Source organism: Phoca vitulina, unplaced genomic scaffold, assembly GCF_004348235.1.
Source record: "Phoca vitulina isolate PV1807 unplaced genomic scaffold, GSC_HSeal_1.0 scaffold69, whole genome shotgun sequence".
Lineage (NCBI taxonomy): Eukaryota > Metazoa > Chordata > Mammalia > Carnivora > Phocidae > Phoca > Phoca vitulina.
This window is the reverse complement of record NW_022589772.1, coordinates 7,569,958-7,630,905: the sequence shown is the minus strand read 5'-3', so window position 1 is coordinate 7,630,905 and position 60,948 is coordinate 7,569,958. Positions and strand designations below refer to the sequence as shown.

The 60,948-nt window shown below is 35.8% G+C and overlaps 1 protein-coding gene across 2 annotated transcripts; it reads left to right on the top strand.

The window, feature by feature from the left end:
- The first annotated feature begins 1,727 nt into the window (after window positions 1-1,727).
- TBC1D8B (TBC1 domain family member 8B) lies at window positions 1,728-56,351 on the top strand. 2 transcript variants are annotated; one of them, XM_032392825.1, is made up of 22 exons: window positions 1,728-2,052; window positions 16,825-16,935; window positions 19,914-20,032; window positions 20,596-20,821; window positions 21,502-21,742; window positions 24,637-24,844; window positions 25,661-25,828; window positions 31,488-31,637; window positions 32,199-32,349; window positions 33,020-33,234; window positions 41,226-41,343; window positions 42,265-42,550; window positions 43,486-43,615; window positions 44,662-44,760; window positions 47,828-47,896; window positions 48,071-48,311; window positions 49,070-49,135; window positions 50,602-50,685; window positions 51,733-51,789; window positions 52,782-52,879; window positions 54,426-54,455; window positions 54,838-54,885. In XM_032392825.1, exons 1-21 carry the CDS (start codon window positions 1,923-1,925, stop codon window positions 54,447-54,449), a joined length of 2,991 nt encoding a protein of 996 aa, XP_032248716.1. In that variant the 5' UTR covers window positions 1,728-1,922; the 3' UTR covers window positions 54,450-54,455; window positions 54,838-54,885. The 2 variants fall into 2 exon arrangements, with proteins under 2 accessions (XP_032248716.1, XP_032248715.1); XM_032392824.1 differs by lacking the exon at window positions 54,426-54,455 and having other exon boundaries at window positions 54,838-56,351.
- Window positions 56,352-60,948: the final 4,597 nt, after the last annotated feature.

The window sequence follows — 60,948 nt, the reverse complement described above, 5'->3', positions numbered from 1 at the left end:
TTTTGTAGTCAGACAGATCTAGGTTCAAACCCCAACTCTGCTACTTATTTAGCTATGTGATCTTAGGCAAGTTATTTAACTTCTGAGACTCCTGTTCATCGATAAAGTAAGGATGTAAAAATGTGCAAGTTTATTAATAAAGATTAAATCAATATTATACAGAGGAACTATCCAGTTCTGGACAGCCCTTGTCACAGTTGTAACCATTAAGGATATTGCAAAAGAATGTGGTTTGATGAGGAAAAAAATTAAAAGGAGAAGGAAAGGTAAAAGGGGCACCTTACATCTCTCTGCTACATTTACCAATCTTTTACCAGGAACATGAGAAATTTGCTTCCTTAGTATACATCCAAATTGGGATGGCTTTTCCCAAAGATACATTGCAGTTTGGGCTCTGGGAAGATTGCCTCTTCCCATCTTCTCCAGAAAGCTGCCTTGGGACTATTTACCACCTTTTCGCAGTAGAGAATCCCAAATTGACCCTTTTCTCATCCCCAAGAAAAAAAATCTCTGCTTGTAGCACACGCCTGCCTCCCTTGAGCTGGCCCACATCTTGTGAGGTGTAAGCCAGAGACACCCCTCCAAGGCACAGGTCTTTGGCTCCTGGTTGTGCCCCACCCCATTTTTTTTTTTTTTTTTAGCGAAATGGCCTGAGGCTTTATTCTCAAAAGAACATACCAAGAGCTCCTTTTTTTTTTTTGTACATTGCCCCCCAACTCTGTCTTCTTGAACAAAACCGTTTTTGCGTTCAGTGCACTCTTTAATTCTGGCAGTCTCAGTTATCGAAATAAATAAAAACATCCCTCAAATAAGTCCTCACTGCGAGGTCATACAAATCACTGACCTCATTCACCTTAGTGTTTAAGCAGATGCCAAGGGTACAAAGAGGTGAAGACCACCCTGAAAGGGATTTTTTTTCCTTAAAGGGGTTAATAAAAGGGAAAAAATGCTCATAAATTGTTTAGATCCTGAAAAGGAAAGTCGGAGAAGACATTTTCTGTGGCTGATTGCAATAGTTAAATAAACAGATTGGGTGGCAGTGGCGGGAGGGAGGCGCCCATGGCGTGAAGAAAATCCTGTGGCTCCTGGAGATTTTATAGTCTTCCTGTATGGGCAGAAAGAAACTTAATCTAAGAAGATTTTGAATTAGACAAGGAATTGTATCAGACGCCACTTACCGCGTGACCTTGGGTAAGTCACCTCACCCGTCTGTGCTCTTGTTTATTTATGTGCAAAGGGTAAGTCACCTCACCTGTCTGTGCTCTTGTTTATGTGCAAAGTGGGAAATAATATCCACTTCGCAAGACCTCTGTGAGAATTACGTGAGATAATGTATATGAAATCGCTTTAGTACAAAGTTAAGACCTCATTAAATGTCAGTGCTGCTACTGCCGCTTCCCAGAATGGGCCGTTCGTTACTCCAAAATTCCAGAAACTTTGTTTTCTACAGTTTACCGCCGTCGGCTGTAAACGGATGAGAAGAAACAATACATTTATACCTGGGGCTCACTTATTTGAACAAAAAACCGCTTTAAACTTTAAATAGGCAAAATACACTTAAGTGGTGGCGGGACGCGCTTTGAAAGCACCCCCACCCGGTTCTCATCCCAGTGCATTGTGGAAATTGTAGTCCCAGCTCCTGTTGTTTGAGCACAGAAAAGCGAGTAGGAAACTACAACTCCCAGGAGGCAAAGAAGCGGGACTATTTCCCAGTCGGGCGGTAGAGCTGTAGGAGGGAATTGGCAATCTCGCTGCCTACGTGGGAGAGAAGGGAGGGTTGGGGGAAGTGTGGAAAACCTGAACCCAAGCCGCTGCTGCCTGAGGAAGATTTGGTGGGAGGAGAAGTAGAGGGAAATAGACGGGTGGAGGGGGAGGTGAGGAGGGCATCTGGGTCGCTGCTGCCGGGCGGCACAAAGTTCGCGATGTGGCTGAAGCCTGAGGAAGTGCTCCTGAAAAATGCGCTGAAGCTGTGGCTGATGGAAAGGTCCAACGACTACTTCGTGCTGCAGCGGCGTCGGGGCTACGGTGAGGAAGGCGGAGGGGGTCTTACAGGTAAGCTGCGGCCACCCGCACCCATCTCGGGGCCGTGCTCGCTGCCGCTTAAAAGGCGGTGAGGGTAAACAGTTACTCGTCGCCACCCGCCGCTCGATTCTAAACCCCCGGCGGAGGGGCTGGGGTTCTTCCCCCGCCACCACATTTCCGTTGGCCTCCCTGAGTCCCGAGAATGCCTCACCGGGCGAGCAGCTGCTCTTTGGGTGGGAGGAGGAAAGGTCGGATGGGTCCTTTCTGAGGCGGAGGAACAATCAGGCAGAGGAGGGGTTCCTAGGCAAAGTACCTGCCCGGTCCCTTCCCACGGGGGCGGGGGCTGATGACGAGTGTTAGTCCTCGACAGGTAGCTTTGAGGCTGGTGACAGGGGCTAGTTCGCAGTTGTGGACTTAACTTTTTTCACAAAATCCCCTATCGATAATCACCATCCTGGGGAGTGCGGGGTGTGTGTGTGTGTGTGTGTGTGTGGGTGGGTGGGTGGGCGGGGAGGATGGTGAGGAGAAAGGGAGGAGCCCCAGTCACATCCTGAGGGATGGGCTTCAAATGAGAGATGAGGAAGCGGGGTGGGGGGAGCGGGTCGGAGTGGGGGGAGGGCGAGGGATAGGTCTCAGAATTGCTGACCTCTCCCAATTTAGCATCTTTTACTTTGTCACCCCGTTTTCAGTCCTTGGGATCTTATTTCAGAGTAACCGTCGTAGTTCGTTTCCCTCTCGAGGGTTTGGCGCTGCCCTTTCAAAGCCATGATTGTTAGCAAACCCGTGAAACAAATGAAGTTTAACTCTGGCCGCCTAATCCATCCTGCCTTCAGTGATTTGATTTGCAAATCCAGAACTGTTCCTTGGTCAAGTGTTGAAAGCCTCCGGAGAATTTTGAGACCTCCCGTCTGGGGTGGGGGCATTCAAACTTTTGGGCACTGGGGAACGCAGGGCTCTTTTTCGTGACAGTTTGCAGTTTGGTATGGTGGCCTTGAAGTGGTGGGCCAGACAGACTTCATTTAGGCAGCGTGATGTAGCGGGAAGAGGGAAGAGTACAAAAACCTGCGTTTTAGTCCTACCCTCATCTCTTGTTGAATGGCATTCGACAAATTCTTTAACTTATTCAACCATAAACGCCTGCTGTGTGCCACATGGAATGCTAGTGTACAAAGACAATTAAGATTCACTTCCCCGCCTTTGAATTAATTGCTCATAACCTGGATAAGCGGGGAGAGGATGGGGTTGGGGGGAAGTAACCAGTAAACCAGGCAAATTATAATTATAACCAGTAACTAGTAAATCAGGCAAATTAGAATTAGAACCAAATAACTGAAAGGTTGTGTAAAGATTCATGGAGGAGATGGCATGGCTTTTCCTCTTCTGTGAAATGGTATCTACCTCACAGAGTTGAGAGGATAAACTGAAAGGTAATAGGTGCCAAATCAATGTATGTTGTTAAGTTGCTGATAAATGTGTGTTCTTTCCTTTTTTTCAAGGCCCCCCCCCCCAGGGTGGAGATAATTCTGAGGTTCTGCAGGACTTTTTTTTTTTTTAATTTTGCAAGACCTCTTCATCTCATCCAGCTTCTGAAAAGGTCCTCTTGAAAATATGGCAACAAAAATTGCCTCATTAAACTTCACATTTTGTCATTTTCTGATTTTTAAAAATTACAAGTGTTATTTTACAGAGGAGCCTTTCCATTTAATAGATGTATATATTTTCCAGATTAACATTTGAGAATCAGTCTTGATAAATACCAAGTGACATAATTTACCCTCTTTAGTCCATGGAGAACAGGTCAGAGTATATTTAAAGTAGATCTTATAGCCCTGTGTTACAGCATAATATTTTGGTTCCCCATTTTATTTGACCAGAATTTTTATGGTGCTCTTGTCCACATTACCAAAGAAGTATATTTCACTTTGTACAACTGTGTTCCTGGAAAATAATAGGTAAATCAGATTCTTGAGAATCAGATCAGTGTAATGTAGTATAAAATAGTTTTTCACTTCTTGCAAATTTCCTTTAAATAATCATTCCTTGTTTTGTTTTTAGTTTTTCATTTGACATATTTTCTTAAAACATGGACCAATTGCACCAGTTTCTCTATTCCACCCACTCCCATGTACTCTTCAAACGCGTATCTGTAGAATAAGAGATTTGTCTGCAGAAATAAACCAAGATTTCTATCATACATGTATGTTGAGAATAGCCATAACCCCATATTGTGGTCATTGTGTCTGTCTGCATGATCGTTTTACCTGTGGTATGTTCAAAATGCTTGAAATTTCCACATGAGTGCTGCCACTATATTACATGTAAATTAAGCAAAATGGGTCAGAAAGGAGCAGAGGTGTTTTTAAGCTTTGTTTGGTTCTTTTTGGTCCAGAGGAAAAGTGTGTGCTGAGTTTCATAACTGCTCAGTTACTGTATTCTGACTTAAATTTGTGAAGCCAAGAGCTTTGCTATGCTTTACTGCAAATCCACATTTGGATTAGCTCTCACAGGAGTTTGGGTGCCAGCATAAGCTTGCCTTTGTCCATTTTGTTTGCTGAAATCCAATGTTATGTGCTACCCCTTTAAATGATTCCTTTATACATTTTGTTTAATGAAGAAGAGATAATAACCTCCTAGAAATGTTAATAGTTCTACTTTCTTTAAGATTTTATTCCTTTGCCATGTGATAATTGGCAATAACCACCAGCAATGTAATGACTTGAGCTGTGGACTTGAAGTTAGTTGACTCTATTTTTTTTCTAATAATGGAATTGGGGCAACAGAGAACCCTAGGGCGGTTATAACAGGAGACTAATTTGTAAGTTAGAATTCCGAGGTCCTTTTCTAAATTTCTGAAACACATCTAAGGGATATCTTGTAGATTACCTATCATTTGCCTAATTTATCTTACTTAATTGTCCTGGTTCACAGCAGGGTAAGATATCTTGTGGATATTTTTGTTATACATAAAGGTTAGTTTATAGATAAAGTAATTTTCTTTCATTTAGAGAAGTAATTCACCCTTCTGGATTTTTGCATTACCTTACATGATCATCCTGGCTGATAAAGGTAATGACTTTCCTGTGGCATCTAAATTTAGCACCTGGCTTTATGTAATTGAAAATAATTTATGCATATTTGGCTTATTAAGCACAAATCAACAATTTGCTCTGCTTGGTAGATTGGAGCTACTAAATGAGTGGAATTATGGGGCTACATTCTGGTGTTTGGGACTTAGGAAGACCTGACTATCAATGAGGAAGCTTTAATTAGATTATTTGTTGAGACTATTTTATTCTTGAATATTCCATATCTGAAAAGTGTAAGCAGGTTCTTGTGTGTTAGATTGACAATCTCCCTCAGTAGACCTTCTTTGGGGGTTGTAGAACAAGACTAAAAAGTAAAATTTATTAAAATGGAGAAGTTTTAGACATTCTGTTTTCTTATCTCCTCTTTCATCTTGGCACCATTATTTTGAAATTAAATCATATGTAAAAACTAGAACATAGTAACGTTTTAAATGAGCTTTCCATTTCAGAATGTTTTATGATATTTATATAAACTTAACAAATCACCATGTAAATGATTCGTCATAATTATACACATACATAATAAACAATAAAGTAGCCTTTTAAAGAATTTCTTAATGACCATCCCTCAAAAATATAAGGCTTTCTCTCTTTTTTCCCCGCTCCCAACTCAAGGAACCCAACTCTGAAAATGTTCTCATTTTTTTCTTAGCAAAATATGCCTGCATTCCATGTTCACAAAGGAACTATCTGATAAAATTTTTGGCTTCCCAGGTACCTTACTATTGGGACTGGAGTACCAGTGGCCATGACATTACATTTTAGATAAGGAAATATCAAATCCCCCCCCCTACACACACTGTAAATTAATAAATATCATTTTGACTTATTGAAGAGAAAATCCCATAGGACAAACCTCGGGAGGACAAATCACACTGTGTGCTTCCCTCTTTTACTCCCTCCTTGGAACATTTTGATCCATGTGAAATCAAGTAAAAAATTACAGTTGACCCTTGAACAATGTGGAGATTAGGCATACCAGTCCCCACCATCCCCACCCTGCCATGTGCAGTCACAAATCCACATATAAATTTTGACTCTTCCAAAATTTAACTACTCACACCCTACCATTGAGGGAAGCCTTACCAATAACATAAAGAGTCAATTAGCACGTATTTTGTGTATTATATACTGTATTCTTACAATAAAGTAAACTAGAGAAAAGAGAGTGTTATTAAAGAAATCATAAGAAAGAATAAATACATTTATATTACTGCACTGTATGTGTGGGAAAAAATCCACGTATAAGTGGACCTGCACAGTTCAAGCCCATGTTATTCAAGGGTCAAGTGTACTTTATTATTTTTTTTTCAAGTGTACTTTAAAGATGGCTAAAATTAACAACATAGGAAGCAACAGATATTGTCGATGATGTGGAGAAAGGGGAACCCGTTTGTGCTGTTGATGGGAATGCAGACTGGTGCAGCCGCTCTGGAAAACAGTATGGAGGTTCCTCAAAAAGTTAAAACTACCCTAATATCCAGCAGTGCACTACTAGGTATTTACCCAAAGGATACAAAAATACTGATTCAGAGGGGCACATGCACCCTGATGTCTATAGCAGCATTATCAACAGTAGCCAAATAATGGAAAGAGCCCAAGTGTCCACCATCAGCTGATGAATGGATGAAGAAGTTGTGACGTGTGTGTGTGTGTGTAAAATGGAATATGACTCAGCCATAAAAAGAATGAAATTTTGCCATTGCAGTGATGTGGATGGAGCTAGAGAGTATTACGCTAAGCAAAATAAGTCAGTCCGAGAAAGACAAATACCATATGATTTCACTCATACGTGGAATTTAAGAAACAAAACAGATGAACATAGGGAAAAAAAAGAGAGAGGCAAACACAAGAAACAGACACTTAACTATAGAGAACTAACTAAGGGTTGCTGGAGGGGAGGTGAGCAGGGGTGTGGGTTAAATGGGTGATGGGTATTAAGGAGGGCACTTGTTGTGATAAGCACTGGGTGTTGTATGTAAGTAATGAATCACTGAATTCTACACCTGAAACTAATATTGCACTGTACCTTAACTAGCTGAAATTTAAATAAAAACTTGAAACTACAAAAAATAAAATAAAGTAAAAAAAATAAAGATCTTTTTAAAATAATTATCTAATTCCAGTATAATTAACATACAGTGTTATATTAGTTTTAGGTGTACAGTATAGTGATTCAACAATTCTATACATTACTCAGTGCTCATCACAATAAGTGTACTCTTAATCCCTTTATCTGTTTCACACATCCCCCATCCACCTCCCCTCCGGCAGTCACCAATTCTGTATATTTAAGAGTCTGTTTTTTGTTCATCTCTTTGTTAATTTATTCATTTGTTTTGTTTCTTAAATTCCACGTATGAGTGAAATTATATGGTATTTGTCTTTATCTGACTTGCTTCACTTAACATACCCTCTAGATCCATCTATGTTGTTTTGAATGAGAAAGGACAGCTTTATTGGTGGTCTAATGACTTGAAAGATGATCATTGTCACCACTTTTTCTTGGTAGTAGTGGAAGGATTATTGACTGCATACCTATAAGCCTCAGGAGTTTTTTTAGATACCTGTTGATAACACTGTTCTCTCTTCCTTTCCCCTCCCTTGCTTGTTGCTGGGGTCTTTCTTTCCTTAAGCGTACAGGAAACCACTACTCCACTTCACCTTAGGATCATGAGTCTTCAATCCTCAAGAGTTAAGTTAAAATAATAATAATGATGTGGATTGTATAGAGAGGGGTTTTTTGGCTAAGATATTGGAAATTTATAATGTAAGTAGGAAACTAATATTTGCTATCAAGTGGATTTCATTCTAATAAAAAAAAGACTAAATAAAAAAAACTGATGATATTGACCAACTTTCATTTTTCCAAACCTCTTATAAAGCTGACCTTTCTCATTCAAAGAGATCTTTAAAAGGAACTTTTTACTTGATTTCACATGGATCAAAATGTTCCAGGGAAGGAACAGAGCACAGTATAATTTCCCCTCCCGGGGGTTACCCTATGGAATTCTCTTTTTAATAAGTCAGCTACAAGCCAACATCCATAAATACATCAATACACCCCTGAGTTCATTGATTGCGCTTGCCTCATTAACCCTACTACCTTTGTCTGCCCTGATTTTTTAATATTTTTATGTCTCTATTCAGCTGTAATTGTTTTATAAAGGCATTGTTTCCTCATCTATAAAATGGAAACAAAACCTGTCTTCCCTACCTCATGACATTGTTCTGAGAGTCAAATGAGTTTTAAAACTTGTGAGCAGCTATATAAACATCTGATATTCATTTATCTAGTAATGGAGTGCCATTTTCTGTAGGGCCTAAGGAGCATCTATATTTATACCATTTTCCATAGTAATTACTTTTCCCACGTTGTATACAGAAATTGATTTGGAGTAGTAACATTGAATATGTCCAATCTGCAATGATTCCACTACAAAAGTAAAACACTGATAGTTATTCAGTAATTTTGGTATGATTGTGATTATGCATTTATGATTTATAACCAGAATAATATACAAGTATTTGAATAAAATACCACAGCAGCATTTCATTTTGATCTATGATTGCCCAAAACCTGGGAGTTCCCCAACAGCACTTCTACAGATAAAAGCATCTCTTCTACAGATAAAAGCATCACTTGTCTTACTGAGTGATATTGAAGAATACATACAACTTTAGTCACATTAGTTATATTTTTCAAAACATGATACTTGAAGTAGAAATGATTCAGCTGGTGAAAACCCATGCTTCTCGTGGACTATGGATGTAAAGTAAGCTAAAAACTAATAATAAAATAAATGGCTCTATAATGTTTACCCTGTTGGAGTACAGCTATGACATGTATTTTATATTACCTTTATGTTAGAAAATCTGCCCAATTTTCCACCTTTTGCTGCTGCTATATAAGCACAAAAGATAAGAATAAATTCTGTATGTGGTTTTAGAGGATACATTCATTTAACAGATACTTACCAAGTGCTTTCTAAAAACCAAGCACTGTTTTAGGTGCTGGAGATAACAGCAAGTGAGCAAAACTAAATCCTTATTCTCATGGGCTAACATTCTAGTTGAGGGAGGCAAATAAACAAGTACTACATGGCTGGTGGCGATAAGCCATATGAAGAAATACAAAGTAAGGTATAGTGATAGGGGAGGAGGTTGGTATTTTAGATAAATTTGGTCTAGGAAGGCCTCTTTAAGCTGACATATGAGCAGAGACCAGAGGGACTAGAGCATATGAAGCCAAGCGGATATTTGGAGGCAGAGTGAATATATATAATTCTTCCTAGGAATTTTGCTATGAAGAGGAACAGAGAAATGGGGTAGTAGCTAGTTTCTGTCCTGGGTATTGGGTATACAGTAGTGAATAAAACAGAAATAGTTCCTACCCTTACAGAGTTCATAATTTAGTGGGACAGACATAATAAACAAGTAAGCAAGCAAATATATAATTACTGGGGTAGTCAGTAATGATATCTCCCTGATTTTGGTGATTTACAGTCATGAATGAGGGGTATTTGAAACCCCCAAACAATTTTCCAAGGCCAGTTCTGGTGTGAAGTATGCTTATCAGATGTCCTGTTAAATGATACAAAGATTCCTAAAAGCAGTGATTAATAACAATAGGTGGTATTCTGGTGGCAGAATTCCAATGTGACATCTGAGGAGCATCTTGTCAAAAAGCAGTTTGTATTGTTTTTGAATTAAATCGGCCAAATATGAAAACTAATAATATCTGGGATGTGGTTTGATAGAAATGAGGAGGACATTCTAAGCAGGACAAATAATATGATAGTATAAAATCAAAAGATGGCAGTCATTGGGGACACAGCAAATATTCCAGATTCATTTCTTTGTGGTTGGAAATATGAGACTCAAGATATAATGCCCTTAGCAACTAGAAAAGGTTGTTGAAAAGGAATGCCCTCATCTATAGAATAGGAAAACCTGATAGAGAATTAAAGGTACTTGAGAATTAAACCTTGTGTTTTTTGTCTCCACTGTTCTTTCAACTCCAGTCCAGATGGTCTTGGGTTTTTTTTCTCCCTTACTCCAGTATAAAGAAGTGAAGTTTTAAAACAATCACATTTGTTGATTTTTTATCATTGTATTAGTTGTCCTCTCGTTTTATACTAATGAAGATTATGGTCAGCTTTAGGTCTTCTAAATAGTGTTTTTAAACTGCTGTATCATTTGTATATCTAGTTTTCAAGTAAATGTCTTTAAAAGAATGCAGGGAGAGGAAAAACAGGACAAAGAAGAGTTATTTTTATTAACTGTTTTCCAAAGCTCTTAGTGTGAAGTTGGCAGCTTTCAAAATGCCAACTGTGGCTATTGGATTATTCTAAAATAAGCATTCACAGTCCTGTTTTAAGGGCTTAGATCTGGTAGCAAAAGCAATAGAATCAAGAATACCCACAACCTCTGAGAACACTACTTTCTCCTATTTGAATGTATTTTCTACTAAGTGTGTTGGCAGTTTACTAATTAGTTTGTTCATTAACATTTAATGAAGTTGAGATTATAAAAAATTCAGTAAAGGTGTACTTTTTTGACTTTGTAAACATGACAATTTATGACAAGTTACAGAATCCACTATAAAGTTCTAGCAGTCATTTCTATGGCCAAAATTTATAATCAAACATTTTACTTAGATGGAAATAAATCTTATTTGTAATTAAGAAGTTCATTTAAATGACTCCTCTGCAGCTAGAGCAGTGTTGCCTTACACAGTGCCCTCAATCTAGTTTACAAGCAGAAAGAGACACTTGTCAAACTAAAGTGTGCAAAATTAGTATATTGATAATGAGTACCATCTTCAAGCTGTGGCTGTTTTTTTTTTTTTTTAAAGATTTATTTATTTATTTGAGAGAGCGAGAATGAGAGAGAGTACATGAGAGGGGGGAGGGTTAGAGGGAGAAGCAGGCTCCTCGCCATCAGGGAGCCCGATGCGGGACTCGATCCAGGGACTCCAGGATCATGACCTGAGCCGAAGGCAGTCGCTTAACCAACTGAGCCACCCAGGCGCCCTAAGCTGTGGCTGTTTTTTTTTTTTTTTTTTTTTATTTAAAGATTTTATTTCTTTATTTGAGAGAGAGAGAATGAGAGAGAGCACATGAGAGGGGTTAGGGTCAGAGGGAGAAGCAGACTCCCTGCCGAGCAGGGAGCCCGATCGGGACTCGATCCAGGGACTCCAGGACCATGACCTGAGCCGAAGGCAGTCGCTTAACCAGCTGAGCCACCCAGGCGCCCAGTTGTGGCTGTTTTAACAGCCTCTCCAACACTCAGCCCTTGGGGTCCTACCTGTTTGTCATTATTATTGACCTAATACAAAAAAGAAATGTTTGGGGCTCCTGGGTGGCTCATTTGGTCCAGTGGCCGGCTCTTGATTTCAGCTCAGGTCATGATATTGGGGTCCTGAGATCGAGCCCCCATGTCCCGCTCCATGCTTAGCGGGGAGTCGGCTTCAGGATTCTCTCTCCCTCTGCCCCTCCCCCGGCTTGCTCGCTCGCTCTCTCTCTCTCTCTCTCTCTCTCGAAAATAAATCTTTTAAAAAATTTTATACGCAACTAATGAATTGTTGAGCACTACATCAAAAACTAATGATGTACTATATGTTGGTTAACTGAACATAACAAAACATAAATTAAAAAATTTTAAATAATTTAAAAGAATAAAAATTTTATCAAATTTGCAAGTGTCTAAAAATTGAAAGGGACGATTAACACCATAGATCAGGTATCTCAACACTGGCTGCATATTATGTTCAACTGAGAACCTTTTAAAACAAAGTAAATGACTCTAGGAGGGATGGATGACAGAAGATTGATGAAATGTTCATAATTATTGAAGTTAGGTGATGGTCACATAGAAGTGTCAATATATTATTTTCTCTATTTTTTTTTTTTTACATTTGAAAAATTTTATAATACAAAGTTAAGGGAAAAAATAGAATACCCAGGCCATATCCCAGATAAATTAGAATCTCTGGGCTTTAGTAGTTTCAAAAACTCGAAATGATTCAAATTTGAAGTTTCAGTTGAGAACCACTGTCATAGAAAATAAAATCAAGATTCAGAAAGATCTGGACAAGTTAGAATGCTCAGTTGACATCAGTGGAATAAAATTTAACATGGATAAATGTAAACTGCATTTAGGGGGTTTTTGTTGTTGTTTTAATCAGCTGTACAGGACAGAGAATACGTAGGTTGGTGCTTGTACTTGTGAAATAGATCAAAGTAGATTAGTCAATCACAAGTTTAATATAATATGATGTAGTGGCTTAAAAAGCTAGTATGATCTTAGACTGCATTAATATAACCTTGGAGCCCACAATATAAAAAACCTGCATTTATTCAGACCATATCTGGCATTCAGGTTTGAATGGCACATTTTATAAGAGACTTTGACAAATAGGTATGTTAAGAGAATGGTAGAAGAAAAATCTCGTATAACAGACAATCTCATACAACAAACAATTGAAAGAACTAGGAGTATTTTAAGCTAGGAGAAGAGAAGAATAAGCAAGGGGAGACAAGATAATTATAAGATAATCATAATATTTGAAGACCCATTGTGTTGAATAGAGAATATGTTTTGCATGGTCCCAAATGCTACAAGGAAATAGTATTTTATTTATTCTGAGAAAGACCTTTTTCTTTTTTTAAAAGTGTGTAAGAAGTAGGTTTATTTTTTATCTTAAAAAGGTAAAAAATGTTCATTGTAAAAGTTTCCAAAAATACGTATAAGCATTAAAAAAAATAGTGATCACCCGTCATCCTGCTGCCCAGGGATAACCACTATAACTAGGATCACCTACCTTATTTGTGGGGCCCAGTGCAAAATGAAAATTCAGAGCTCTTTGTTCAAAAATTAAGAAATTTCAAGACAGTGACAGCAGAGAATTAAACTAAGCAGGGGCCTTTCTGAGCATGGGGCCCTTTGGACAGGTCACAAGCCCTTGAAGCTAGCCTTGACTATAACATTTGGATATATAAATCCTTTCATATTTTAGAAAGGACTTTCCAATTTTTTTATTGTGTTTAGTTAGCCAGCATATAGTACATCATAAGTTTTTGATGTAGTGTTCAAGGACTTTCCAATTATTAGAAAGTCCCACCGAAGCAATAGTCTACCTTGGGAAAAGTAGGAATATATAGGAATATAAAGGAATAAGCCAGGCTTTTTATCAGAAATACTATAGAGTGAATATGCTAGAGGTTGGACTACATGACCTGTTAGGATATTTTTCAGCTCAATTTTTCAGCTTTATCTCTATCCAGCAAAAAAGAATTGGTTCATGAGCAATAATCATTACCTGCAAATAGCCTATTTTAAAAAAATGGTAGAACCTTGCTTTTTTGTTATCTTCCTATGCCATTTAATAAAAAGTATTGTGATGGTGTATATCCTTAAGAAGTTTGGTGTTATTTGTATGGCTGGATGCTACCAAAACCCCATAGACATTACCAGGATCTAGAGCTTTGGTACCTTACTCAATATAGACATTCAAAGGATGATTTGAACTTCTTTATAATTTTAAATCTCTTGTTCTGTCATGTAGCTATTCTCTCAGTGTCTATTCTCTTCCCAATTTACTATAGCTATAGAAATTCCCATGTGTAGGCTGATTGATGACCTTGGATGTTCAGGCTGTCAGATAATAAACCTCTGTGAACATAGAAAAGCAACCCAAAGTTATCTGCTTGTTTTCTTGTACTTTTACAACCCAGACATTGGCACATATTAATTCCTGATTGACTTGCAAGGACTTGATGATGATTATAGCTTAATGAGCTAGAAGAGTTCCCCAAGTGACTGGAAATGTATTCTAGTGCTAGCTTCCAAATTATTTGTCGTATAGCTTTATACTAACTGGCGGATTTAATGTACTTATAAAAACTGAACCATTTCCTTTCTACATAGTGTAAGGCACTTATAATCTTGTGAACACATTTCTGCTGCTGCTGCTGCAAAAAATGGCCTTTCTTGTCAGTGATTTTGACTGCTTTATCCCCAGTCTCACAACTTTCTATCAGAGAACTAATTTTTATTATGTTACTCAGGAATGATTATCTGTGGCCTCTCCTTTCTTTTCTGCCTCCTTACACATCCACTCTCCCACCATTATTTTTCAGCTGAGCCGTACTTTTTTTTTTTTTTTTTTTACCATTTTGCTGTTTCTCCTGTTCTAATATTACTTTTTCTAATGTATGTACATAAGGAAATAGAATTTAAGCTAGTTTTATTTAAAATGTGGTAAAGGCAGGGGCGCCTGGGTGCCTCAGTGGGTGAAGCGTCTGCTTTTGGCTGAGGTCATGATCTCAGGGTCCTGGGATCCAGCCCCAATGGGGCTCCCGGCTCAGTGGGGAGTCTGCTTCTCCCTCTCCCTCTGACCCTCCCCCTGCTCCTGCTCTCTCTTTCTCTTACACTCTCTCTCGCAAAAATAAATAAATAAAATCTTAAAAAATAATAAAGTGTGGTAAAGGCAAAATAAATGATTTTCCTTATAAATTTGACAATACTTTTTTGAAATTTTTAGAATTTAAGTTCTTAGAAGGCAAATCTAGCAGCTAAAACAGTGCTGTTTAATAAATGCTTTTATTTAAAGTTATAATTCCTTTATTTTGACAATGTTGTCAAGTTGTTATATGTATATTTATATACACAGACATTCATGCCCTTGATTTTGTTTTTCAACTTGAAGAGAGTTACCTCTTTTGGTTCTTTTACTTCTCTTTTATCTTTCTTCTGAATATTTTCACTTTCTGGTCTTCAAACTGAGAACATTCTCCTTTTTTTCCATTTCCTGAATAATTTCAATCACATTGCTATGAAGAGGCTATCTGCAATGTTTAGCTCCTACTTTTCTTTATCCTTGATCTCTTAGCCAAATCCAATTTCTCACAGTACCTTTTTCATGCTGGAAGTGATAGAATTATTTTTTTCTTTTATCTCCAAACCCTCCAGGAATTCCATCATTATTAGTCGAAATATAATCACTTCCTCTCTCCTCCTCATTCCCATTCTCTCTTCCCCAGCGCCTCCTCTTTCATAATATTGTCTGGATTTTCTTATTTCTATTTATTGAATTCTTCCATTCATACCAGATTTTTTTTTCATATCAGATCAGTTTTTTTTCTCTGTAATCTGTACATGTTGCCATTGCTAAAATCTTCCTTGATACTTTACCTCCACTATCAAAACCCTCTGTCAGGTTGCTAATTGATATTATATAATGCTGCATTTGTGACCCCTGTTTTTATTTTTTATTGATTCTTACATTTACTCTCTTACCCTTTCCTTTCAGCTGAGCCAAATTTCTCTTTATATCTCTATTCTACTGCCTAATCTTCTAATTTACCTCCCTCAATGCTCATAATAACTTCCTATCACACATCTGCCAACCTACCTATATTCTCATTCAAAGCTTGCTTGTAGTCTTAACTCCTTTTAAGTGAGTAAAGAAAGGAAAATAGCCAAAAGCCTACTTTGTAATTGGTTTAAATTTTTTCTCAAATCTGTATGCTAAAGAAAAATACCTTATAAAACAACACCAACACTCAACCAATCAAAGCTTCCAGAAAAGGAAGGCAGTTTTATATGTTTCAGTCATCTCATTGAAATTTTGCTCCTGTTGTGCCCAGCAACATGTTGAAAGTTAGGGGGGATACAAACCCAGAAGTAGAAGACATGATTATTGTCCTCCGAGAGCTAATATTCTAGGTAAGGAGACAATACATGAAGCGTTTAGAAGGTAGCTATAATAACTAGCCTAATAATCAAAATGCTAGGTTGTATTGTACAGACTTTAAGTGTTCAAAGTAATCAGGGAAAAGAGAAAGCATTATTACTTGGGGTTGCTAGTAAAGATTTTATGTGGGGAGTGGGTCTTGAGGAAAATGTAGAATTTGGATTCGCGGACTGAGCTAGAAGACTTGCATTAACATGCATAGGTAAAAAGAGAATTGCTTAGCAAAGACTCTAACAGAGGAATTAGTTGATTGTTAAAGCAGCAAACTTTATTCTAGGGAGGAGTAGGAAATATAATCAGATAATTACATTGGAACTAATTGATCAAAAGCCTTGAATTCAAATTGAGGAATTAAAAATTGTTAAAAAGAAAATCCCCTTCCTATACATTTTAGTTAATCAATGTTTTATCTTGTTTAAATATCCAAGATTTGTTAACATTGAGTGCTTTATTATATGGTAAACATTGTTCTAATTTTTATATGTAATAATAGCTCATTTCATCTTTATAACAACCCTTTGTGGTAGGTTCTATTTTAACCCCCTTATTTTACAAATGAAGATGAAGAAAAAATAAGTACAGCTGGTTCAATTTGGCACTAGTGGCAAGAACCAGTATTCAAATCTAGTAGATCTCTGGTACCAGAATCTACATTCTTATCTGCTATATACACAACCTTATAAAGGATATATGTAAGTGCTGTAAATATATAGTGAGATTTGGACAATTGAATCTGACTTATTTTTTATTGAACGATAATTTTCTCAAGCACTACTCATGTTGGAGCACAGTAATCTCTTCACCCTGAATATATTTTTTCTTTAAGAAAATCTTTATAAGGAAACTTTGGGCTAGAAATTTTAAAAATGATTAATCCATTGGTTGTTTTTCAGATGAAGTGATATTGGTTTTATGTTTTGTAAAATCTTTATTTCAATGTTCTCTTTATTACAACAGGGCTTCTGGTTGGGACTCTTGATTCAGTTTTAGACTCTACTGCTAAAGTTGCTCCATTTCGCATCCTACACCAGACACCAGATTCTCAAGTTTACCTGTCAATTGCATGTGGTGAGTACGATTTTTAAAATGTATAATCCAGGGGCGCCTGGGTGGCTCATTCGTTAGGCATCTGCCTTCGGCTCAGGTCATGGTCCCAGGGTCCTGGGATCGAGCCCCACATTGGGCTCTCTGCTCAGCGGGAGGCCTGCTTCTCCCTCTCCCACTCCCCCTGCTTGTGTTCCTCTCTCGCTGTGTCTCTCTCTGTCAAATGGATAGGTGAAATCTTTAATAAATAAATAAATAAATAAATAAAATAAAATGTATAATCCATTCTATAGTGGTTTGCCATTAGGGTATTCATTCAGATAATGTTTTCCTACTAGGAATTACAAACTTTAAACACTTTTTAAACCTTAAAAATATTTAAAAACATATTAAAAGGGTGTGTTAGTCCCTACATTTTTCTTTACTAATCATTTCAGTTTTTTTCCTTTGGATTAATTGGGCAAGGAAGATACTTCGATGTGGAAGATTTATTGCTCAGTTTGAGTGAAATAAAGGTTTATTAGTGGAAGGCAAATATAACATTTAAATAGATGAAGTTTGAGTTGGGAGATACGGTTTCTGAGACATTTTGACTTGTCTTTTTAAATGCTTTATTTTTTAAATACAATTTATTTGGATAAAACCATTGGGACCACCAGTATTGCAGTAGGACCTGGGTTGGGACCGGAAGTGCTTGGCAGGGCAGCAGCAACCTTATATATAGTGTGCCTTTTATATAGTGTGCACCCTTGTGCAGATGCATTTAAATCTTACACTGTGGTGAAGGGATGATTTTTACAATGCTGCAGTAGAATTGGATTACTAAGCTGTGTTCTTGTCTGATATAGAAAATAAATGTTTGCATTATTTCCACATAGGGGAAAAATGTATAATCCAAACAAATAAGGATACTAAGAAATTGAATATTTACTTTATTTATACTCCCTAGTTTTGATTTAGAAAGGAGTTAAACGTGTAACTCTACATTGAGAGAATAGCAAGACATCTAATTGTTTAGGGAAGAAGGATTACAGATTATTACAATTTTTTTAAAAAATCCATTAGTGTGAAGGACCTGAAACATGTGTTCCAGCAAATTTTGAGCAAACTTTGGTCAGCACTACGGCTATATGATTCCTTTCTTGAACTTACATCTGCTTCACCCAACTGCTGAGAAGATGAGAAGTCCTCACACTTCATCTGTAATAACTCGGATTAGGGGAATCAAGCCCAAAACTAAAGATCGTCCCCTAAGAAGGTATAAGCCTGAAAAATTGAAACATTTTTAGTTACACACCTACTTTCTCACAAAAGGCATTATATCCTTGAAATAAGAAGAGATGTCTTACTGGTAATGCTACATATTCATTCATGCTGAGGTAGTTCAGATGCCTCCACATATATATATATATATATACATTGTAGATAGAAAATGAATTAGGATATTCTTCCTGATAAAACAACTCAAAATTTAAAAAAAAACCCACAATGACAGTTTACTTCTTTTATGATGCCATTATAATGTTCTAAATTAAAAACCCGGATTTCTGGCCTTTTTAATGTTGAAAGACTGCCTTTTTCTCTTTCTTTCATCTCCCCCTCTCTTAAGTAGAGAGATAACACTTAAAAAAAAAAAAAAAGCGTGTGAATTCCTGGATAGTTCATATGTGTGAACATACAGCATACCATGAATTTTTAAAGATATGTGGCTTATCTTTTGCATCTCCCTATACTTTTACTTTAGCATTGCCGGTGAGTGTTTTCTCTTGGCTCTCTTAAATTGAATGCCATCTAAACTAAATGAAGAAAACATTATACCTGCTGATGTTATGAGACATTTGTAGCCTCAACTCTAAATCTGGTTGGAAGAAATTATTTAGGGAAAAATATCCATTCTACTTTAAAGAGGGGGGATTATTATGTAACTTATTCTCCCAAATTAACATGATGCAGAAATACAATAATTACCAACTTGAAGCTTCCTTATACCTAAAGGACCAAAATAAAGGCTTAAAATTTTCCCATGGCTTTTATTTGTGATTCATTAAAGAAAGTTATTACACTTGGTATTGTGACTTTAGTAACATGAATACAGTTTTTAACTGGATTGTAAGAAATAGGCAGTTTTGCAATTTCAGTTAATATATCACTTGCATGTATCATAAAACATACTAAGGAGCCAAGATGTGTCTTTTGAATGATATTTTTATAATCCACAATGCTGGGGAGGTCTTAAAGGTATCTTAAAGGTAAAGATCTTAAAGATCTTTTATAACTCCCAATGCTGGGGAGATCTTAAAGGCTTTAAGATGTTAAAGATCTTAAGTTCTTCAAGCCAAAGCAACCCAGAGCTAACTGTAATATTTGACCCTCAACAAGCTACCTAACACTGATCCAGCAGGTCACATGGATTTACTTGCTACAGGGTTTCTAACCTCTTTGCTGAAACTTCTTTAGGTTAACAAGGCCTTTTAATGAAAAGGGTGACTGAGCAAAGGCTTCACCTTCTAAGATAAGTAGAGTTGCCACAGTTGAAATCCACATTTATACAGTGTGCATAGTATTGTCATGTGCATGCTGTTTGCAGTCACACAGATTATAGGGACAGTACTGACTGTATTCCTTGAAGACCACGGATTAAATTATATATTTATGTTCTGGCACTCTGTATATTCTCTTTAAAAATATTGGTTGCTGTAGGCACCAGTTACTGGCATCTTGTTTTCAGAATTTTATATCTCTTGTCATGAGTTGTATTTACTTTTTCCCCCTTTCATTAAATATTTTAGTCTTTCATTTATAATAAAAAATAGTATTTATCCCTACATATACAGATGAAGTAGAGAGTAAGTGTAATTAATATTTTTATTCTTTTATGACCATCATTTCTGAAAATGAGCGAATATAATTTTATTTCTTTTTAAACTAAGCTTGTAAATATCAAGAGCAGTTTTGTTGTGGAGTTTCCCTTGAGTCTTTTATTCTCTTTCATTATTAATCAGGAGCCAACAGAGAAGAAATAACCAAACATTGGGATTGGTTGGAACAAAATATCATGAAGACCTTATCTGTGTTTGATTCAAATGAAGATATTACTAATTTTGTACAAGGAAAGATAAGAGTAAGTGATGGATTTATTTTGTAGATGGAATACTATATCTTTGACCCTCTTATTTTAGGATCAAAGGCCATGTGGGAAGGTCATTGTTTTACTGACACCTTTCAGGATTGGCAGAAGTACACATATGAATGTCAGAATCAGTGCTAAAGAAAATTATAAAGTCAATGATTAGTTTTTGGTGCCCTTGTGAGTGCTCTTAGGGATATTTTCATTTCAGTATTTCATGAGTTTGGAATTTGGATGAATCCTTCACTCAATCAAAAAAAATATTTAGCAACTTCAATCCTGGGTTTCGGCACCAAAAAAACCCAAAAAAACAAACAAACAAAAATATTTAGCACCTATATTTGTGGTAGCTCCTTGTGAGGCATTAGAAAAAGCCTTATTACGAAATTAAAGAAAATTTGCTCACCTCTGTCCTAAGAGAAGCATTTATGTACACACATTTATACATATATGTAGCTTGTAGATATATACAGTTGTATTCAGTGAACTGTTTAAATATATAAAATGTATTTTTATTAGTAGGTAATAATTGTCAAAAAATATTTTGTCTCCTTTAGGGATTGATTGCTGAAGAGGGAAAACATTCTTTTGCAAAAGAAGATGATCCTGAGAAATTTCGAGAAGCCCTTTTGAAATTTGAAAAATGTTTTGGTTTACCAGAGCAGGAGAAGTTAGTGACATATTACTCATGCAGTTATTGGAAAGGACGGGTTCCTTGTCAGGGATGGCTCTATCTTAGCACCAACTTTCTGAGCTTCTATTCTTTTTTGTTGGGATCAGAAAGTAAGTGGCTTCTGTTACTTACCATGACTTTGAACTTGCTGACTGACCTGTCAACTCTGTGGGGTTGTTAGGTTGTATATAAAGCAATAGGATTGATATTAAGAGTAATTAAACTGTACATTAAAAAGTTCACTTCATCTAGAGAAAGAATCCTTAACATAGGAGCCATTGAAAATATAAATAGAATGCCTTGCATATTGTGGGAAGTGAGTGAATATTAAATGATGATGGTGACCTGGCATATAGCTCCTTTCTTTGTCTTGTTCTAAACTATGGACTCTGCAATTCATGTTTTAATCCTTGTTTTAGAAATACAGGATAAACATAGTAGCCATAGTATCTAATGGCCCGCATTTATAAAGAAGAATCAAACAGTAATGTTCAGAGCACACATATAGCTTTTACATCAGTGATTATGCAATTATGTAAAGTAACAGATTTAAAGATAAAAGCAGAATAATTTTTTAAAAATTCTTTAAAATTTTATCTGTTCCTAGAATCACCAATTATTGTATGTTCATGGTTATGCTTCAAAATTTTAACTAATCTTGAAGTCTAAAGTATTTTAGTTGTTCATAGCATTTTTCAAGTGGTTAACTATTGTTTTAAAAGACCTGATTGATAAACGTTAATCAGTATTGAGAAATTTAATCAAATCTGCTTATAATTCTTATTTGCAGTAAAACTCATTATATCCTGGGATGCAGTCTCAAAACTTGAAAAGACTTCAAATGTTATACTAACAGAGAGTATTCATGTGTGTTCCCAAGGGGAGAATCACTACTTTTCAATGTTTTTGCATATTAATGAAACATACCTTCTTATGGAACAGCTGGCAAACTATGCTATAAAGAGACTTTTTGATAAGGAAACATTTGCTAATGACCCAATCCTTGATGATCCTCTACAAATCACCAAGAGGTATTCAAAGCTTAATTAATACTTTTTAAAATACTGTTTTACCAAAGAACAGTAACATTGATTATCATTAAAAGTTAACTGTTCTGTGTTATATGATAATTTTTCTTTGGAATTAATCATTGATGTGTGGGTATTTTTTAGTTTATTCATATGCATTTCACAAATAGTATTCCCTCCATTAAGTTTAATCCTAAGAAGTAATAGAAGTTAAGTTTGAAAATTACTTATTGAGATCCCAGTAGGATTTGCCCTGGAGTGCTTTTAGAAATATAGAGATTTTTATATGCCTGGTTAGTCTACATTTCTCTATGAGTAGTCTAAACAGTTTCAGGTATGATATTGTAAAATATAGTGTTTATTTTTAAATATAATTTATAGACAGCATCATTTTTTTAAAGATTTTATTTATGTATTTGTGGGGGAGGGGCAGGAAAAGGGACAAGCAGGCTCCGTACTGAGCCCGGAGCCCGACTTGGGGCTCAGTCTCACAACCCTGAGATCATGAGCTCAGCTGAAATCAGGAGTCAGCCACTTAACCAACTGAGCCACCCAGGGGCCCCTAGACAGCATAATTTTTTATGAAGAGGCAAGTTAGTGGAGCCAGTGGAGCATGGGCTTTATAAGGAGAGTACAACAACCCTTGGACAAGTCATTATCTCTCAGGACCTTAGTATCCTCATGTATCATTTCTACCTCAGGGAGCACTTGTGAGGAATGAACAATATAACATGTGAAAGCACTTTGTAAAATATGAAACACTAGATAAATGTTAATCATTATTAATGCCTACATGAGAATTATCTCTGATAGCTGTTTGCTTCTCTATTTGGTTTGCTGAAACTGACCAGAGCCCTTTCATACTGCTCAACACTCAGAACAGTTGACTGAAATAAGCATGCCAAAGGAGAGGGAAAGAAGAGAGGATCTAGAAATAGCTAGTGAATGCAGCTTCTGGCAAGGAGCATGAGGGTATAGACTGTATGGGAAACTGTGAGAGGAACCTAAGCTGCAGTCCTATGGATAGACCAGAGCAAGTGACCTAGAGGGTTGTGTGATTACTACATAGCCCTAACTGGATATGGTTGTTCCATTTGCCTATTTCTAACCATTTCTAAAATCTGCATACATAAGGACTTCTTTGTGAGTGTGTCTGCTTTTCTGGAAAATAGATCAGCAAGGTGAATTTTTTATAGGTCCCAGTGTGCATGATTTATAAATAGAACTCTATAAGGATTAGGAATTCAGTTTATGTTATATTATAGTTGAGCATTTGTTTTTGTAGTTTGTTCCTTGATTGGCCACCATAAACATAAACTTTTTAGCCATTTTATTTCCCTTAGAATATCCTCTAAAAAGCCATCTATCAAGGGTGCCTGGGTGGCTCAGTTGGTTAAGCGAGTGCCTTCAGCTCAGGTCATGATCTCAGGGTCCTGGGATCGAGCCCCGCATCGGGCTCCCTGCTCGGCGGGAAGCCTGCTTCTCCCTTTCCCACTCCCCCTGCTTGTGTTCCCTCTCTCGCTGTGTCTCTCTCTGTCAAATAAATAAGGTCTTTTAAAAAAAAAGAAAAGCCATCTATCAATGAGTTATTCATTACCAAGTCTGTATTTAAATGATATAGGAAATCCATTTTTGTCTATGTGTATTTTTAAGAGAGCCTATTGAAAATCATAGATATCTAAATCCTTTTTTCTAGTAAGTTAAAAAGAACAATAGATTATTTAGACTTAGCCTCCAAATGACTTTTTTCTAAAATTGAGTGTCTTTATTGCTTCGGCTTATTGTTTTTACAAATATGTATTACTTCTATAATTTAAACAGTATAGAAGCACATTAGCAATAGTTAGTTTCAGTGTATATCCTTCCAGGCTTTTTAATGCATTAATTAAAAAGTATTTGCAAAAAACATGATTGGGACTAAACATTACATATTATTCCATAGTCTGCTTTTTTCCCCCCTTAAAATAATATATCATGGACATCTTTTCATTTATATAAATAGACCTCATCTTTTAAAATAATAACCCACCAAGTTATAATTTAAGTGAGGTAAAATTAATGTGGTTTTCTGTTCATCAGAATTATTTTGAAAGACATGATGAAATGCCACATATTCAAATAGTATATGCTGGAAGGATGAATTTGGTTTTAACTTTGTTGGCTTTGAGTTAGAACTTGCATAATTTACTTACTACCCCAGATGGCATTGCTGCTTAACACAAGTGTTTACTGCCTCTAGAAAAATTGTACTATTTTAAGCAATTGTTTTTTATTCATATATTTATATATCAGTTAACAAGTCATCTTTATTTCTTGACACCTATCCTGTGCCCAGTACTGTGCAAGCAGTGTTGTTTTATTTTGCCTCTAGTATGGATTTTTTTAAATGTTCATTTAAGTGTTTGTTTCACTTAATTTTAATATTATCTTTTATGCACTGTTCTTCTTGCCTAAATTTTGATCCCATAAATTTTCATTTTTAATTTTTCTCTTTTTTATTTTTCATTTTTATTTTGTTTGAACTGGGTGACTTGATTTTCTGATAACTACATATAAAAATTGTTTGCCAATATTGGTGTTAGCCATATTCGCATATTATGAATATGTAATAATATAATAATAATCTTCCAGCAAATCACTCCTTAACAGATGGTTTAAAGTCCTACATCATCTCTAACTTCTGTGCATTATAATTTAGTAATAAAACAAAATTGGAATAGGGAACAAAGAAAATGAATTTGTTATGAATCCGTGTGTTTCTTCCATTACATAATTTGTTAAAGAACATAGCATGTAATATTTAATCTTTCTGCTTTAGAGTACATTTAGATTAGTCAATATGGGCATGTGTGTACTTTAGAAGTCATTATTTGAGCCCTCTTTTTTCTTTTCTACAGAGGTCTGGAAAATCGAGCCCACAGTGAGCAGTTCAATGCTTTTTTTAGGCTCCCCAAAGAAGAGACTTTGAAAGAAGTACATGAATGTTTCTTATGGGTACCATTCAGCCACTTTAACACTCATGGAAAAATGTGCATCTCAGAAAACTATATCTGCTTTGCTAGCCAGGATGGCAATCTATGTTGTGTAATCATTCCATTACGAGAGGTAATACAAATTTGGTTACATATCAATTTTAGTTTGAAAATGCTATCATTCACAGAATAAAATATCATTTACTTCTGTAAATTATTGAAAACTCTATATGCACCACCCTTTTAGTAATTTTTAAGAATCATTTTTTTTTGAGAGAGAAAGAGAGAACACATACGAGCAAGTGGGGGGCAAGGAAGGAGGGGCAGAGGGAGAGAGAGAATCCCAAGCAGGGCTCGATCTCACAACCCCGAGATCATGACCTGAGCCAAAATCAAGAGTCAAACACTTAACCGACTGAGCCACCCAGGTGCCCCAATAATCATTTTTTAAGTTCAGTATTATTCTTCAGGATAAGAGTACTAGGATAAGAGCATTATAGCTCTCATTAAAAGTGAAAATAGAAAAAAATTGAAAATTTACAAACCAGATAAGGTTCAGGATGACTCAAGATGGAGCATGATCGCCCAGACATTTATGACATGAATACCAAGACTTAGACTATTATACTTGATACACACAGTCAAAAAGAATATAATTGATAGCTTTTATGTAAGTTAGAAATAAATTGTCAGCATTGTAGCCCTGAATTTTTACATTTATATTGTCATTTTTTAAGGCTACATGTTAATTAAACCTTTTTCTTGAGAAGTGAAATAACTTGCACTGAGTTTACTTGTGTCAGTGGTGCAGCTAGTACCCAAAGTCTGTTTCTTAATAAGTCATACCATGGACCAAAGCTTTAGCCACAAAAGATTAAGCTAAACATATTTTGCCTGAAAGCGTCAGCAACAAGGGAGAATGGGATTCATTTATGTTTTCACCCCCCAGGTCTTAGCTATAGATAAGACAAATGATTCCAGCAAATCTGTCATCATTAGCATCAAAGGAAAAACAGCTTTTCGCTTCAGTGAAGTTAAAGACTTTGAGCAGCTGGTGGCAAAACTCAGACTCAAGTATGGGGCAGCTTCAACTCAGTATCACGATGTTAGCACAGAGGTAATTATACAGCAATCAAATCATTTTTTTTAAAAAGTTTGTTTCATGTGCTCCATTCTTTCAAAAGGAACTCATAGTACTTTTTCTATTCATGCTTAGGTTTATTTTTTTAAAGACTAAAACCAAAGAAATTACATTCTCTAAGTCACATTATAAAGCAGAAGTGAGAATTAAGAACTTTATCCTTTTTTAGGAACTCATATTTTAAAAATTATTATCATTTGATCTTTCTTGACTATATCTGCAGTATCTCAGATATACACATCTTGTACTTTCATGTGACATGGCTTTTAATAACTCAAACTATATTTGAGAATTTAATAAGGCCTTAAAAAAAGGACTCTCCTCTGACTGCTGTAGAGAGACAGCAATTTTAAACCAGTCTAAATATCTTTTATTTAATATCGAGTAGTCCAGCCTTACTTACATAATATAGCCCAGAGCAAAATAGGGGCAAAGCTATTTACTAGTAAAATATTAGAGAAGGCAAATATTCTTGGCAAAGGGTGCTTAAGAGACTGATTTTGATATTTAGTGTGTCCTTTATGTAAATGTAGATACTTTCAATTCAAATTAATTTTCATTTTCAATGCTTAGGAAATTCATGTTTTAATAGATTGATAAAACTTATCACATTGTAACTATTGTATTTTAATTAAAAATTCGAAGAAAAAGTCAACATTGGCTTTATTGGCTATGTTATTTGGATAGGATTATAGCAGCTTTTACCTCTCCAGAGTAGAGACTAAAAATATTATGCTAAGTCAATTATAATGCAGTATTGGTAAGACTAGCTTTTTCTTCAATAATAGAAAAACATAATGAAAACATGTAATTAAAAGATACATATATCTCTGTGCCAGACCCAGAATCTTCATGTTAACCATCAAGAATTTTCATGCCCCAACTTTATAATCTTTCATTCTCATCAGGTGTGCACCCAGGATATTCCTTAGTTTGATGTTGAGGACACAGGTAAAACCTGATCAGTCCTGGTAGTTTCTCTCGCAGTGCTTCCATATTCTTGCTTATATCACTTTTTTTCCTGTCCTATTCCATTTCAGATTCATTCTCTCTGTTAAATTTAATGCTCTGCTTCTCTTTCTTTCTCCTTCAATTTATCTGTGTCTCTTAAACCCAAAAAACTGGAATTTTTCCCCCAAAATTCTCAGGTGCCTCTAGTAGTTGGGTATGATCAGTTGTAAGACAGGATTTTGTCTCAAAATGAGTTTATCATCTTTTCAGATGTATGTCAGAGTTCTAAGGTTTTCTAGTTTCTCTTCCCATTTTTAAAGGTTTTAGTAAAGGTATATGCAAAATACCAGTTGGTATACTGGTTTGCTAGGGAAATTTTTTTTTAAGTGTACCCTTTAATCCCCGTTCCCTATTTGCCCCATCTACCACCTACCTCCCCTCTGGTAACCATCAATTTGTTCTGTATTGCCAAGAGTCCATTTCTTGGTTTGTCTCTCTCTTCTTTTTTCCTTTGCTCACTTGTTTTTTTTCTTAAATTCCACATTATGAGTGAGATCATATGGTATTTGTCTTTCTCTGGCTGACTTACTTCGCTTCTCATTATACTCTCTAGCTCTATCCATGTTGTTGCAAATGGCAAGGTTTCATTCGTTTTTATGGCTGAATAACATATATATATATATATATATATACCGCACCTTCTTTATCCATGTACCTATCCATGGACACTTGGACTGCTTCTATAGTTTGGCTCTTGTAAATAATGCTGCAATAAATATAGAGGTGCATGTATCCATTTGAATTAGTGTTTTTGTATTGGTAGGATAGTTCTATTTTTAACTTTTTGAGGAACCTCCATACTGTTGTACAGAGTGGCTGCACCAGTTTGTATTCCCACCAACAGTGCAAGAGGGTTCCTTTTTCCTGCACATCCTCGCCAACACCTGTTTCTGGTGTTGTTGATTTTAGCCATTCTGACAGGTGTGAGGTGATATCTCATTGTAGTTTTGATTTGCATTTCCCTGATGAGTGATGTTGAGCATCTTTTCATGTGTCTGTTGGCCATCTGGATGTCTTCTTTGGAGAAATGTCTGTTCATGTCTTCTGCCCATTTTTAAGTTGGATTATTTGTTTTGTGGGTATTGAGTTGTTTCAGTTTTTTATATATTTTGGATACTAACCCTTTGTCAGATATGTCATTTGCAACTATCTTCTGCCATTCAGTAGGTTGCCTTTTAGTTTTGTTTATTGTTTCCTTCACTGTGCAGAAACTTTTTATTTTGATGCAGTCCCAATATTTATTTTTGCTTTTGTTTCCCTTGTCTTAGGAGACATATCTATAAAAATGTTGCTACAGCTGATGTGAGAGATATTACTACCTATGCTCTCTTTGATGATTTTTTATGGTTTCAGGTCTTACATTTAGATCTTTAATCCATTTTAAGTTTATTTTTGTGTGTGGTGTAAGAAAGTGGTCCAGTTTCACTCTTTTGCATGTGGCCGTCCAGTTTTCCCAACACCATTTGTTGAAGAGACTGTCTTTTTCTCATTGGATATTCATTCCTCCTTTGTCAAAGATTAATTGACCATATAATTGTGGGTTTATTTCTGGGTTTTCTGTTCTATTCTATTGATCTGTGTGTCTATACCAGTACAACGCTGTTTTAATTACTACCGCTTTGTAATATAACTTGGAATCTAGAATTATGATACCTCCAATTTTGTTTTTCCTTTTCAAGATTGCTTTGGCTATTTAAGTCTTTTGTGGTTCCATGCACATTTTAGGATTATTTGTTCTAGTTCTGTGAAAAATGCTGTTGGAATTTTGATAGGGATTGCATTAAATGTGTAGATTGCTTTGGGTAATAAAGACATTTTTACAATATTTGTTCTTCCAACCCATGAGCATGGAATGTCTTTCCAGTTTTTTGTGTTATCTTGAATTTCTTTCATCTGTGTTTTATAGTTTTCAGAGTACAGGTCTTTCACCTTTTTGGTTAAGTTTATTCCTACTTTATTGTTTTTATTGCAATTGTAAATGGGATTGTGTTCTTAATTTGACTTTCTGCTGCTTCATTGTTAGTGTATAGGAATGAAGCAGATTTCTGTACATTGATTTTGTATTCTGCAACTTTACTGAATTCATTTATCAGTTCTAGTAGTTTTTTGGTAGAGTCTTCAGGGTTTTCTGTATACAAAATCATTTTATCAGCAGAGACAGTTTTACTTCTTCCTTTCCTATTTGGATGTATTTTATTTCTTTATCTTGACTGATGGCTCTAGCTAGGACTTGTAGTACTATGTTGAATGGGAGTGGTGAGAGTAGGCAGCCTCATCTTGTTCCTGATCTCAGAGGAAAAGCTTTCAACCTTTTACCTTGGAGTATGATGTTAGCTGTGGGCTTGTCATATATGGCCTTTATTATGTTGAGGTATGTTTCTTTTATACCCACTTTGTTGAGAGTTTTTATCATGAAAGGATATTGAATTTTGTCAAATGTTTTTTCTACATCTATGGGTATGATCAGATTATTTTTATCCTTTATTCTATTCATGTGGTATATCACATTTATTGATTTGTATATGTTAAACCATCTTTGCCTCCCAGGGATAAGTCCCACTTGATCATGGTGTATGATCCTTGTAATGTGCTGTTGAGTTTGATCTGCTAGTATGTTGTTGAGAATTTTTGCATCTGTATTCATTGGGATTTTGGCTTGTAATTTCTTGTAGTGTTCTTATTTGGCTTTAGTATCGGGGCATGCTGGCCCTGAAAAATTAGTTTGGGAGTGTTCCCATCCCCTTCACTTTTTTGGAAGAATTTGAGAAGAATTGGCATTAATTCTTTAAATGTTTGGTAGAATTCACCCATGAAGCCATCTGGTCCAGGGTTTTTCTCTGGTGGGAGATTTTGGATTACAGATTCAGTGTCCTTACATGTTATTAGTAAGTTCAAATTTTCTATTTCTTTATGTTTTGTTGATAGTTCATTTTTTATTGCTGAAAAATATTTCATTATCTGGATATACCACAGTGTTTATACATTCACCTCTTGATACCTTGTTTGCCTTCAATTTTTGGCAACAATCAATAAAGCTGCTATAAACATTCACATGCGGATATGTATGTGTACACATACATTTTCAACTATTTGGGTATATACCTAGGAGCACAATTCCTGAATCATATAGTAAGGCTATGTTTGGCTTTCTAAGAAACTGCCAAACCATCTTCCAAAGTGGCTGTACCATTTTGCATTTCCGCCAGCAATGAATTAGAGTTCTTGTTCCATATCCTCAGCAGCAAGTACTTGTTTCTGTGAGTGTTACGGATTTTAGCCATTTTAATGGCCAATAGTATCTCATTGTTTTTTTAATTTGCAATTCCTCAATGATATAATATTGAGCATTTTTATATAATTATTTGTCATCTTTATATCTTCTTCGGTGAGGTCTCTATTCAGATCATTTGCCCACTTTTTAACTTGGTCTTTTATTTTTTTTTAAACACAATTTCCTTTCATTCTTTTAATATATTTACAATAGCTACTTCACATTCTTAGTTTACAAAATCAACTGGAACTCTCAAAGCCATTTTCTGTTGGTTGCTTTTTTTTAATAGTTCTTGTTTTTATTTTTAAACCTGGCTTTCTCGGATTACCCCCATGAGTCAGTATAAGTTGGTGGTCAGCCAATGATGGGTCAGAAGAGCTCCTTAAATGCCTTGAACCATTAAGTTTTCTACTTTTTACCAAGGGAATCTTTATGTGAAGGTATACCTCAAACTTCAGGCAGTTTATAAATCAGCCTAGGTTTCATGGCTTACCTCCACAAAGTCAGCCAGAATTGAGTGACTGGGGCCTTCCACTGTCCCGTTTCTTTCCTGGGCAGTTTCACATCCCTGTACATGCATACGTCCATCTACATCTCCAAGAATATGTTAGAATCTTTCAAAGTTCCCTGTGTTTATCTGGTTATCCGAATCTTCCTTTTAGATTTTTAGCCAGGCTCTTGTTTGCCCCAAACTGAAATCATAGCTTTAGGCAGCTGTGATGTTATCAGCAGATTACTATGGCCTTCTGTAATGCCCTGGGGATTGGGCTTTCTTCATTCAAAGACCTGAGCTCTGAATCAAATCAAATAACACCCTGGGAATGGAGATTTTCTAGGGAGCTGTTAGTTTGGTCAAAATACTGTGTTCTGGGGATGGGGATTTTAGTGATCAACCAAAAGATCCAGTGGCTGTGTTAATGCAGGTTTTCATGGCTGCCATTACCTCTGAGCTTGGGAGGGAGGGGTGATGAGAACAGCCTCAAGTCAAAACTTCACAGAATCTGGTGTTCCTACTACAGTTCATTAGTTTCACTTGTATCATGCTTTTCAGTTCATCCTGTGCCTTTGGTAAATTTCCAGTGCTCTGAACTGGTATTTTTTAAATCTTTTGCCAGTATTTTGTTGCTTTTGTAGGGGAGTGGGTTCACTGAAGTCCTGAGTATGCTGTTCTAGATGTTGATTTGTTGACGTCTCTAATTTTGATAGAAAAACAATGTCTCTCTGAGACAGCGCTTTAATCTTTATTATGTAGATTGATTGTGGTTTATAAATGACAGATAAAGCATTAGCACTTTTTCTTCTTGCAGAAACTTTTAAGCATACATTTGGGACAATTACATTTTTTTTTTTCAGATTCCTATTAGTTCTGATCCTACAGACCCATCTGATAATACTGAAGTACGATCTTTGACATGTCAGAGAGAATGCAGTAAAACTGTGAACACCGAAGCCTTAATGACAGTATTTCACCCTCAGAATTTGGAGACTCTTAATTCCAAAATGGTAGGAAAACAAAATATTTAAATCTGTGGACTGAAACAGTTGATCAAAAATAAAAATCTTAGAGCAGACTAGAAGGTATCACAACTGAAAACTCCTCTTTTGGTGCTTGAAGAGGTTTTCCAGCAGGTACTATTGTGTGACTTGTTTCATTCAATTACACAAAAGGGCCGTTAACAAACAAAAGGGCTGTTATCAAGAATTAAGATAAACTATGAAAATTGAACATTGGGTTTTATTTGCATGGATTGTCAATAATCCTAAAATCAAGGTGATTGGGGGAGAATGATGGTTCAAAGCTTTACCTCTGAAGTATAATGCTTTTCCCATTTTTATATGAGTTTAGGTAAGAATTAAAATAGCAAATTAAAGCTGTTATGCTCACATGGATTCGGAAGATTTGTGATGAGTGGTCCAGTGTTTACAGGCCCCTCTGTCAATATTGATTTTGACTTTCTGTGTTCTTGATTTCCATAGGTATTGTTTCACAGTGAAGAGAGTTTTCAAATTATTTGAAAGAAGTTAATTTCTCACCGTGTTTACTTGGTTGATTTTTTGTTACAGTTGAAAGAAAAGATGAAGGAACAGTCATGGGACATCCTATTTGCAGAATGTGGGCGTGGTGTTAGCATGTTTCGGACCAAAAAGACTCGAGATCTGGTTGTAAGAGGGATTCCAGAGACCTTAAGAGGAGAGCTCTGGATGCTTTTTTCAGGTATTACATATATTCACTTTATTTTTTTCTTTTTTTTTAAGATTTTATTTATTTATTTGACAGAGAGAACACAAGCAGGGGGAGCAGCAGAGGGAGAGGGAGAAGCAGGCTCCCTGTAGAGCAGGGAGCGCAATGTGGGGCTCAATCCCAGGACCCTGGGATCATGACCCGAGCCAAAGGCAGTCGCTTAACCAACTGAGCCACCCAAGTGCCCCCATATATTCACTTTATTAACAGACAGTAGCTATGCCCCTTCTAGAAGTTATGCACTAAGTAAGAATAATTACAAAGATGGCTAGAACAAAGACTTATTCATCATGAGTTCAGATTAGTCAAAGAGAATAAGGTAGTTCCATGTATTTACCTGTATATCCACACATCTATTGTCTGAGCAAATTAGTTTATTAGGCAAGATATGGCTAATTGGAGGTATCTCTATCTCTAGTGTCAAAGGAAAGTTAAGGGATAAAAACAGTTCATGAAAATTCTATTGGATAAAATTGGTATCCTGATGTTATAGATTCTAGTGAAGCCTTTTGTTTGTACTAGGACATTACTTGAATATAAAGCTAAATTTAAAGTAATCCAAATCTTTATGTATATATGCAAATATATAAATAGGTTTATTACATTCTTCTTCTTTTGTATGTTAATGCAATCATCTGTACAGGTGCTGTTAATGACATGGCTGCTAATCCTGGCTATTATGCTGAAGTGGTTGAGCAGTCCTTAGGGACCTGCAACTTGGCTACTGAAGAAATTGAACGTGATTTGCGTCGCTCCCTGCCTGAACACCCAGCCTTTCAGAGTGACACTGGCATATCTGCTCTGAGGCGGGTACTCACTGCTTATGCATATAGGAATCCCAAAATTGGATACTGCCAGGTATGGCTTCATTATAAACCCATCTCTATGCATGTTCCAAATGGTAAAATCACATTAAATAGAGCTCCATTAATTTGAAAATTATGATAAGAAAGACAGAGGTTGGGCTGAGATTGATATAGGGGGTATTTTTAAGTAGGATGGTAGTGGGAATACTTAAGAGAATTGATATTACTTCATTTTTCTTGTACATTTAACAAATATTTATTGAATTCCTGCTCTATAAAAGATACTGTGCTAAGTGCTTAAGACATGTAAAGATGAATCATATAAGGATCCTGCCCTTGAAAGTATACAGATGAGTAAGTATTAAAACATATTCATTAGCAAATAAAAACGAGTGGGGCAAAGTATTAGAGAAATGTAAAGTTCTATTAAGATTTATAATAGGGATAAATTAATTTCATCTGGAGGAATCAGAAATGGCTTCATGGAAGAGGTGGCATTTGTAGGTCTTGATAATCGGTGAATTTTGGATGTATGGAGATGGAATGAAAGAATGTTCTAGGTAAAGGGATCAGTGTAACAAAACGCAGGGAGGTAAACATGGAATATATATAGAACCATGTTTTGTTTAGTAGAAATGTAGGGTGAATGAAGCGAATTAGATAGAGAAAAAAATCAATAAGGTAGACTGGGATAGGTCAGGAGTTTGAATTTTATTTTGTAGGTAGTGGGGGAATCACTGAAAAAAAAATCCTTTAGGAGCACACTATATTAATTAGGGATGCTAGACTGCTAACACAAAGAATCTCAAACAGGTAATAACTTAAACACAATAGAAGCTTCCTCAAAGGAATTAATAGAGAAGAGCAAGTATTTAAGTCAGTAGGCAGCTCTCCTTCATGAGATTATTCAGGGACTTAGGCTGACAGCAGGCCCTGTCATCTTCAAAACATGGCTTCCAAGATGTTCTTTCATTGTTATTACCCTTCACAGGAATCAGGAGAGAGCATGGAGAAACAACTGTGGTAGATTTTATTGGCTTGTAGGCCTAGAACGTGTGTACATCACTTCATCCACATTATGTTGGAGGATCTTGGTCTTATGGCCACACCTATTTATAAAAAGTCTGCAAAATAGAGTGTGACTGAGCACATATATGTCCAGATACTATGGAAGAAGGGGAGATTGGATTGTGGTGGATAGCTAGTACTCTCAGCCACACATCCCTTTATAATGAGCTGAGCACTCATAATGATTATGTATCAATCCTATGTACTCATTAATCTTATCAATAGAGAATTTCTTTGAAAAGCAATTTAAGTGAATGGATCACCTAAATTACAAGTATTTAGTGTATTTTAGGATCTTTGAGAGGTAAAAAAGAAGTGTAAGTGCTTCTTTCCTCAAAGAACTAACACTCACAGAGTCTATGACGTTATCTGTATGTAGTAGAATAGTGGCACCTTCAAAGTAGGTGGCACTTGCTTTTAACTTCTAAAAGATGAGAAGGGCTCCTGGGTGGCTCAGTCGGTTAGGCATCTGACTCGTGGTTTCAGCTCAGGTCTTGATCTCAAGGTTGTGGTATCAGGCCCACGTCGGGCTCCAAGCTTAGCACAGGGTCTGCTTGAAATGCTCTCTCTCTCCCTCTCCCCTGCTCACACACACTCTCTCTCTCACTCATTCAATAAATAAATAAATAAAACTCTCTAAAAGATGAGAGTAAGGTTAGAAACATGGAGGGCAAGAGGAAAGTTACTCTGAGTTAAGGTAATAATATAAGTAATACCATTCAGGTGAGAATAAGCCTGCCATGGAGATCAGACTGGCTAGGTTCATGTTGGAATCAAGAATTAGGTTTGTGTGGGACAAGATCATGCAGAATCATTCAAGCCTGGGAAAAGTCTGAATTTGCTAAGCAGGTTTTATTGCTTTTGATCAAGAAGCCATGTGAGCCGTACTGACTCATTAGGACTAACTGACTAGCTTGCTTATTTACCTTTCATTCTATCCTCCCTCCCTCCTTTCCTTCCAGCTATTTGATCTATTTTCTTCCTTTTCTTTCTTCCCTCCCTCTCTTTCCTCTTTCCTTTACTTTCCTTTGATCTATCTTGAGATAAACTCGCATACCACAAACTTTATCCTTTAGTGTTTTTAGTATATTCACAATGTCATGTAACCACCATCACTACCTAATTCCAAAACACTTTCATCACCCCCAAAAGAAGCTCCATATCCATTGTTACTTCCCATTCACCCCACCCCCAACTCTAGGCAATCACTAATCTACTTTTCCACCTCTATGAATTTGCCTATTATGGACATTTTATATAAATGGAATGATACAATATGTGGTCTTTTGTGTCTACTTTCTTTCACTTAGGTTCATCCATTTTGTGGCATGCATTAATACTTCATCCCTTGTATGGCTGAATAATATTCCATTGTATGGATATACCACAGTTGTTTTTTCAGTGGTTGATGGGCATTTTGTGTTATTTCAATATTTTGGCTATTATGAATAATGCTGTCATGGATATTCATGTACAGCTTTTTGTGTGGACATTGTTTTTTATTATTTTGGGTATATACCTAGAAGTGGAATTGCTGAGTTATATGCTCACTGTATGTTTAACATTTGGGGGCACTGCCAAACTATTTCCCAAAGAGACGGCACCATTTTATCTTCCCACCAGCAACGCGTACTGAGGGTTCCAATTTCTCACATCCTTGATAACACTTTTTATTGTCTTTTTGATTATAGCCATTCCAGTGAATGTGAAGTGGTAGTTCATTGTGGTCTTGATTTCCATTTCCCTAATATGCTATTTGTATGTCTTCTTAGAAGAAATGGCTATTCAAATCCCTTGCTCATTTGTAAAGTTGGGTTCTTTATCTTGTTATTGTTGAGTTTTAATGATTCTTTATATATTCTGGATACCAATCCCTTATCAGATATAATATTTGCAAATTTTTTCTCCTACCCTATATGTTGCCCTTTCACTTTCTTTTTTTTTAATAAAGATTTTATTTATTTATTTGCCAGAGAGAGAGAATGAGAGCGAGTGAGCACAAGCAGGGGGAGCAGCAAGTAGAGGGAGAAGCAGGCTCCCCACTGAGCAAGGAGACTGATGTGGGACTTGATCCCAGGGATCATGACTTGAACTGAAGGCAGACGCTTAGCTGACTGAGCCACCCAGGCATCCCATCCTTTCACTTTCTTGGTGGCGTCCTTTAAAGCACAAAAGTTTTAATTTGTTTTAATTTAATCTAAGTTTTTTTTTAAGTTTTAATAATGTAGTCCAATCTGTTTTTCTTTGTTGTATGTGCCTTTGATGTCCTATCTAAGAAGCCATTGCCTAATCCAAGCTTAAAAAGATTTACTCCTATGTTTTCTTCTGAGAGTTTTATAGTTTTGATGATGAAATTTAGGTCTCTGAGCTATTTTGTGTTAATTTTTGTGTATGGTGTATGGAGGGAGTTCAGCTTCATTCCTTTACTTGTGGATAACCAGCTGTTCCAGTGGTATTTGTTGAAGAAACTATTCTTTCACTCATTGAATCACCCTGGCACCCTTGTTGAAAATCAGTTGACCATAAATATTAGGGTTTATTTCTGGACTTGCAATTCTATCTCATTGATTTATATTTCTGTTCTTATGCTGGTATCACACTTTTTTTTTTTTTTTTTTTTTACTACAGCTGGGTAGTAACTTTTGAAATAAGGAAATGTGAGTCCTTTAACTTTATTCTTTTCCAAGATTGTTTTGGCTCTTTTGGGTTCCTTGCATTTCCACATGAATTTTAGGATTAGCTTGTTAATTTCTGGGAAGAAAAGGAAATGCCAGCTGGGATTTTGATAGTCATTGTATTGAATCTGTAGATGAACTTGGGGAATACTATATATTAACAATATTAAGTCTTCTAATCCATGAGCACAGAATATCTATCCCATTTATTTATTCTCATTCAAAGTTGTTTTATAGTTTTCTACTGCCTAAGCCTTGTACTTCTTTGTTAATTTTATTTCTAAATATTTTATTTTTTTTGATACAGTAAATAGAATTGTTTTCTTGATTTAATTTTTGGATTGTTCACTGCCACTATATAGAAATAAGATTGATTTTTATATATACTGATCTTGTATACTGCAATCTTGCTGAGCTTATTAAGTTTTAGTACATTTTTTTTGTGGATTCCTTAGAATTTTCTATATATAAAACCACAGAATCTGAATGGTGATATTTTTACTTCTTCCATTCCAATCAGGATATCTTTTTTTCCTTTTTCTTGACTAATTGACATGGCTATAACCTTCAGTACAGTGTTGAAGAGAGGTAGTGAGAATGCATATTCCTGTCTTACTATTTATCTTAGGGGGAAGCAATTAGTCTTTCATCATAAAGTATGATGTTAGCTGTGGTTTTTTTTTGTAGGTCCTCTATCAGGTTGAGGAAGTTCCCATATATTCCTAGTTTGTTGAGTGTTTTTATCATGAAAGGGTGTTGGATTTTGTTAAACAATTTTTCTTTCTCTATTGAGATAATCATGTGATTTTTTCCCCTTTATTCTATTAATATCCTGTATTACATTAGTTTATTTTCACATGTTGAACCACCTTGTATTTCCAAGATAAATCTCACTGGATCTTGGTGTATAATCCTTTTTATGTGTTATTGGGTTCAGTTTGCTAGTATTTTGTTTAGAATTTTTACATTTACATTCATAAAATATATCGATACATAGTTTTCTTGAGATACCTTTGGTTTTGGTATCAGGGCCTCATAGAATGAGCTGGGTAGTATTTCTTCCTCTCCTGTTTTTTTGAAGAGTTTATAATGAATTAATGTTAATTTTTCTTTAAATGTTTGGTAGAATTTGCTAGTGAAGCCATCTGTTCCTAGAGTGTTCTTTGCAGGAAATTATTTCATTACTAATTCAGTCTCTACTTGTTATAAGTCTATTCAGATTTTTCTATTTCTTCTTAATTTGGTCTCTGTAGTTTGTGTTTTTCTAAGATTTTATCCATTTTATCTAGGTTATCTAATTTGTTATCACATTCCCTTATAATCCTTTTTATTTCTGTTAAGATTGGTAGTAATAGGGGTACCTGGGTGGCTCAGTCTTAAGCGTTAAGCTTCTGCCTTCAGCTCAGGTCATGATCCCAGGGTCCTGGGATCGAGCCCCGCATCTGGCTCCCTGCTCCACGGGAAGCCTGCTTCACCCTCTCCCGCTCCCCCTGCTTGTGTTCCCTCTCTCACTATGTCTCTCTCTGTCAAATAAATAAATAAAATCTCTAAAAAAAAAGATTGGTAGTGATGTTCACTATTTTCTGATTTTAATAATTTGAGTCCTTTCTCTGCTTTTTATCTTTTTGGTTCGGCCCCTATGGATATCTCATTCCCCAGCTATTCATTTTAACCCTTTCTTAGCCTATTGTTTGGCCCAACTGTTATCCATTTGCTCAGCAAGCCACATACTTGTTCAATAACTGTCTCCAGTTGTTTCCAACAAACACTCTGGGGAAAAGGCTCTTTGCTTACCGTGAACCCTGTGTTAGGTCAAATAAACACAGCCTTGTGAGTGGCGTCTTTCTGTGGAAACCACCAGACAGGTCAAATAATGACAATTATGTGGAAATGGGGCTCCTAAAGAGCTCTAGCCCCTGTCTGTTCCCTAAGGTGGCTGTCTGCTAGGTGTTTTTAATCACGATTGCTGGAATGTTGGTTTTTAAGACTACTATGAAGCTGAGGAGGGGGGCTGGGTATAGGGTAATTTAAAATGCCGAAGAGCTCACTTTTTTACTGAGATTCAGCCATTTTATTAAATAAATGCTTTCTGAATTGCCCTAAGATTTTGGTTAATTTTCAGAGTTCTGAAAAATTGATTCTGACAATATTCACCAGTGTTCTTGTTGCCTGTATAGAGGAGAGCATTTTCAGAGGGACTTACTCTGCCATTTTCACTGACATCCCCTCCCATTATGACTTCTTGAACAGGAAAATTAATGGAGTAAAAACTAAACTTGAGGGGTGCCTGGGTGACTCAGTCAGTTGAGCGTCTGACTCTTGGTTTCGGCTCAGGTTGTGATCTCAGGGTCCTGAGATCAGCCCCACATTGGGCTCCACGCTCAGCAAGGAGTCTGCTTGAGATTGTCTCTATCACTCTCCCTCTGCCAAGCCACCCCGTCCCCTCCCACCCCACCCCCCCCCCCCCCCCCCCCCCCCCGCGCACGCCCCCCCTCCCCCCCATAAAAAAAAAAAAAAAATTTTAAAAAAAAAAAAAAAAAAAAAAAAACCTAAACTTGAGATCAAATACTGTGCCTGATCTGGCAAATAATCGACATCCTTAGTACACATATCTATAAGAAAAGTATTAAAATATAAAAATGAGCAATGAACATGAAAAGATTAGTCATAGAACCAAAAGTACAGATGGATTAATAAAGCCAAAAAAGGAAAGTTCAGCCTCAAAGAAATTCAAATTAAAACCATGAAATACTATTTTCACTATCAAATCAACAAGGACAATTATAATTATTACAATTCTCAGTAGTATTGGCAAAGAAGGAGTGAAATAAACATTCAAACACTATTGGTCAGAAATATGAATTGGTACAGTCTTTCTGGAATACAATTTGGCAGTAATATGTCGTTTAAAAGTAGTATTCTTGGGGTGCCTGGGTGGCTTAGTCAGTTAGGCGCCTGCCTTCAGCTCGGATCATGATCTCAGAGTCCTGGGATTGAGCCCTGCATCCTACTCCCTGCTCAGCAGGAAGCCTGCTTCTCCCTCTGCCCCTCCCCCCAACTTGTGCTGTCTCTCCCTCCCTCCTTCTCTCTCTCTCTCAAATAATAAATAAAATCTTTAAAAATAAAAAATAAAAAATAAAATAAAAACAGCATTCTTTGACTGAATACTTTCATTGCTGTGTATCTTTCCTGAGAAAAGAGTAAAACATTTGGATGAAGATTTATATAAAAAGATGTTCCTTGCAGTGTTATATATAATAGTGGAAAATTGGATCCAAACTAAATGTCCAACAGTAGTAGATTCGTTAAGTAATTTATAGTATATTCAATTTACTAGATTATTTCATAGTCATTAAATACACTGTTTGAGAAGAATTATTTAATGGCGTTGAAAATGTATATATAATGTGATGCTAAGTGAAAAAATCAACAGCTTGTTCCAAACTTTAGAAGGTGAAAAAGGAAGGAAAATACACACACACACAAATACATCAACTTGTTAACAGTGGTGATCTCTGGGTAGGTAGGATACAGGAGATTTAATTTTCTTCACACATTTCCGTTCTTTCCAGATTCTATACATTAAGGTTTTATTCCTTTATAATAAGTGCTGTGGCCGAATGTTATATAAAAGTAATGATCTGACATTTGTATGCAAGATAGATTAGAAGGAGAAGGTTGGGGTGGGATAGAGAGGGTAAAGCAGATCTAAAAGACATTTTATAAGAAGAAACTCTAGGCTATAAAGATAAATTGGATGTGGCAGATAAAGGGTTTCTAGCATGATCAAAATTAGGATAGCGAAGAAAAGAATCCTATTTAATAGAAAAAAGATGTTTATTTTTGAACACAATCGAGGATGATTGACATCTAGAGGGATGTTCTATAGGTAGTTGAAAATACAGGTGAAGTTTGTTTCTCCAATTCTAATATGTTTTTGAGCATTGTGGTTTTTTTTTCCCAGATTTGCGATAATTAAGATATTTTATGAAATTAGTCTAAAATTACAGAGGTTTTACTTATTTTGTTCTATAGTCATATTACTGCTTTATTTTCTTTGAATTTACTGTTAAGTAACTGATTAGCAAATGTTAGCCTGACTTCACCTTGTTTTGCTTTGGACTGGCTCAGAACTCTTATGTTTCCATTATGATTATTTTTCATAGTTTTTATTGCTGCAAACTAAGATTTGAAGAAGAAATGTAATTATCACCCAAACTATACACACACACACACACACACACACACAATTTATTTATTTATTTATTTATTTATTTATTTATTTTTCTGTGAATTTTAGGCAATGAACATCTTAACTTCAGTGCTGCTTCTGTATGCAAAAGAGGAAGAAGCTTTTTGGCTTCTGGTTGCTGTGTGTGAACGAATGTTGCCTGATTATTTTAACCGTCGAATCATTGGTAAAACACACACATCCCATATATAAGCAGATATTTCTTTTTTAAACAATTTATATGTCTCTTGTCTATCCAGTTATGTATCAAATGGAAGAACTGATCAATTAGGTTTTGAAATATACAAAATGCAAGCAATATCAAAATGTCACATTCACTGACATGCTCAAGAGAAGAGCTTTTTGTACTGAATGGGTGATTAGAAAGATTGTTTAATATGTTGCTTTTTTAAGATAAAATACTTGGTCTGTCTCTTAATAAAATAGAAATTTTAAGTATACCTTCTCTGTATTGCTGAAACAATGGCAATCTGAAGTATCCAGAGCTACTGGAACATTTTTAGTAGTTTCTTGATGAGAGATAGATTTTTAACTAGCTTATGTGAACTGTATTGATATTTGCAAGGTTTGAAAGAAGAATCAAGTTCTTGGTTAGTTACTTATATCTTCTTCAGTCATCAAATATTTATAGATTTTGACACTACCACAAAACCATGGGTGGTCTCTACTTTATGCCCTCATAAGCCTTCAGTATCATGGCTGGGTTATTGATTATATTGTCTTTCATTACAGTTATTTGTATATTTATCTTAAGTTCTACTAGATATTAAGCCCTCTGAAAATGAGGCTATTTCATTAATTGGTGTATCTCTTATGGTGCCTATTACAGGTTTCTGCACATCATATTCAATAAATTACTGTTCAAATGAATTTGAACTGAGTTTCTCAAGTGCTTCTTTTTTTTTCCTTGATGCATGACACTTTGCTAGCAGATAAAGAGATGTGTGAAATATAGAAAAGGCCCTGAAAAAGTTCATAATTTAAGGAATAGAAATGAGATACATTGGCATACTAACAAGTGGGAAGGTATCAGAAACAAATCCTTTTGAAAGGTGTTCATTTTTAAACTTCCTTTTATGTTCGCCAGGTGCCTTGGTGGATCAGGCAGTCTTCGAAGAACTTATCAGGGATCACCTTCCCCAGCTGACAGAACACATGACTGATATGACATTCTTTTCCTCAGTTTCTCTCTCATGGTTCCTCACACTTTTTATTAGTGTGCTGCCAATTGAAAGTGCAGTGAATGTGGTGGACTGTTTCTTCTATGATGGAATAAAAGCCATTTTACAGCTGGGATTGGCAATACTTGACTATAATTTGGACAAACTGCTCACATGTAAAGATGATGCTGAAGCCGTGACAGCTTTAAACAGGTACTGTCAGAACCATAGAGTTTCATTCTGGAGAGCCCCTTGGAATGTTGTTCAGCTCCCTTATTTTACAGATGAGGAAAGTGAGCCCTAGAAACTTTAAACAGTTTGCCCAATGTCACAAAGCTAGTTGCATGAAAAATCTAGGACTAAAGTCCCCTTCTCTGTTTCCAAATAGAATATAATAAGAGTAAATCCCTTTTGAAGTAAACCACTTGGTAACATACACATTTATACTAATATTGTTGATTCAGTATGCTGGGACTTTTCATAGTCCCAGTTTGAGCTATAAAGTGTTATTGTGTAAAAGTAATTTGAAAGGGGAAGGATAGTTGATAATGTTAAATATTCAGTGGGAGAAATTGTCCTGGTTTTCAAGTAATTTCAATCAGGTAGGCTCAGTTTTATTTACTCAGTGCTTTTTCTGTGAATGTTATTTTATATTGGAACATTTGTGTGTTGCGTGTGTGTATGTATGTGTGTATACACTATGTATGTGTATGTTAAATGAATGAATATTTGATTAGGGTAACCGTTGGAATGGTGCATCAAATACATTTTGTACAGAATAAAATCTAAACACTCTGGCATTCAGAATACTCTGTGTTATGGCCTCAAGGTACCTTTCTTATTTCTCCTCTCCTGCCTCTACATACCTTATATTCCATCCTTACTGGGCTATGTGGTATTTGCTGAGTACTCTCTGAGCCTGTTTGCTTTCCTTGTGCTCTCCTCTCTGCCTGTGAAATAATTTCTTCACCATCCCATTCCCTGCTCCTTTGTCCTCCTAATTCCTAACCATCTTCAAATTCCACTTCTTCTTAAGACCATCCTTTGTCCTCTCAGTTGACATTAACCTCTAACTAGCTAGGGAGAAATTAGCTGTCATTTCCTCTGCATTTTACTTCCACTAATGTATTACTCTTACTTTTGGATAGGTTCTTTGACAATGTCATTAATAAGGATAGCCCATTGCCTTCAAGTGTTCAGCAGGGTTCAAACGTGAGTGATGAAAAAAGCAGTCATATTAGAGTGGATATTACAGATTTGATTAGAGAGTCAAATGAGGTAAGTTTTTTTTTATACCACAAATATAATTACATAGTATAGTTTAAATGATTGGTACTATAGTTCATAGCATAGTTTAAATGATTGGTACTATAGTTCTATCTCTAGTGGTATGTTAAGAGTAAGATGATAATACAAGTAAAGACATAATTTAAAATCCAATTTCACTTTATTTGTGTATTTTTATTAAGGTATAGTTGACATGCAATATTTATTAATTTCATGTGTACAACATAGTGATTCAACATTTGTATTGTATACATTGTGAACTGATCACCACAATAAGTGTAGTTACCATCTGTCACCATACAAAGTTAATACAGTATTATTGACTGTATTCCCCATGCTGTACTTTATATCTCTATGGACTTACTTGTTTTACAACTGGAACTTTGTACCTCTTGATCCCCTTTACCCATTTTGCACCCCCCCAACTCCCTTCCCCTCTGGCAACTACTGTTATGTTCTCCGTATCTGAGTCTGGGTTTTGTTTTGTTTATTTGTTAGATTCCACTTATAAGTGAAATCATGTCATATTTGTCTTTCTCTGACTTATTTCACTTAGCATAATACCCTCAGGTCCATCCATGTTGTTGCAAATAGCAAGATTTCCTTCTTTTTATGACTGAGTAGTATTCCATTGTATAAAAATGAGTTCTGTGAACTGTTCCTAGGTTATATAGCCTCATGTGCTTCAGTTTGCTATCCTTTAAATGAAACGATGTTCACTTGCTTTCACAGGTAATGACCACTTTTAAATATCTATCACCGTATAAAAAGGTGAAAATTATTCTCTTCTTAGAGACTAAGAATTTCTCCAATGTTCTTGTAGTTAGGCTAGACACATAGTAGATGGAATTCTCTCCAGCAAATATATAGAAAAACTGAAACGTGGGAGGTGAAAATTTGCATAACCACTGAACAAGTTAGGAAAATAGCTAGAAATAGAACCAAGGCCTCTGAGAATTGAGTCTAGTGAAATTCAATTGTGGGAAAAGTGGATATTTATTATGAATGAGTATCTACTGAAATCATATTTTTTGCAGAAATATGGTAATATTCGCTATGAGGATATACACAGCATGCGCTGTCGAAATAGGTTATATGTCATACAGACCCTAGAGGAAACGACAAAGCAGAATGTGGTGAGTATCTACCCTATGGGGGGAAACCAACTGGAGAAACAGGTTTTTTTCCAACTTCCTTTAAAAAATTGACATTCCATGTAAAGAAAATGAATATAACTAAATTTTTGAGCTAGATTCTTGCCACAGCTTAGCTTACTGTAAATTTTTTTGAGAGGAAGTAAAATTATTTTCTTCTAGTTGAATTATGTTGATTTCTCCAAAATGTTTTGTTATTTGACCTTTAATATTGAATGCTATGATATAGGCATTTAAGCATAACATATTTGTGATGTGCTTCATCAGTAAGAACAGCTGACCTATATAGTAGTCAGTGTTGCTAATATACATTATTATCCTTGGAAACCTAAGATTAGGTTAAAAAGATATAAAACTGTGTTTTAAATACTGTCTTTTTTAATATTTGGGTGGCTACATAAGCTGTTAATATTGGTTGCCTCTGGTGAGTGGGATTAATAGATTGCTAGTTGGAAGAGGGAGAGTTTTACTTTGCTATATATACATCCTTCTGTACTGTTTGAGCTTTTATCATTAGCATGTATTGTTCTTGTAAACCTGCTTGCTTAAAGGCCACATCCTAAGAGATACCAATATGGGAAAATAAACATTTCTGAAGATTCTAGGTTTAGCTTTCAATTAAATAATTCAGTGGTGTTACTGTGATGTAGTTAGCATAGCCCCCTTGTTTTGGTTTTTATATATTAATATTTTTTAAAGATTTTATTTATTTATTTGACAGAGAGAGACACAATGAGAGAGGGAACACAAGCAGGGGGAGTGGGAGAGGGAGAAGCAGGCTTCCCACCGAGCAGGGAGCCTGATGCAGGGCTCGATCCCAGGACCCTGGGATCATGACCTGAGCCGAAGGTAGACGCTTAACGTCTGAGCCACCCAGGCGCCCCTTATATATTAATATTAAAAAATAAGTAATACATGTTCACTGTAAATAATTTAAACATGACAGAAATGTAAAAAAGTAAAGGTTCCCTATCCCAGGAGCAACCAGTATTAAAATTATTTGGCATATATCCTTCCAGATCTTTTTTCTGTGTATCTGTAGACATAAATGTGTGTGTGTGAGGGGGGTGATATAGTTTTTTAAATGAGATCATATCAGTTACTTTGTTCTGCAGCTTACTTTTTTCAATCAGAAATATATGATAATCATTGCATATCAGTACATATAGACCCCCCCTCACTTTTTTTTAATGTACTGAATAGTATAGCATAGTATGGATATACTATACAGTTGACCCTTGAACAACACAGGGCCCCGGTTCCCTGTGCACTCGAAAATCTACATGTAACTTTTGACTTCCCAAAAAGTTAAGTACAGTTGACCCTTGAACAACGTAGGTTTGAACTGTGTGGGTTAACTTATACATGGATCTTTTTTGATAAATACAGTACTGTGAATGTATTTTCTCTTCCTTATGATTTTCTTAATATTTTCTCTTCTCTAGCTTACTTATTGTGAGAACACAGTATGTAATATATATAACATACAAAATATGTGTTAATCCACTGTTTAGGTTATCCGTAAGGCTTCTGGTCAACAATAGGCTATTAGTCGTTAAGTTTTGGGGGAGTCAAAAGTTATCTGTTGATTTTTGACTGTGCAGGGGGTTCAGTGCCCCTAAACCCCATGTTGTTCAAGGGTCGACTGTACTAATAGCCTGCTGTTGACCAGGAGCCTTACTGATTCATTCAGGTTCAGACATTTTTAAAAAATGAATATTGAATATTAACTTTGATCAAAAGACCTTTCCATATCTTGAGATTATATATTTTTCCAGCTTTGTTAATGTAGTAAATTATATTAAGGAATTCCTAATGTTAGACTTCTGTTGGATTCTTGAAATGAATCCTATTTGGTCATGTCATATTGTTATTTTAATATCCTGCTTTGATGATTTTGCTACATAGCTTAGCTATGTTCTTTACATCTGTGTTTAAATGACACTGGCTTACAGTTTTCTTTCTGTGTGTGTGCTAACTTTAGTTTTCATATCAGAGTTGTACTCATGTCATAGAATGAATTTTGGAATAAATTATATTTTACTATGCTTGAGAATAGTTTAGATCACATAGGAATTATACATTACCTGAAAGTTTGAGTAATTGAGCCTATAAAACCATCTGGATCTGCTGCCTTTTGGTAGAAGGCAGATTTTTTTGATTACCTTTTCAGTTCTATCTGTTCAGAATTTGTTTTTCCTGGGTTAATTTTGGTGTTTTATTTTTTTCCTAGAAAATTACCCATTTCATCTAGACTTTCAGATATATTGATATAAAACTTATAGAATTCATTCAACAGATATTTAATGCTACCTCCTCTGTGCTGGACACTTTTAATAACCTCTGTGCCTATGTTTATATTATCATTTTACTTCTCAATGATGTTTATTTGTGCTTTCTTTTATCTCCCTTGTCAGATATTTGTCTATTTTACTTTTTTAAAATTAGCCAACTCTTTTATTTATTGTTTTATTTTTATTTATTCATTTTATTTATTGTTTTTAATTTCCACTGTTTTATTAATTCTTTTATCTTTGCTCTTGCTTTTAAATTTCCTAAATACCAAAACCATTGTACCATTGATGCTTATTCGTCATGTAGTAGGATAAAACTACATATTTTCTAAGCTTCTTCTTGGGTTATGTCTTTTGGCACAGAGAGGGGAATACACATCTCTCGCGATGTCTTTGAAGTGTTTAATGACAGCCACACTTGATGACTTGACAGATTGCTTATGTGGCAAGAGAGGAATATGTGGAATGAGACTTAGAATACTGTTGCTTATATTTATGGACATTAAATGGATGTCCTTTGGCAATGATCTCTGGCTATGAAGGGATGAAAGTGAAAGTACATGTCAGAGTAGAATTGAACTGTAGTCTATGTACAACCTTTTTAAAGGGCAAAATTGGTGCATTTATCTTTGTTATTCTTTTTAAAAGTTAGAAGAAAATTATTTTCTTCTAGCAGAAGGAGATTTCTAAATGGATTCAAGGAGAATTTCAATACTGAAGTGTTAAATTCTAAATTGCTTTCAATCTTTTTACAGTTGCGTGTTGTATCACAAGATGTGAAATTGAGCCTTCATGAATTGGATGAACTTTATGTCATCTTTAAGGTACTGTTGTTCTTCTTCAAGTGAAAAAATAATACTTTTAAGCAAGATTTTACCACAACCACTCTTAAATACTTTATCTTTAATTGTTTTAGTAGGCATGCTTAAAAGAAAATAATTTTATAAAATTACTTTTTATGACTTACTGACTTTCCTCTTCTTATTTGTTTTTCATAGAAAGAGCTGTTTTTTTCTTATTATTGGTGCTTGAGTTGTCCAGTCCTGAAGTACCATGACCCCAGTCTGCCATATTTGGAACAGTATCAGATTGACTGCCAGCAGTTCAGAGCGTTATATCACTTGTTGAGTCCCTGGGCTCATTCTGCAAACAAAGACTCACTAGCCTTATGGACATTCAGATTGTTGGATGAAAACTCTGACTGCCTTATAAACTTCAAAGAATTCTCCTCTGCAATTGGTAGGATGATGTCCGGTAATTTTCTTTTTTAAAGCCAAAAATAAAGGTACCCCTAGAAATACTTGGTACTGCCTGTTATTGCCAGTTTAGTCAGATTTTATCAGCCTGAGTTACATTATCTCCAGCTTTAGCAATAAGTGGACCTTTTTCTGGGTTTATTACTAAAACTAAGTATATTGGTCTCATTTTGACCCAGCCCTCTCAGAAAAGCAAGCTGTTAGATATGGATGTTTTAAAGGTTAACATGAAGGAAGCAAATGTCTATGTCTCCCCCCACTCAGGCACATGGATACTTCAAAAGGAGCTTCCCCCTCAGTAAAAATCAACTACATAACCTCGAAAAGTGGTAGAGAAATAATCCAACAAACATGTACCTGCAGTTAGTTCACCAGTTACATTGTTCCTTTGCTTTTCCAGACACCCCAGCATACTTTCTTATCAGGGATTGCCCCCTTGAAGAGGAGTTCTCTCCTCAAATGAGTCATAAGGCCTCATTCAAAAGAAAAAAGAAAATTTAGGTTGGGGGGAAGGGAAATCAGCAGGTGAGCATTTTTCCCTCTGATAAAGGGTATTTTGCTTATACTTGAAGAAGAGAGAATCTGGCTGACTGGATGGTGGTTTAACTGTTAGCTTAAGTAACAGAAGGTTTTTGAATCCTAATTACTGACTAATATCTGTATCTTATTAATCTGTGCCACTGGAATTGATTGAATGGTCTTTGAAAACATGATAATTTGTAATTGAATTTTATTGGACAGATATAATGTACAATGGAAATTTCACTGAGAAGCTTAAGCTGCTTTTTAAGCTGCATATTCCTCCAGGTAAGACTTTAACAATCTTTAATGATATACAGGAGTCGATTCCATTTTAACAAGTATAATTACAGATATTCAATTTTAATAAATAACATAATTTTCAATATGATAAAAGGTCATTACTTCATTATGGCCCATGGATCGTATGTCCAGTACTTTTGCTGATATATAGTTACAGTGAAATCTATGGAGGAGATTCTGTGTAACAGATGGGTTCACAAGTTTCCTTCAAGTTAGTGGTCAATTTAATGATAGTTCATGTATAAGAACTACCTGACATTTGAATATTGGTATAATATTGAAATGTGATGTTGTTGTTATTGTTGTCACTGGGGAGTAGAATTTAACTTTAGACAAACTGCCAAACTCGTGGAATACTACAGATTATTCAGAAAAATTGAGACTAGGCAGCAGGAATGTTAAACATTTGGAAAGGAAGCAAAATAAAAGCTACCATTTATTGAGGACTTGCTCTGTTGAGGCATTTGCTTTACATGTATTCTTTTACTTAATTCTCACAATATCTCAGAGAAGTGGTAATGTCCTTCCAATTTCGATGATAAGGAAACTAAGGCTCAGAAAGATTAAATTATTTGGCCAAGATCACATAGCTAATAAATTGCATAGCTGGGATTCAAACTGAGGTCTGACTCCAAAGCTCAGGTTTCTTTCTATTCTATCATACTGCCCTAATGTTACCATATAATGCCAGTTTACTTCAGTGTTTTCCACTGACCTTAAGAGGCTGCCTTTCCCAGGCCTGATCCATATCTTGGGAAAAGAGTCTTAGGCTTTAAGCTAAAGGAACATTGCAAAAGTACCACTTAGTTTAGATGGGGTTAAGTCACACAAGGAAACAGCACCTCGTAATTTGTCTAAAGCTACACCTGGGATTTCTTTTAGAGTCTTCCCAGGATAGCCAGGAACCATTCTTTACCAGACCCAAACTCTAAAAGCCATCTTTGACTCTTCACACACTCAGATCACAAACAGAGCATTAAAAACCAAAGATAAACCACCTAATAATTTAATTATGGAGGACTTTACATTGTCAAGTCAAATTACTGTTAGAATGTTTAATGTTGCCGTGGAATGAATATGCTTTCAGTAGAGGATCAAAAATGGAAAGAAAAACCACTGTGTATCTGTTACAGCACTCAGCTTCATGTTTGCCTTATTATTGAAGATGTTCTTAAATGACTGAGGTTACATTTTCAGAGATTTCAAAATGCCAGATTTTCTTATTTCAACTTGTAATGGCTCTCAGAAAACTATTAAAAAGCAAGTAAGAGAACTAATAGAACTCAGAGTGATCAAGTACTTCTTATTTGCTATAGAGTAGAACCTCTTCTACATTTCTTCACATGTGTCTTTCTTATAGTGACCTTTTATTTAACTCTCTGCCCCCAGATTTGCTTGACCCGTTTCTGTCCCTTATTGTTAGTAAATTGATTTGGGTTATCTGTTTTCAGCTTATACTGAAGTGAAATCTAAGGACCCTTCAAAAGGAGATGAACTTTCCAAGGAAGAATTACTTTATTTCAGTCAGCTCCATGGTAAATATCTGTTAAAAATGTATCTTTTTTGATGATTAGTCACTCAGAGATCTTCCTGGCTTAAATAATTTTTTACCCAGCTACCATTAATAAAATTTGAGTTAATGATACTTTATATTTCTTTGGTGCTACCATAACACTTAGCACAGTGCTAAATGCATGGTAAGTACCCCATAAATACTTGACTAATTAACTGAAATATGTTTTGGGTTTTGATTTATGGAATTTTTTGTCTACTGGAGGATTAGAAAGAAAATGCATTTTGTTTCTACTTATGTTGCAGAAATTTCTAAAATGTATCCAGCCATTTTCATGCCTTGTTAAAATACAGTGGAAACAGTAGAATCTTTGATGATTGAAGGTCATAGCTATTATTCCAACAGTGAATACTTATTATAAATCACTGTAGGTGTAGGAGACAGGGATGAATCTGTCTCCAAGACATAATTTGGAAGTGTTATAAGCTTATTTTTGTATCCTTTGCCTCTTTTTCATAAACATGAGTGTCTTATAGAGAGATAAGTCCTGATTAATGTATGTTTATAGTTACTATATGTTGGTGTTTGAACATTAAGTTTGAAGAGACCTTATAAATCATCTCGTCAAATCCCTTAATTTATATAGATAAGGGCACGGAGACACAAAACGGAGAAGTGACTTGTGCAAGATTTCACAATGAGGTATTGTCACAATCAGGATTAGTAGCTCAGTCTTCTGATCTCCCGCATGCTTCTTTCCCCTAATAATAAAAGTAATACAGTTTAGTTTGAAGAAGGTCACAAGGAAGAAAATACCACCAAGAAATAAATAATATTTGGTATACTTCTAGGATTTTTTAATATAGATTTTTTTCCCAGTGTTCTTTCTACTATAAAAGTTCTTGAAATTTTGTCTTCTGATGAGAGGAGGTCATGTCAGCTAAAATTGGTTTCCGGAATTGAAGAAAATAACATGTGCCTGAGTCTTTATATAAAATATTATTTTACTTTCAAAAGGTATTTACTTGTTAAATATTTTACAAAATGCAATTGTTTTCTTTTCCTCTAGTTTCTAAGCCTACAAATGTGAAGGAAGCAAAATCACTAAAAAACAGCCCTGAAAAAGGTACTATGATTAGGAATATCATTTAGCTTAAGTTACTGTTTTTGTGAATAGGGTTAGCTACAAAGGCAAATAGTGGATTCCCTTTAAAGGCTATTGATTTGTCCTGAGAGCCTTTTCACTTTTGTGTGTTAGTTTAACAATTTAGTCTTTCTTGTCTTGATACTTAAGTCTCAGAACTTAGAGTAAATGACCCATATTCATTTTACTATTTTGAAAATTATTATGTTTAATTACAAGAGTTAGTAGATAATAAAAGAAATTTAAACAGAAGTCTTCATACCCCCACTGAACTCCACCCTGAAGTAAATGTGAAAGCATTTTGTTCTATATCCTTTCCAGACCCATTTCTATGTATACACAAACACATATAGAAAAAGAAACATTCCATAACTACTGTTCTACAATTTGCTTTTTCAATTTTGTGATATATCATGGACATTTTCATGTCAGTACATTTGGATACAACACCTTCCCTAGGTTGCTAAGTATATCTACGTAGTTTTCCAGTAAGTCTCAAGTAATTATTAATAGTCACATTAATTGTCTTCATTAAACTCTTCAAAGGAATGAATGGATAGTAGTATTTTGAGTTTTTTTAAGAAGAGCCACCATAGACCACTTCAGAATCTGCATATTAAGAACATCATATAGAAGCTATTTTAAACTTAATAGTATGCATGAGAACATCTACATGAAATTTACATCATCAAGCCAGAGTGTACTGTTTAATCTAAAATGCATCCTTCTCCCTCTCTCTTCACATCTTCCCTAATCCCCAGCCTTCCCAAAGTACAAGTTTTAGTTTAATGGAAATAGAGAACATATTCTGAAAGCCAGTGGGTGAAATGAAAGATAAATTCAGATAATTTTCTGGGTTATTTAAAGGTAGAATCTTGTATCTTAAATAATTTCCAATTGTAGTTATTCCTTCTGAGATTTGGGGAAATAAAGTGAACTGTTCATTATGAAATGGTTTTATTCCACTCATACAGGCAAAGGAAAAGTTGATATTCAAGCATATCTAAGTCAATGGCAAGATGAGCTTTCCAAAAAAGAAGAAAACATTAAGGATTTACCAAGAATGAATCAGGTATAGTATTTTCAAAGAAAAAATTCTAGGTTCTTCTTTGTTTTTATGAATGTGGGTGTATCCAACTCTAAAATAGTTAATATACTATTACAAAAATAGTTAAGTAATCTATGTATCATCTCTGTAAGTTTCAGATGAGCACAGAAGAGTAGGAGCAAATTTTTAAATGATTTCCTACTTTAAGCACCTAAATGCATTTAGTGTTTCAGAATAGTTCCTCTGCTATGACAACATTTGTGACTATAGAAAAGGTGTATGTATAAACATACATTTCAGTGTTTCCTATTTCCAGCTTTATTAGAAGTGTTCATTTATTCAGTAAACATTTTTTTTAGTGCCTACTAGATGACAGACCCAATGTTAGGTACTAGGAATAAGAAGTTACTAAAATAGGTCACATGCTGGTTTCTAATCATCTTGTATTTGAACCTGCTCGAACAATACTAATGACTGCTACTTGACACAATTCTAAAGCCATCTCTTAAACACTGTTCGGTCAGTTTATGTTCTTATGTTTTTTAAATTAAAATCTGTTGGTGATTAGATACTGAGGATTCCCAGAACTTTACCAAAATGAGAACTATCAAATAGCGGTATTCCTCGTGGACTGGGTAATTTGGTAGCTGAAAAGTACCTTTTAAAATGAATTAATATGATGTTTAGTCTAAAATTTTTTATAAATAAGCAGTACTACAGACTAAGGTAGAAAGAGAAATAAAACTTAAGAGTTCGGTACTATTTATTTTGATTAAGTACATCCTTTGTATTTGCTTTTTATTTACAGATAAACTTTTCTGTTAGGGTGATTGACTTATTGTGTTAGAATTATTTTTTTTTAATTGACAGATACCTTTTAGGAATGTCTATGGATTATTAGGGGCAATTAGCAAACACACCAGTTTATTTCTCCACTTGGGTCCCAACTCAGCCTTTAAAGAGAAACATGTCTAAATGGGCCCTGTGGAGCTCCCTTGTACTGCTAGATAGTTCCCAAAACATTCTTCCATAAATTTAAGTCATCCTAGTTGAGCTGCCCACTGTAGCCCTTTAGAGAGATCAAGGGAAACTCCTTATTAAGCCTTTCATTAATATTGGTTAATGAATGAATGATTAACATGTAAGGAAATAGGTGAATTTGCCTAATTAAAAGTACCACCGGGGCGCCTGGGTGGCACAGCCAGTGGTTAAGCGTTTGACTCCTGGTTTCAGCTCAGGTCATGATCTAAGGGTCCTGAGATCAAGCTCTGGGCTCAGGAGGGAACCTGCTTCCCCTCTTCCTCTCCCTCTGCCCCTCCCCGCCTCAAATAAATAAATAAAAATCTTTTTTTAAAAAAAGTACCACCTAGGGGCGCCTGGGTGGCTCAGTTGGTTAAGCATCTGCCTTCCACTTGGGTCGTGATCCCAGAGTCCTGAGATCTAGCTCCTTGCTCAGTGGGGAGCCTGCTTCTCCTTCTCCCTCTGCCGCTCCCCCTGCTTTGTGCTCTCTCACTCTCGCTCTTTCTCAAATAAATGAATAAATAAAATCTTTTTTTTTTTTTTTAAAAAGTACCACCTAACATTGAGGGAATGATGGCAGGTAAGCTGCCCAAGAATTATTGTGTGTGTGTATATGTATGTATGTGTGTGTGTGTGTGTGTGTGTGTGTGTGTGTGTATATATATATAAATATATATATTTATATATATATTTATATATATATATAAAATGTACTGCTATTAGGCAACATATGAAGATTTAAAAGGCATTTTAAAGGGCATTTTCTTCCATGGTTTATACCCATCTTTCTAGAACCAAGATTTATTTATTTTTTTTAACCAAATCATTAGTTTTTTTTTTTTAACTTCTATGGTGAGGGTTAAATGGTACAAATTCTAAATAGGAGACTGTTTACTTCTAAGTTCTCTTTCTTTTTGCTAAGTCTAATATCAAATGTGGTATTTCTAACTTATGTCTTTCAGTCACAATTCATTCAGTTTTCAAAGACCCTATATAACTTATTTCATGGGGACCCTGAAGAAGAGTCGTTATATCAAGCCATTGCTGTTGTAACCAGCCTTTTGCTCAGGATGGAAGAAGTTGGAAGGAAACTACATAGCCCTACAGCATCAGCCAAAGAATTCTCTGGTACAGTCTGTGCTTCTGGAGGACCCAGTGAGGGGAAAACAGAGAGCCACTTGAAGAAAGATCCCTCCTCTCTGAGGGAAGAACCTCAGTGGTCATTTGCATTTGAACAGATTCTTGCGTCTTTGTTGAATGAACCAGCATTGGTGAGGTTTTTTGAGAAACCCATAGATGTAAAAGTGAAACTAGAAAATGCAAAAACCTCTCAGTTAAGCTGTAGAACCAAGATGTAAATCTCTTAACAGGAATTGCCTATTATAGACAAGTTTACTAAGATTCCTGTAGCTGTCAGTTTGATTCTTGGGAATAGGGATCAGGGATTTATCTTGTTACCAATGTGCTTGAAGGTTAAAAAAAAAGATATGTGGAAGCACAATAATTCATTGCTTTGTGGTAATCTCTGATTTTGATATTCTTCATTACAAATGAACTTTTTATAGTTCACATGATATGCAATATCAGGGGAATATGCTAAATGTTACCACCAGAGGGCACTACCATATCACTTTTAGTAAGAAAATTCCTAATTTGTGCTGCTATTTACATATGAATTACTGACGATTTTGAACATGTGATGTTATGTTTGAGTATTAGTGATGCTGACATGTCATCGATAAACCCTACTTTCTAAATTGCCTCAGTCCTATTAGAATGCTTTAGAAATCCAGGCTCTTAGATCTATAGCCTTAATTATCTAAGTGATTACCATACAGGGACCTCATTTTCAAGTTATCTAACTGAAATAATACTAACTTTTTAAAGTTAATACCATTCAGTTTTCTAATAATAAATGGTTTTTTAGTAACTTCTACATTCTTCCTACCTGAGAGCAGTTCAGAAGCTGCTGACACACTTCTAACTCTGTGACTGATAAAAACAAGTCAAGAACTCAAAATTCTGGGCTAATATAAGGAGAAACAATATTGGATTTAATTTTAAGCTGGATAAAGCCAGTCTCTTCAGAAGTGTTAAGAAACAATTCAGTTAACTATACAGGTCTCTCATTAGACTGCGCAATTACTTGAAATTCTTCTGAGCACTGCTGTTTGTGACATTTGTCTCAGAGCAGCCTGTGACTGCTTTGGTTCTAGCTTTAGATTTTGAATTTTCACCAGTCATGTTTTAAGCTACATTAGATAGACTGAATTACTGTGTTAGTCTGGCAAGTTCATAAAGTATACTTGTGTGTAATAATAGTTAAGGTAATTGCTGGTGTCTACCTAAAAAGTTTTGACCATCTATCTGATTTAGATGTGTGATTTCTATATTTTATGCTGCTTATATTTTGGTCATTACAATGAAAGCCCATTTAGAGATAATGGGCTTTTGTTAGCACTTTAAAGAAAAAAAAAAAAAAACAACAAGCAAACCACACCTATTCGATCTTCTGTGCTATTTTTGACAAGAGCAATTTATTAATCAATTGACTTAGATTGTGGGGAGAGATCATCCATTGGAGCTGCTTTTTTCACAAAAGGCTTTGGTTTTAAGCCCTTTGACTTTTCAGATATGAAACAATAAAAGGGCAAAAATTCTTTAGAGAGTAACCCAAGATGACGCCCTTTCTGGAAAGGAATTGGTATAGTCAACCTTTGACAAGAGTCCACTGTGAACAAGGCCTAACACAAAGGGTTTCATCATCACAGAAGATGTTATTTTCAAAGAGATTCAAGGATTTTAAGTTGATCCTTTAAATTTCATAAATTGGACTTGGCCAAACACTTAATAGTGTTGTCTTTAAAATGATTTGGTCAACTTTTTCTTTTCGAGGAAATTATCACTTAAAGATACAGTTGGTAAATAAGCATCTATGCCTTTTCTCAGAAATGATTTGCTGAAACGTGTCCAAATTTTAGAGTTTAGTTAATAGTTTATATGTAAACTATCATACATCTGCTATTTTGCAATGATTGTTAAATTATAGTAGGTCTAGAAATACACAAGGTTCTGTGCTTATATACAAAGGCACTATTGCACATACTCTGTTGAATATTTTGTCAATTATATTTACAAAAAAAGATACTTTCTTAAGAGCATATGTTATTAATATTTGATATGATTTTAAAGTCTGAATATTGAAGTTTAGCCTATATTAATTAAAATTGAATACTTAGATTTTTGAATTGCAAAATGATTATAAATGGAAGTTTAAAAGGCAAACATTTATTTTCTGAGTCTGCAAGAGAAATAAGATGAACACATAGTTTTATAGTTGCTACCTTGTTAAGCAAATGAGTTGTTCTTAATATTAAAAATCTTATGTAGTTGTGTTGAACTGAACCACTGCGTTATACCTTATACATTAAATTAAATGTGTTATAAGGAGGCTTTACTTGTCTTTATAAAAATAAATATTACAGGAGCGCCTGGGTGGCTCAGACGTTAAGCGTCTGCCTTCGGCTCAGGTCATGATCCCAGGGTCCTGGGGTCGAGCCCCTCACCGGGCTCTCTGCTCAGCAGGGAGCCTGCTTCTCCCTCTCCTGCTCCCCCTCTTATGTTCCCTCTCTGGCTGTCTCTCTCTCTGTCAAATAAATAAAATCTTGTAAAAAAATAAATATTACAAATCTATTACAGTAAACATGAAAAATTGTTTACTAAAAGATATTACTGTTATTTATTATAATGTATTTTTATTTACACTTAATTCAATTATCACTTGAGGACTTCTCTATTAGTTAAGGTTAGTTTGCAGAGAACAGAATTCACTCTAATTAGTTAAGGCAGAAAAGATTTATTACCAGACATTAAGTGGCTTACAGAATTATCAAGGGGACTGACTCTAAATTGAACTTTGAAGAACAACTTCCAAAACTACACCACAGAACCAGGCCACCAAGGGAGTTGCTAATTCTTCTGCGATTAGGAAACTGCTACTTCCTGCTACCATGATGAAAAGCCAACACCACAGCTGCTACTTACAGATCCATGCTCCACCTGCTATGATTTATACCAGCAAAAGAGATGCCAAGCATCCCACCTCTCACCACCCACACTCTAGTGACTAAATTGCAATAGAACAAGCAAACGTCTTCGCAACCATGTTTACCAGCAGAAATGGCAGAAGCATAGCCTTCACCTCCCTTCTGCCATTCAAGTCTCAAGAGTATGCATCTGATTGACCTATAATATATCCAGAATCCTAGTTGCAAGGGAATCTGGAAAATATCCTTTTAGCTTTTTAGCCTCTGCAGTACAGTAAGGCACACTAAGAGGCTAGAATGGACATTGAGCACTGCATTTGTTTTCTATTGCTGTGTAACAAGTTACCATGTCACACATTTATTATCTCACCATTTCAGTGGGTTAGAACTCCGGGCTCAGCTTAGCTGGGCTCAGCTCTCACAAGACTGCAACCAAGGAATCAGCCAGGCTGGTTCTCAAGGGAAGGCTCAACTGGGGAAGAATCGACTTCCATGCTTACTTAGGCTTTTGGCAAAATTTATTTCCTTATGGTTATAGGTCTGGAGGCACCAGCTTCTTGCTGTTAGTCAGCCAGAGGCTGTCCTCAGCTCCTAGAGGCTTCACTCAGTTCCTAGCAGCTGCCCTCAACTTCTTCAGGCTGCCCACAGTTCCTTGCCATGTGGACTTCCCCAAAATGGCCACTTACTTCATCAGTCTAGTAAGGAGTGTCTCTAGAACAAGACGGTATTTTACATAATGTAACATCTCACAGTGGTGGCATCTCATCCCCTTTGTCAAATTCTGTTGGTTAAAGGGAAGTCACAGGCCCTACGCACTCTCAAGGGGAGGTTACACAGTGACATGTACATCAGGAAGCAGGGACCATAGGGGGTACACCATAGAGTCTGTCCACTACAAGTACCTATCTATGTTATCCACCTCTTTTACCATGCAACATACCCTTCTTCCCATATTTATACATAAGAGCTAATAGCATCAATGGCAAGCTGCTGCCTGTCATGACATAAATCCTCATACGAACAAAAATACATTAATCCTCTCTCCTGAGGGAAGATCCAAGTTTCTATTGGTCACTTGGATCCATGGATGAGTGATACCTACTTGTCCTAATTCAATCTCAGTCCCATCTTGATATCCTGTAACGTGAACTAAACAAAAAAAAAGTTAATTACCATAAAACTCACCTTATATAAAACAGTAGAGGGAAAGTAGGGAAATAAACTGATTGCTATATATAATTATGTACCTTAAAGAGAAAGGGAGAAACTATGAGTAGCTACTATAGTCCTTATTTCTGCAACTAGTCATGAGGCCGTAGTTGTGTTTTATTTTTTTAATTATCACACAATAAATTAACTTCCTTTTGCTATACACTTCTATGAATTTTAACACAGGTATATATTCCTATAACCATCATCACAATTACAGTACAGAACAGTTCCAACACCCCCCAAAACTCCCTCATGCTATCCATTTATAGTCACACTCTCCTCCCACCCAACAACCACTCATGTTTTCTGCCCACCATATAAAAGACCAGATGTTTGCTTTCCCAGAATCCCCACCTCCTGTGGCCACGTGACCAAGGATTGGCTAATCACATGCTTCTGCTTGGAATTTCTTAATATATAGCAGAGCAGGATGGAAAGTGAGGTATACATTCTGGTGGCAGTGGTGGCATCTTCACATTAACACTCTGGTTCTGACATAGGACTTAAAGTGCTTTTGGATGCCCAGACTTTATTCTCCCTTTTGGGGGGAGCTTCTTAGTGGATCCATGAGCTCAACAGTTCAATAAAGTGTTTTTCCGCTTTTCCAGCCAGAATCCATTTCTTTGGCTATTTAAAGTAAGATTGATACATGTGACACTGGGAACCCTATACCACTAGATCCCTCAAAGCAACGCAAGCAAATTATCCCGGTAGCTACATTCCTCAGCTTAAAATCACCAGTAGAAGGGTGTTTTATCCTTCATCTCACATTATACTGCAACTTCTGTTTCTATTATCAGAACCACATCTTTCTCCTATCCTAGAAGCATCAAGCAATAGATTTCCTAGCTTCTAATTCTACTTGTCTTCCTCTGCAGGTAATGTCTCCTTTATGGCTGCTTTTAAGATCTTGGTCTTTCCAATGTTCTGCAGCTTCTTATGATTTATGTAGATTTTTTAAAAATCCTGTTTGGGATTAATGATTAAATTTTGATAATCAACTCTCATTCCCTAAGACCCATGTACCTTCTGCACAAGCCAAACAGGCAAGTTAAATGAGGATGTAATAGAAATCCCTCTCCCGCCTCCCATATAACTACATACATCCTTCATATCTTTGATGGGCACTCATTTCTGTGATTTCCCCAAGGATACAGTATTGACAGATACAGCAAACCCTTCGTGGCCCTTCCTACCATAAATAGTCCTTACTACACTGGTCAGGGAGAAAATGTGATCGATCTGTCAGTTGCTGAGTATGGCTATTTTATTTCTTTTTAATATTTTATTTGTTTATTTGTCAGAGAGAGCACAAACAGGGGGAGTGGCAGGCAGAAGGAGAAGCAGGCTCCCCACTGAGCAAGGAGCCCGATGGGGGACTCAATCCCAGGACCCTGGGATCGTGACCCGAGCCGAAGGTAGATGTTCAACTGACTGAGCCACCCAGGCATCCCTGAGTATGGCTATTTTAAATATACATCCATAAACTAAGAACTAACCATATAAGTATTTGCAGATCCACTGGACCCACTGTAGATGGATTCAGGATAAAATTCTGTCTCTTGACTCCGTAAGCCCTGATTCTCACCAGTGGATGCCAATTGTATTCTAAGTGGCCCTGGATAAGTGTGAATTCAACGTCAGTGTCCAGTCTCTGAAAAGTATGAGTATTTCTAGTTGCCCAGTCATGATTACCCTGGTAAATGGCCACAGGCCCCTCTGGCCAGAAAGAAAAAGGAAAGCCAGAAAGAAAATGTACAACATGCTTATGGTATTCATTGTGGAGTCCTTCTTCAAGTGTACCTGGCTTTCCCT

Coding starts and splice junctions, on each gene's coding strand:
- TBC1D8B (XM_032392824.1), top strand. CDS start 1,923: ATGTGGCTGAAGCCTGAGGAAGTGCTCCTGAAAAATGCGCTGAAGCTG. Junction 20,822..21,501: donor TTTTTTGTTGGGATCAGAAA/GTAAGTGGCTTC, acceptor TCTTATTTGCAG/TAAAACTCATTATATCCTGG. Junction 52,880..54,837: donor ATTTACCAAGAATGAATCAG/GTATAGTATTTT, acceptor TATGTCTTTCAG/TCACAATTCATTCAGTTTTC.